General features: G+C 39.8%; 2 protein-coding genes across 3 annotated transcripts; one reads left to right on the top strand and one right to left on the bottom strand.

Annotated features, from left to right (window-relative positions):
• Positions 1-42,321: 42,321 nt before the first annotated feature.
• Positions 42,322-51,087, bottom strand: LOC141194400 (uncharacterized). 2 transcript variants are annotated; one of them, XM_073662305.1, is made up of 2 exons: positions 50,758-51,087; positions 42,322-45,499 (listed from the first exon to the last, which is right to left on the bottom strand). In XM_073662305.1, the coding sequence occupies exon 2, from the start codon at positions 45,491-45,493 to the stop codon at positions 42,845-42,847; it is 2,649 nt and encodes an 882-aa protein (XP_073518406.1). In that variant the 5' UTR covers positions 45,494-45,499; positions 50,758-51,087; the 3' UTR covers positions 42,322-42,844. The 2 variants fall into 2 exon arrangements, with proteins under 2 accessions (XP_073518406.1, XP_073518407.1); XM_073662306.1 differs by having other exon boundaries at positions 42,322-45,495.
• A 160-nt stretch (positions 51,088-51,247) lies between these two features.
• Positions 51,248-65,402, top strand: LOC141194379 (uncharacterized). Its single transcript, XM_073662285.1, has 3 exons — positions 51,248-51,271; positions 59,123-59,213; positions 61,486-65,402. The coding sequence occupies exons 1-3, from the start codon at positions 51,248-51,250 to the stop codon at positions 62,640-62,642; spliced, it is 1,272 nt and encodes a 423-aa protein (XP_073518386.1). The 3' UTR covers positions 62,643-65,402.
• Positions 65,403-72,089: the final 6,687 nt, after the last annotated feature.

Raw genomic sequence — 72,089 nt, 5'->3', positions numbered from 1 at the left:
TCATACATGTAGTATAATGCACAGCCCACACTCTTACATGTAGTATAATGCACAGCCCATAGTCATCCATGTAGTATAATGCACAGCCCATACTCATACATGTAGTATAATGCACAGCCCATACTCATACATGTAGTATAATGCACAGCCCATACTCATACATGTAGTATAATGCACAGCCCACACTCTTACATGTAGTATAATGCACAACCCATAGTCATACATGTAGTATAATGCACAGCCCATACTCATACATGTAGTATAATGCACAGCCCATACTCATACATGTAGTATAATGCACAGCCCATACTCATACATGTAGTATAATGCACAGCCCATACTCATACATGTAGTATAATGCACAGCCCATACTCATACATGTAGTATAATGCACAGCCCATAGTCCGTACATGTAGTATAATGCACAGCCCATACTCATACATGTAGTATAATGCACAGCCCATAGTCCGTACATGTAGTATAATGCACAGCCCATACTCATACATGTAGTATAATGCACAGCCCATACTCATACATGTAGTATAATGCACAGCCCATACTCATACATGTAGTATAATGCACAGCCCATAGTCATCCATGTAGTATAATGCACAACCCATAGTCCGTACATGTAGTATAATGCACAGTCCACACTCTTACATGTAGTATAATGCACAGCCCATAGTCCGTACATGTAGTATAATGCACAGCCCATAGTCATACATGTAGTATAATGCACAGCCCATAGTCCATACATGTATTATAATGCACAGCCCACACTCTTACATGTAGTATAATGCACAGCCCATGGTCCATACATGTAGTATAATGCACAGCCCATACTCATACATGTAGTATAATGCACAGCCCACACTCTTACATGTAGTATAATGCACAACCCATAGTCATACATGTAGTATAATGCACAGCCCATACTCATACATGTAGTATAATGCACAGCCCATAGTCCGTACATGTAGTATTATGCACAGCCCATAGTCATACATGTAGTATAATGCACAGCCCATACTCATACATGTAGTATAATGCACAGCCCATACTCATACATGTAGTATAATGCACAGCCCATAGTCCGTACATGTCGTATAATGCACAGTCCACACTCTTACATGTAGTATAATGCACAGCCCATAGTCCGTACATGTAGTATAATGCACAGCCCATAGTCATACATGTAGTATAATGCACAACCCATAGTCATACATGTAGTATAATGCACAGCCCATACTCATACATGTAGTATAATGCACAGCCCATACTCATACATGTAGTATAATGCACAGCCCATAGTCCGTACATGTAGTATTATGCACAGCCCATAGTCATACATGTAGTATAATGCACAGCCCATACTCATACATGTAGTATAATGCACAGCCCATACTCATACATGTAGTATAATGCACAGCCCATAGTCCGTACATGTCGTATAATGCACAGTCCACACTCTTACATGTAGTATAATGCACAGCCCATAGTCCGTACATGTAGTATAATGCACAGCCCATAGTCATACATGTAGTATAATGCACAACCCATAGTCATACATGTAGTATAATGCACAGCCCATACTCATACATGTAGTATAATGCACAGCCCACACTCATACATGTAGTATAATGCACAGCCCATAGTCATCCATGTAGTATAATGCACAGCCCATAGTCCATACATGTAGTATAATGCACAGCCCATACTCTTACATGTAGTATAATGCACATCCCACACTCTTACATGTAGTATAATGCACATCCCACACTCTTACATGTAGTATAATGCACAGCCCATACTCATCCATGTAGTATAATGCACAGCCCATACTCATACATGTAGTATAATGCACAGCCCACACTCATACATGTAGTATAATGCACAGCCCATAGTCATCCATGTAGTATAATGCACAGCCCATAGTCCATACATGTAGTATAATGCACAGCCCATACTCTTACATGTAGTATAATGCACATCCCACACTCTTACATGTAGTATAATGCACAGCCCATACTCATCCATGTAGTATAATGCACAGCCCATACTCATACATGTAGTATAATGCACAACCCATAGTCATACATGTAGTATAATGCACAGCCCATAGTCATCCATGTAGTATAATACACAGCCCATAGTCATACATGTAGTATAATGCACAGCCCATAGTCCATACATGTAGTATAATGCACAGCTCACACTCATCCATGTAGTATAATGCACAACCCATAGTCATACATGTAGTATAATGCACAGCCCACACTCATACATGTAGTATAATGCACAGCCCATACTCATACATGTAGTATAATGCACAGCCCACACTCATACATGTAGTATAATGCACAACCCATAGTCATACATGTAGTATAATGCACAGCCCACACTCATACATGTAGTATAATGCACAGCCCATAGTCATCCATGTAGTATAATGCACAGCCCATAGTCCATACATGTAGTATAATGCACAGCCCATACTCTTACATGTAGTATAATGCACATCCCACACTCTTACATGTAGTATAATGCACATCCCACACTCTTACATGTAGTATAATGCACAGCCCATACTCATACATGTAGTATAATGCACAACCCATAGTCATACATGTAGTATAATGCACAGCCCATAGTCATCCATGTAGTATAATACACAGCCCATACTCATACATGTAGTATAATGCACAGCCCACACTCTTACATGTAGTAGTATAATACACAGCCCATACTCATACATGTAGTATAATGCACAGCCCATACTCATACATGTAGTATAATGCACAGTCCACACTCTTACATGTAGTATAATGCACAGCCCACACTCTTACATGTAGTAGTATAATACACAGCCCATACTCATACATGTAGTATAATGCACAGCCCATACTCATACATGTAGTATAATGCAAAGCCCACACTCTTACATGTAGTATAATGCACAGCCCACACTCTTACATGTAGTATAATGCACAGCCCACACTCTTACATGTAGTATAATGCACAGCCCACAGTCATACATGTAGTATAATGCACAGCCCATGGTCCATACATGTAGTATAATGCACAACCCACACTCTTACATGTAGTATAATGCACAGCCCATAGTCCATACATGTAGTATAATGCACAGCCCATGGTCCATACATGTAGTATAATGCACAGCCCACACTCTTACATGTAGTATAATGCACAGCCCATAGTCCATACATGTAGTATAATGCACAGCCCACACTCTTACATGTAGTATAATGCACAGTCCATACTCATACATGTAGTATAATGCACAGCCCATAGTCTATACATGTAGTATAATGCACAGCCCACATTCATACATGTAGTATAATGCACAGCCCATAGTCCATACATGTAGTATAATGCACAGCCCACACTCTTACATGTAGTATAATGCACAGCCCATAGTCCATACATGTAGTATAATGTACAGCCCACATTCTTACATGTAGTATAATGCACAGCCCATAGTCCATACATGTAGTATAATGCACAGCCCACACTCTTACATGTAGTATAATGCACAGCCCATACTCATACATGTAGTAAAATGCACAACCCATAGTCATACATGTAGTATAATGCACAGCCCATAGTCATACATGTAGTATAATGCACAGCCCATAGTCATCCATGTAGTATAATGCACAGCTCATACTCATACATGTAGTATAATGCACAGCCCATACTCATACATGTAGTAAAATGCACAACCCATAGTCATACATGTAGTATAATGCACAGCCCATAGTCATCCATGTAGTATAATGCACAGCTTATACTCATACATGTAGTATAATGCACAGCCCATAGTCCATACATGTAGTATAATGCACAGCCCATACTCATACATGTAGTATAATGCACAGCCCATACTCATACATGTAGTATAATGCACAGCCCATACTCATACATGTAGTATAATGCACAGTCCACACTCTTACATGTAGTATAATGCACAGCCCACACTCATACATGTAGTATAATGCACAGCCCACACTCTTACATGTAGTATAATGCACAGCCCATAGTCCATACATGTAGTATAATGCACAGCCCACACTCTTACATGTAGTATAATGCACAGCCCACACTCATACATGTAGTATAATGCACAGCCCACACTCTTACATGTAGTATAATGCACAGCCCATAGTCCATACATGTAGTATAATGCACAGCCCATACTCATACATGTAGTATAATGCACAGCCCACACTCCTACATGTAGTATAATGCACAGCCCACACTCTTACATGTAGTATAATGCACAGCCCATAGTCCATACATGTAGTATAATGCACAGTCCACACTCTTACATGTAGTATAATGCACAGCCCACACTCATACATGTAGTATAATGCACAGCCCACACTCTTACATGTAGTATAATGCACAGCCCATAGTCCATACATGTAGTATAATGCACAGCCCATACTCATACATGTAGTATAATGCACAGCCCACACTCTTACATGTAGTATAATGCACAGCCCACACTCTTACATGTAGTATAATGCACAGCCCATAGTCCATACATGTAGTATAATGCACAGCCCACAGTCATACATGTAGTATAATGCACAGCCCATAGTCCGTACATGTAGTATAATGCACAGCCCATAGTCCGTACATGTAGTATAATGCACAGCCCACAGTCATACATGTAGTATAATGCACAGCCCATAGTCCGTACATGTAGTATAATGCACAGCCCATACTCATACATGTAGTATAATGCACAGCCCATAGTCATCCATGTAGTATAATGCACAGCCCACACTCTTACATGTAGTAGTATAATGCACAGCCCATACTCATACATGTAGTATAATGCACAGCCCATAGTCATACATGTAGTATAATACACAGCCCATAGTCCATACATGTAGTATAATGCACAGCCCATGGTCCATACATGTAGTATAATGCACAACCCACACTCTTACATGTAGTATAATGCACAGCCCATAGTCCATACATGTAGTATAATGCACAGCCCATGGTCCATACATGTAGTATAATGCACAACCCACACTCTTACATGTAGTATAATACACAGCCCATAGTCCATACATGTAGTATAATGCACAGCCCATGGTCCATACATGTAGTGTAATGCACAGCCCATACTCTTACATGTAGTATAATACACAGCCCACACTCTTACATGTAGTATAATGCACAGCCCATAGCCATACATGTAGTATAATGCACAGCCCATGGTCCATACATGTAGTATAATGCACAACCCACACTCTTACATGTAGTATAATACACAGCCCATAGTCCATACATGTAGTATAATGCACAGCCCATGGTCCATACATGTAGTGTAATGCACAACCCATACTCTTACATGTAGTATAATGCACAGCCCATACTCATACATGTAGTATAATGCACAGCCCATACTCATACATGTAGTATAATGCACAGCCCATGGTCCATACATGTAGTATAATGCACAGTCCACACTCTTACATGTAGTATAATGCACAGCCCATACTCATACATGTAGTATAATGCACAGTCCACACTCTTACATGTAGTATAATGCACAGCCCATACTCATACATGTAGTATAATGCACAGCCCATAGTCATCCATGTAGTATAATGCACAGACCATGGTCCATACATGTAGTATAATGCACAGCCCACACTCTTACATGTAGTATAATGCACAGTCCACACTCTTACATGTAGTATAATGCACAGCCCATACTCATACATGTAGTATAATGCACAGCCCATAGTCATCCATGTAGTATAATGCACAGCCCATAGTCCATACATGTAGTATAATGCACAGCCCACACTCTTACATGTAGTATAATGCACAGCCCACACTCTTACATGTAGTATAATGCACAGCCCATGGTCCATACATGTAGTATAATGCACAGTCCACACTCTTACATGTAGTATAATGCACAGCCCATACTCATACATGTAGTATAATGCACAGCCCATAGTCATCCATGTAGTATAATGCACAGCCCATAGTCCATACATGTAGTATAATGCACAGCCCACACTCTTACATGTAGTATAAGGCACATCCCACACTCTTACATGTAGTATAATGCACAGCCCACACTCTTACATGTAGTATAATGCACAGCTCACACTCTTACATGTAGTATAATGCACAGCCCACACTCTTACATGTAGTATAATGCACAGCCCATGGTCCATACATGTAGTATAATGCACAGCCCATAGTCCATACATGTAGTATAATGCACAGCCCACACTCTTACATGTAGTATAAGGCACATCCCACACTCTTACATGTAGTATAATGCACAGCCCACACTCTTACATGTAGTAGTATATTGCACAGCCCATAGTCATCCATGTAGTATAATGCACAGCCCATAGTCCATACATGTAGTATAATGCACAGCCCACACTCTTACATGTAGTATAATGCACAGCCCATAGTCATCCATGTAGTATAATGCACAGCCCACACTCTTACATGTAGTAGTATAATGCACAGCCCATACTCATACATGTAGTATAATGCACAGCCCATACTCATACATGTAGTATAATGTACAGCCCATACTCATACATGTAGTTTAATGCTCAACCCATAGTCATACATGTAGTATAATGCACAGCCCACACTCTTACATGTAGTATAATGCACAGCCCATAGTCCATACATGTAGTATAATGCACAGCCCATGGTCCATACATGTAGTATAATGCACAGCCCATACTCATACATGTAGTATAATGCACAACCCATAGTCCATACATGTAGTATAATGCACAGCCCATGGTCCATACATGTAGTATAATGCACATCCCACACTCTTACATGTAGTATAATGCACAGCCCATAGTCCATACATGTAGTATAATGCACAGCCCATGGTCCATACATGTAGTATAATGCACAGCCCATACTCATACATGTAGTATAATGCACAGCCCATAGTCCATACATGTAGTATAATGCACAGCCCATAGTCATACATGTAGTATAATGCACAGCCCATAGTCCATACATGTAGTATAATGCACAGCCCATGGTCCATACATGTAGTATAATGCACAGCCCATACTCATACATGTAGTATAATGCACAGCCCATAGTCCATACATGTAGTATAATGCACAGCCCATAGTCATACATGTAGTATAATGCACAGCCCATAGTCCATACATGTAGTATAATGCACAGACCATGGTCCATACATGTAGTATAATGCACAGCCCATACTCATACATGTAGTATAATGCACAGCCCATAGTCATACATGTAGTATAATGCACAGCCCATAGTCCATACATGTAGTATAATGCACAGCCCATAGTCATACATGTAGTATAATGCACAGCCCATAGTCATACATGTAGTATAATGCACAGCCCATAGTCCATACATGTAGTATAATGCACAGCCCATAGTCATACATGTAGTATAATGCACAGCCCATAGTCCATACATGTAGTATAATGCACAGCCCATAGTCATCCATGTAGTATAATGCACAGCCCATAGTCCATACATGTAGTATAATGCACAGCCCACACTCTTACATGTAGTATAATGTACAGCCCATACTCGTACATGTAGTATAATGCACAACCCATAGTCATACATGTAGTATAATGCACAGCCCATGGTCCATACATGTAGTATAATGCACAACCCACACTCTTACATGTAGTATAATGCACAGCCCATAGTCCATACATGTAGTATAATGCACAGCCCATGGTCCATACATGTAGTATAAAGCACCGCCCACACTCTTACATGTAGTATAATGCACAGCCCATAGTCCATACATGTAGTATAATGCACAGCCCATAGTCTATACATGTAGTATAATGCACAGCCCACACTCTTACATGTAGTATAATGCACAGCCCATAGTCCATACATGTAGTATAATGCACAGCCCACACTCTTACATGTAGTATAATGCACATCCCACACTCTTACATGTAGTATAATGCACAGCCCACACTCTTACATGTAGTATAATGCACAGCCCATACTCATACATGTAGTATAATGCACAGCCCATAGTCATCCATGTAGTATAATACACAGCCCATAGTCATACATGTAGTATAATGCACAGCCCATAGTCCATACATGTAGTATAATGCACAGCTCATACTCATACATGTAGTATAATGCACAGCCCACACTCTTACATGTAGTAGTATAATACACAGCCCATACTCATACATGTAGTATAATGCACAGTCCACACTCTTACATGTAGTATAATGCACAGCCCATACTCATACATGTAGTATAATGCACAGCCCACACTCTTACATGTAGTATAATGCACAGTCCACACTCTTACATGTAGTATAATGCACAGCCCATAGTCCGTACATGTAGTATAATGCACAGCCCATACTCATACATGTAGTATAATGCACAGCCCATACTCATACATGTAGTATAATGCACAGTCCACACTCTTACATGTAGTATAATGCACAGCCCATACTCATACATGTAGTATAATGCACAGCCCACACTCTTACATGTAGTATAATGCACAGTCCACACTCTTACATGTAGTATAATGCACAGCCCACACTCTTACATGTAGTATAATGCACAGCCCACAGTCATACATGTAGTATAATGCACAGCCCATAGTCCGTACATGTAGTATAATGCACAGCCCATAGTCATACATGTAGTATAATGCACAGCCCATAGTCCATACATGTAGTATAATGCACAGCTCATACTCATACATGTAGTATAATGCACAGCCCACACTCTTACATGTAGTAGTATAATACACAGCCCATACTCATACATGTAGTATAATGCACAGCCCATACTCATACATGTAGTATAATGCACAGTCCACACTCTTACATGTAGTATAATGCACAGCCCATACTCATACATGTAGTATAATGCACAGCCCACACTCTTACATGTAGTATAATGCACAGCCCACACTCTTACATGTAGTATAATGCACAGCCCACACTCTTACATGTAGTATAATGCACAGCCCATAGTCCGTACATGTAGTATAATGCACAGCCCATAGTCATACATGTAGTATAATGCACAGCCCATACTCATACATGTAGTATAATGCACAGCCCATACTCATACATGTAGTATAATGCACAGCCCACACTCTTACATGTAGTACAATGCACAGCCCATTGTCCATACATGTAGTATAATGCATAGCCCATAGTCCATACATGTAGTATAATGCACAGCCCATAGTCCGTACATGTAGTATAATGCACAGCCCATAGTCATACATGTAGTATAATGCACATCCCACACTCTTACATGTAGTATAATGCACAGCCCATAGTCCATACATGTAGTATAATGCACAGCCCATAGTCATACATGTAGTATAATGCACAGCCCATAGTCCGTACATGTAGTATAATGCACAGCCCATAGTCATACATGTAGTATAATGCACATCCCACACTCTTACATGTAGTATAATGCACAGCCCATAGTCCATACATGTAGTATAATGCACAGCCCATACTCATACATGTAGTATAATGCACAGCCCATGGTCCATACATGTAGTATAATGCACAGCCCATACTCATACATGTAGTATAATGCACAGCCCATAGTCCATACATGTAGTATAATGCACAGCCCATAGTCATACATGTAGTATAATGCACAGCCCATAGTCCATACATGTAGTATAATGCACAGCCCATGGTCCATACATGTAGTATAATGCACAGCCCATACTCATACATGTAGTATAATGCACAGCCCATAGTCATACATGTAGTATAATGCACAGCCCATAGTCCATACATGTAGTATAATGCACAGCCCACACTCATACATGTAGTATAATGCACAGCCCATGGTCCATACATGTAGTATAATGCACAGCCCATACTCACACATGTAGTATAATGCACAGCCCATAGTCCATACATGTAGTATAATGCACAGCCCATAGTCCATACATGTAGTATAATGCACAGCCCATAGTCATACATGTAGTATAATGCACAGCCCATAGTCATACATGTAGTATAATGCACAGCCCATAGTCATACATGTAGTATAATGCACAGCCCATAGTCCATACATGTAGTATAATGCACAGCCCATACTCATACATGTAGTATAATGCACAACCCATAGTCATACATGTAGTATAATGCACAGCCCATGGTCCATACATGTAGTATAATGCACAACCCACACTCTTACATGTAGTATAATGCACAGCCCATAGTCCATACATGTAGTATAATGCACAGCCCATAGTCCATACATGTAGTATAATGCACAGCCCACACTCTTACATGTAGTATAATGTACAGCCCCTACTCATACATGTAGTATAATGCACGACCCATAGTCATACATGTAGTATAATGCACAGCCCATGGTCCATACATGTAGTATAATGCACAACCCACACTCTTACATGTAGTATAATGCACAGCCCATAGTCCATACATGTAGTATAATGCACAGCCCATGGTCCATACATGTAGTATAATGCACCGCCCACACTCTTACATGTAGTATAATGCACAGCCCATAGTCCATACATGTAGTATAATGCACAGCCCATAGTCCATACATGTAGTATAATGCACAGCCCACAGTCCATACATGTAGTATAATGCACATCCCACACTCTTACATGTAGTATAATGCACATCCCACACTCTTACATGTAGTATAATGCACATCCCACACTCTTACATGTAGTATAATGCACATCCCACACTCTTACATGTAGTATAATGCACAGCCCACACTCTTACATGTAGTATAATGCACAGCCCATACTCATACATGTAGTATAATGCACAGCCCATACTCCATACATGTAGTATAATGCACAGCCCACAGTCCATACATGTAGTATAATGCACATCCTACACTCTTACATGTAGTATAATGCACATCCCACACTCTTACATGTAGTATAATGCACAGCCCACACTCTTACATGTAGTATAATGCACATCCCACACTCTTACATGTAGTATAATGCACAGCCCACACTCTTACATGTAGTATAATGCACAGCCCATACTCATACATGTAGTATAATGCACAGCCCATACTCCATACATGTAGTATAATGCACAGCCCACAGTCCATACATGTAGTATAATGCACATCCCACACTCTTACATGTAGTATAATGCACATCCCACACTCTTACATGTAGTATAATGCACAGCCCACACTCTTACATGTAGTATAATGCACAGCCCATACTCATACATGTAGTATAATGCACAACCCATAGTCATACATGTAGTATAATGCACAGCCCATAGTCATCCATGTAGTATAATACACAGCCCATAGTCATACATGTAGTATAATGCACAGCCCATACTCATACATGTAGTATAATGCACAGTCCACACTCTTACATGTAGTATAATGCACAGCCCATACTCATACATGTAGTATAATGCACAGCCCACACTCTTACATGTAGTATAATGCACAACCCATAGTCATACATGTAGTATAATGCACAGCCCACACTCTTACATGTAGTATAATGCACAGCCCACACTCTTACATGTAGTATAATGCACAACCCATAGTCATACATGTAGTATAATGCACAGCCCACACTCTTACATGTAGTATAATGCACAGCCCATAGTCCATACATGTAGTATAATGCACAGCCCATACTCATACATGTAGTATAATGCACAGCCCATACTCATACATGTAGTATAATGCACAGTCCACACTCTTACATGTAGTATAATGCACAGCCCATACTCATACATGTAGTATAATGCACAGCCCACACTCTTACATGTAGTATAATGCACAGCCCACACTCTTACATGTAGTATAATGCACAACCCACACTCTTACATGTAGTATAATGCACAGCCCACAGTCATACATGTAGTATAATGCACAGTCCATAGTCCGTACATGTAGTATAATGCACAGCCCATAGTCATACATGTAGTTTGATGCCCAGCCCATAGTCATCTATGTAGTATAATGCACAGCCCATAGTCATACATGTAGTATAATGCACAGCCCATACTCATACATGTAGTATAATGCACAGCCCATACTCATACATGTAGTATAATGCACAGCCCACACTCTTACATGTAGTATAATGCACAGCCCATAGTCCATACATGTAGTATAATGCACAGCCCATAGTCCATACATGTAGTATAATGCACAGCCCATAGTCCATACATGTAGTATAATGCACAGCCCATAGTCATACATGTAGCATAATGCACAGCCCACACTCATACATGTAGTATAATGCACAGCCCATAGTCCATACATGTAGTATAATGCACAGCCCATAGTCCGTACATGTAGTATAATGCACAGCCCATAGTCCGTACATGTAGTATAATGCACAGCCCACAGTCATACATGTAGTATAATGCACAGCCCATAGTCCGTACATGTAGTATAATGCACAGCCCATACTCATACCTGTAGTATAATGCACAGCCCACAGTCATACATGTAGTATAATGCACAGCCCATAGTCCGTACATGTAGTATAATGCACAGCCCATAGTCATACATGTAGTATAATGCACAGCCCACACTCTTACATCTAGTATAATGCACAGCCCATACTCATACATGTAGTATAATGCACAGCCCATACTCATACATGTAGTATAATGCACAGCCCACAGTCATACATGTAGTATAATGCACAGCCCATAGTCCGTACATGTAGTATAATGCACAGCCCATAGTCATACATGTAGTATAATGCACAGCCCATAGTCATCTATGTAGTATAATGCACAGCCCATACTCATACATGTATTATAATGCACAGCCCATAGTCATACATGTAGTATAATGCACAGCCCATACTCATACATGTAGTATAATGCACAGCCCATACTCATACATGTAGTATAATGCACAGCCCACACTCTTACATGTAGTATAATGCACAGCCCATAGTCCATACATGTAGTATAATGCACAGCCCATAGTCCATACATGTAGTATAATGCACAGCCCATAGTCCATACATGTAGTATAATGCACAGCCCATAGTCATACATGTAGTATAATGCAAAGCCCACACTCATACATGTAGTATAATGCACAGCCCATACTCATACATGTAGTATAATGCACAGCCCACACTCTTACATCTAGTATAATGCACAGCCCATAGTCATACATGTAGTATAATGCACAACCCACACTCTTACATCTAGTATAATGCACAGCCCATAGTCATACATGTAGTACAATGCACAGCCCATAGTCATCTATGTAGTATAATGCACAGCCCATACTCATACATGTAGTATAATGCACAGCCCATACTCATACATGTAGTATAATGCACAGCCCATAGTCATCCATGTAGTATAATGCACAGCCCATACATACTCATACATGTAGTATAATGCACAGCCCATACTCATACATGTAGTATAATGCACAGCCCATACTCATACATGTAGTATAATGCACAGCCCATAGTCACCCATGTAGTATAATGCACAGCCCACACTCTTACATGTAGTGTAATGCACAGCCCATACTCATACATGTTGTATAATGCACAGCCCATAGTCACCCATGTAGTATAATGCACAGCCCACACTCTTACATGTAGTGTAATGCACAGCCCACACTCTTACATGTAGTATAATGCACAGCCCATAGTCATACATGTAGTATAATGCACAGCCCATACTCATACATGTAGTATAATGCACAGCCCACAGTCATCCATGTAGTATAATGCACAGCCCATGGTCCATACATGTAGTATAATGCACAGCCCACACTCTTACATGTAGTATAATGCACAGCCCACAGTATTACATGTAGTATAATGCACAGCCCATAGTCATCCATTTAGTATAATGCCCAGCCCATAGTCATCCATTTAGTATAATGCCCAGCCCACAGTCATCCATGTAGTATAATGCACAGCCCATAGTCCATACATGTAGTATAATGCACAGCCCATACTCATACATGTAGTATAATGCACAGCCCATACTCATCCATGTAGTATAATGCACAGCCCACACTCTTACATCTAGTATAATGCACAGCCCATAGTCATACATGTAGTATAATGCACAGCCCATACTCATACATGTATAATGCACAGCCCATACTCATACATGTAGTATAATGCACAGCCCACACTCATACATGTAGTATAATGCACAGCCCACACTCTTACATGTAGTATAATGCACAGCCCATAGTCCATACATGTAGTATAATGCACAGCCCATACTCATACATGTAGTATAATGCACAGCCCACACTCTTACATGTAGTATAATGCACAGCCCACACTCTTACATGTAGTATAATGCACAGCCCATAGTCCATACATGTAGTATAATGCACAGCCCACAGTCATACATGTAGTATAATGCACAGCCCATAGTCCGTACATGTAGTATAATGCACAGCCCATAGTCCGTACATGTAGTATAATGCACAGCCCACAGTCATACATGTAGTATAATGCACAGCCCATAGTCCGTACATGTAGTATAATGCACAGCCCATACTCATACATGTAGTATAATGCACAGCCCATAGTCATCCATGTAGTATAATGCACAGCCCACACTCTTACATGTAGTAGTATAATGCACAGCCCATACTCATACATGTAGTATAATGCACAGCCCATAGTCATACATGTAGTATAATACACAGCCCATAGTCCATACATGTAGTATAATGCACAGCCCATGGTCCATACATGTAGTATAATGCACAACCCACACTCTTACATGTAGTATAATGCACAGCCCATAGTCCATACATGTAGTATAATGCACAGCCCATGGTCCATACATGTAGTATAATGCACAACCCACACTCTTACATGTAGTATAATACACAGCCCATAGTCCATACATGTAGTATAATGCACAGCCCATGGTCCATACATGTAGTGTAATGCACAGCCCATACTCTTACATGTAGTATAATACACAGCCCACACTCTTACATGTAGTATAATGCACAGCCCATAGCCATACATGTAGTATAATGCACAGCCCATGGTCCATACATGTAGTATAATGCACAACCCACACTCTTACATGTAGTATAATACACAGCCCATAGTCCATACATGTAGTATAATGCACAGCCCATGGTCCATACATGTAGTGTAATGCACAGCCCATACTCTTACATGTAGTATAATGCACAGCCCATACTCATACATGTAGTATAATGCACAGCCCATACTCATACATGTAGTATAATGCACAGCCCATGGTCCATACATGTAGTATAATGCACAGTCCACACTCTTACATGTAGTATAATGCACAGCCCATACTCATACATGTAGTATAATGCACAGTCCACACTCTTACATGTAGTATAATGCACAGCCCATACTCATACATGTAGTATAATGCACAGCCCATAGTCATCCATGTAGTATAATGCACAGACCATGGTCCATACATGTAGTATAATGCACAGCCCACACTCTTACATGTAGTATAATGCACAGTCCACACTCTTACATGTAGTATAATGCACAGCCCATACTCATACATGTAGTATAATGCACAGCCCATAGTCATCCATGTAGTATAATGCACAGCCCATAGTCCATACATGTAGTATAATGCACAGCCCACACTCTTACATGTAGTATAATGCACAGCTCACACTCTTACATGTAGTATAATGCACAGCCCACACTCTTACATGTAGTATAATGCACAGCCCATGGTCCATACATGTAGTATAATGCACAGTCCACACTCTTACATGTAGTATAATGCACAGCCCATACTCATACATGTAGTATAATGCACAGCCCATAGTCATCCATGTAGTATAATGCACAGCCCATAGTCCATACATGTAGTATAATGCACAGCCCACACTCTTACATGTAGTATAAGGCACATCCCACACTCTTACATGTAGTATAATGCACAGCCCACACTCTTACATGTAGTATAATGCACAGCTCACACTCTTACATGTAGTATAATGCACAGCCCACACTCTTACATGTAGTATAATGCACAGCCCATGGTCCATACATGTAGTATAATGCACAGCCCATAGTCCATACATGTAGTATAATGCACAGCCCACACTCTTACATGTAGTATAAGGCACATCCCACACTCTTACATGTAGTATAATGCACAGCCCACACTCTTACATGTAGTAGTATATTGCACAGCCCATAGTCATCCATGTAGTATAATGCACAGCCCATAGTCCATACATGTAGTATAATGCACAGCCCACACTCTTACATGTAGTATAATGCACAGCCCATAGTCATCCATGTAGTATAATGCACAGCCCACACTCTTACATGTAGTAGTATAATGCACAGCCCATACTCATACATGTAGTATAATGCACAGCCCATACTCATACATGTAGTATAATGTACAGCCCATACTCATACATGTAGTTTAATGCTCAACCCATAGTCATACATGTAGTATAATGCACAGCCCACACTCTTACATGTAGTATAATGCACAGCCCATAGTCCATACATGTAGTATAATGCACAGCCCATGGTCCATACATGTAGTATAATGCACAGCCCATACTCATACATGTAGTATAATGCACAACCCATAGTCCATACATGTAGTATAATGCACAGCCCATGGTCCATACATGTAGTATAATGCACATCCCACACTCTTACATGTAGTATAATGCACAGCCCATAGTCCATACATGTAGTATAATGCACAGCCCATGGTCCATACATGTAGTATAATGCACAGCCCATACTCATACATGTAGTATAATGCACAGCCCATAGTCCATACATGTAGTATAATGCACAGCCCATAGTCATACATGTAGTATAATGCACAGCCCATAGTCCATACATGTAGTATAATGCACAGCCCATGGTCCATACATGTAGTATAATGCACAGCCCATACTCATACATGTAGTATAATGCACAGCCCATAGTCCATACATGTAGTATAATGCACAGCCCATAGTCATACATGTAGTATAATGCACAGCCCATAGTCCATACATGTAGTATAATGCACAGACCATGGTCCATACATGTAGTATAATGCACAGCCCATACTCATACATGTAGTATAATGCACAGCCCATAGTCATACATGTAGTATAATGCACAGCCCATAGTCCATACATGTAGTATAATGCACAGCCCATAGTCATACATGTAGTATAATGCACAGCCCATAGTCATACATGTAGTATAATGCACAGCCCATAGTCCATACATGTAGTATAATGCACAGCCCATAGTCATACATGTAGTATAATGCACAGCCCATAGTCCATACATGTAGTATAATGCACAGCCCATAGTCATCCATGTAGTATAATGCACAGCCCATAGTCCATACATGTAGTATAATGCACAGCCCACACTCTTACATGTAGTATAATGTACAGCCCATACTCGTACATGTAGTATAATGCACAACCCATAGTCATACATGTAGTATAATGCACAGCCCATGGTCCATACATGTAGTATAATGCACAACCCACACTCTTACATGTAGTATAATGCACAGCCCATAGTCCATACATGTAGTATAATGCACAGCCCATGGTCCATACATGTAGTATAAAGCACCGCCCACACTCTTACATGTAGTATAATGCACAGCCCATAGTCCATACATGTAGTATAATGCACAGCCCATAGTCTATACATGTAGTATAATGCACAGCCCACACTCTTACATGTAGTATAATGCACAGCCCATAGTCCATACATGTAGTATAATGCACAGCCCACACTCTTACATGTAGTATAATGCACATCCCACACTCTTACATGTAGTATAATGCACAGCCCACACTCTTACATGTAGTATAATGCACAGCCCATACTCATACATGTAGTATAATGCACAGCCCATAGTCATCCATGTAGTATAATACACAGCCCATAGTCATACATGTAGTATAATGCACAGCCCATAGTCCATACATGTAGTATAATGCACAGCTCATACTCATACATGTAGTATAATGCACAGCCCACACTCTTACATGTAGTAGTATAATACACAGCCCATACTCATACATGTAGTATAATGCACAGTCCACACTCTTACATGTAGTATAATGCACAGCCCATACTCATACATGTAGTATAATGCACAGCCCACACTCTTACATGTAGTATAATGCACAGTCCACACTCTTACATGTAGTATAATGCACAGTCCACACTCTTACATGTAGTATAATGCACAGCCCATAGTCCGTACATGTAGTATAATGCACAGCCCATACTCATACATGTAGTATAATGCACAGCCCATACTCATACATGTAGTATAATGCACAGTCCACACTCTTACATGTAGTATAATGCACAGCCCATACTCATACATGTAGTATAATGCACAGCCCACACTCTTACATGTAGTATAATGCACAGTCCACACTCTTACATGTAGTATAATGCACAGCCCACACTCTTACATGTAGTATAATGCACAGCCCACAGTCATACATGTAGTATAATGCACAGCCCATAGTCCGTACATGTAGTATAATGCACAGCCCATAGTCATACATGTAGTATAATGCACAGCCCATAGTCCATACATGTAGTATAATGCACAGCTCATACTCATACATGTAGTATAATGCACAGCCCACACTCTTACATGTAGTAGTATAATACACAGCCCATACTCATACATGTAGTATAATGCACAGCCCATACTCATACATGTAGTATAATGCACAGTCCACACTCTTACATGTAGTATAATGCACAGCCCATACTCATACATGTAGTATAATGCACAGCCCACACTCTTACATGTAGTATAATGCACAGCCCACACTCTTACATGTAGTATAATGCACAGCCCACACTCTTACATGTAGTATAATGCACAGCCCATAGTCCGTACATGTAGTATAATGCACAGCCCATAGTCATACATGTAGTATAATGCACAGCCCATACTCATACATGTAGTATAATGCACAGCCCATACTCATACATGTAGTATAATGCACAGCCCACACTCTTACATGTAGTACAATGCACAGCCCATTGTCCATACATGTAGTATAATGCATAGCCCATAGTCCATACATGTAGTATAATGCACAGCCCATAGTCCGTACATGTAGTATAATGCACAGCCCATAGTCATACATGTAGTATAATGCACATCCCACACTCTTACATGTAGTATAATGCACAGCCCATAGTCCATACATGTAGTATAATGCACAGCCCATAGTCATACATGTAGTATAATGCACAGCCCATAGTCCGTACATGTAGTATAATGCACAGCCCATAGTCATACATGTAGTATAATGCACATCCCACACTCTTACATGTAGTATAATGCACAGCCCATAGTCCATACATGTAGTATAATGCACAGCCCATACTCATACATGTAGTATAATGCACAGCCCATGGTCCATACATGTAGTATAATGCACAGCCCATACTCATACATGTAGTATAATGCACAGCCCATAGTCCATACATGTAGTATAATGCACAGCCCATAGTCATACATGTAGTATAATGCACAGCCCATAGTCCATACATGTAGTATAATGCACAGCCCATGGTCCATACATGTAGTATAATGCACAGCCCATACTCATACATGTAGTATAATGCACAGCCCATAGTCATACATGTAGTATAATGCACAGCCCATAGTCCATACATGTAGTATAATGCACAGCCCACACTCATACATGTAGTATAATGCACAGCCCATGGTCCATACATGTAGTATAATGCACAGCCCATACTCACACATGTAGTATAATGCACAGCCCATAGTCCATACATGTAGTATAATGCACAGCCCATAGTCCATACATGTAGTATAATGCACAGCCCATAGTCCATACATGTAGTATAATGCACAGCCCATAGTCATACATGTAGTATAATGCACAGCCCATAGTCATACATGTAGTATAATGCACAGCCCATAGTCATACATGTAGTATAATGCACAGCCCATAGTCCATACATGTAGTATAATGCACAGCCCATACTCATACATGTAGTATAATGCACAACCCATAGTCATACATGTAGTATAATGCACAGCCCATGGTCCATACATGTAGTATAATGCACAACCCACACTCTTACATGTAGTATAATGCACAGCCCATAGTCCATACATGTAGTATAATGCACAGCCCATAGTCCATACATGTAGTATAATGCACAGCCCACACTCTTACATGTAGTATAATGTACAGCCCCTACTCATACATGTAGTATAATGCACGACCCATAGTCATACATGTAGTATAATGCACAGCCCATGGTCCATACATGTAGTATAATGCACAACCCACACTCTTACATGTAGTATAATGCACAGCCCATAGTCCATACATGTAGTATAATGCACAGCCCATGGTCCATACATGTAGTATAATGCACCGCCCACACTCTTACATGTAGTATAATGCACAGCCCATAGTCCATACATGTAGTATAATGCACAGCCCATAGTCCATACATGTAGTATAATGCACAGCCCACAGTCCATACATGTAGTATAATGCACATCCCACACTCTTACATGTAGTATAATGCACATCCCACACTCTTACATGTAGTATAATGCACATCCCACACTCTTACATGTAGTATAATGCACATCCCACACTCTTACATGTAGTATAATGCACAGCCCACACTCTTACATGTAGTATAATGCACAGCCCATACTCATACATGTAGTATAATGCACAGCCCATACTCCATACATGTAGTATAATGCACAGCCCACAGTCCATACATGTAGTATAATGCACATCCTACACTCTTACATGTAGTATAATGCACATCCCACACTCTTACATGTAGTATAATGCACAGCCCACACTCTTACATGTAGTATAATGCACATCCCACACTCTTACATGTAGTATAATGCACAGCCCACACTCTTACATGTAGTATAATGCACAGCCCATACTCATACATGTAGTATAATGCACAGCCCATACTCCATACATGTAGTATAATGCACAGCCCACAGTCCATACATGTAGTATAATGCACATCCCACACTCTTACATGTAGTATAATGCACATCCCACACTCTTACATGTAGTATAATGCACAGCCCACACTCTTACATGTAGTATAATGCACAGCCCATACTCATACATGTAGTATAATGCACAACCCATAGTCATACATGTAGTATAATGCACAGCCCATAGTCATCCATGTAGTATAATACACAGCCCATAGTCATACATGTAGTATAATGCACAGCCCATACTCATACATGTAGTATAATGCACAGTCCACACTCTTACATGTAGTATAATGCACAGCCCATACTCATACATGTAGTATAATGCACAGCCCACACTCTTACATGTAGTATAATGCACAACCCATAGTCATACATGTAGTATAATGCACAGCCCACACTCTTACATGTAGTATAATGCACAGCCCACACTCTTACATGTAGTATAATGCACAACCCATAGTCATACATGTAGTATAATGCACAGCCCACACTCTTACATGTAGTATAATGCACAGCCCATAGTCCATACATGTAGTATAATGCACAGCCCATACTCATACATGTAGTATAATGCACAGCCCATACTCATACATGTAGTATAATGCACAGTCCACACTCTTACATGTAGTATAATGCACAGCCCATACTCATACATGTAGTATAATGCACAGCCCACACTCTTACATGTAGTATAATGCACAGCCCACACTCTTACATGTAGTATAATGCACAACCCACACTCTTACATGTAGTATAATGCACAGCCCACAGTCATACATGTAGTATAATGCACAGTCCATAGTCCGTACATGTAGTATAATGCACAGCCCATAGTCATACATGTAGTTTGATGCACAGCCCATAGTCATCTATGTAGTATAATGCACAGCCCATAGTCATACATGTAGTATAATGCACAGCCCATACTCATACATGTAGTATAATGCACAGCCCATACTCATACATGTAGTATAATGCACAGCCCACACTCTTACATGTAGTATAATGCACAGCCCATAGTCCATACATGTAGTATAATGCACAGCCCATAGTCCATACATGTAGTATAATGCACAGCCCATAGTCCATACATGTAGTATAATGCACAGCCCATAGTCATACATGTAGCATAATGCACAGCCCACACTCATACATGTAGTATAATGCACAGCCCATAGTCCATACATGTAGTATAATGCACAGCCCATAGTCCGTACATGTAGTATAATGCACAGCCCATAGTCCGTACATGTAGTATAATGCACAGCCCACAGTCATACATGTAGTATAATGCACAGCCCATAGTCCGTACATGTAGTATAATGCACAGCCCATACTCATACCTGTAGTATAATGCACAGCCCACAGTCATACATGTAGTATAATGCACAGCCCATAGTCCGTACATGTAGTATAATGCACAGCCCATAGTCATACATGTAGTATAATGCACAGCCCACACTCTTACATCTAGTATAATGCACAGCCCATACTCATACATGTAGTATAATGCACAGCCCATACTCATACATGTAGTATAATGCACAGCCCACAGTCATACATGTAGTATAATGCACAGCCCATAGTCCGTACATGTAGTATAATGCACAGCCCATAGTCATACATGTAGTATAATGCACAGCCCATAGTCATCTATGTAGTATAATGCACAGCCCATACTCATACATGTATTATAATGCACAGCCCATAGTCATACATGTAGTATAATGCACAGCCCATACTCATACATGTAGTATAATGCACAGCCCATACTCATACATGTAGTATAATGCACAGCCCACACTCTTACATGTAGTATAATGCACAGCCCATAGTCCATACATGTAGTATAATGCACAGCCCATAGTCCATACATGTAGTATAATGCACAGCCCATAGTCCATACATGTAGTATAATGCACAGCCCATAGTCATACATGTAGTATAATGCAAAGCCCACACTCATACATGTAGTATAATGCACAGCCCATACTCATACATGTAGTATAATGCACAGCCCACACTCTTACATCTAGTATAATGCACAGCCCATAGTCATACATGTAGTATAATGCACAACCCACACTCTTACATCTAGTATAATGCACAGCCCATAGTCATACATGTAGTACAATGCACAGCCCATAGTCATCTATGTAGTATAATGCACAGCCCATACTCATACATGTAGTATAATGCACAGCCCATACTCATACATGTAGTATAATGCACAGCCCATAGTCATCCATGTAGTATAATGCACAGCCCATACATACTCATACATGTAGTATAATGCACAGCCCATACTCATACATGTAGTATAATGCACAGCCCATACTCATACATGTAGTATAATGCACAGCCCATAGTCACCCATGTAGTATAATGCACAGCCCACACTCTTACATGTAGTGTAATGCACAGCCCATACTCATACATGTTGTATAATGCACAGCCCATAGTCACCCATGTAGTATAATGCACAGCCCACACTCTTACATGTAGTGTAATGCACAGCCCACACTCTTACATGTAGTATAATGCACAGCCCATAGTCATACATGTAGTATAATGCACAGCCCATACTCATACATGTAGTATAATGCACAGCCCACACTCTTACATGTAGTATAATGCACAGCCCACAGTCATCCATGTAGTATAATGCACAGCCCATGGTCCATACATGTAGTATAATGCACAGCCCACACTCTTACATGTAGTATAATGCACAGCCCACAGTATTACATGTAGTATAATGCACAGCCCATAGTCATCCATTTAGTATAATGCCCAGCCCACAGTCATCCATGTAGTATAATGCACAGCCCATAGTCCATACATGTAGTATAATGCACAGCCCATACTCATACATGTAGTATAATGCACAGCCCATACTCATCCATGTAGTATAATGCACAGCCCACACTCTTACATCTAGTATAATGCACAGCCCATAGTCATACATGTAGTATAATGCACAGCCCATACTCATACATGTATAATGCACAGCCCATACTCATACATGTAGTATAATGCACAGCCCACACTCTTACATGTAGTATAATGCACAGCCCACACTCATACATGTAGTATAATGCACAGCCCATGGTCCATACATGTAGTATAATGCACAGCCCACACTCTTACATGTAGTATAATGCACAGCCCACAGTCTTACATGTAGTATAATGCACAGCCCACAGTCATCCATGTAGTATAATGCACAGCCCATAGTCCATACATGTAGTATAATGCACAGCCCATACTCATACATGTAGTATAATGCACAGCCCATACTCATACATGTAGTATAATGCACAGCCCATACTCATACATGTAGTATAATACACAGCCCATACTCATACATGTAGTATAATGCACAGCCCATACTCTTACATGTAGTATAATGCACAGCCCATAGTCCATCCATGTAGTATAATGCACAGCCCATAGTCATCCCTGTAGTATAATGCACAGCCCATAGTCCATACATGTAGTATAATGCACAGCCCATGGTCCATACATGTAGTATAATGCACAGCCCATACTCATACATGTAGTATAATGCACAGCCCATAGTCCATACATGTAGTATAATGCACAGCCCATAGTCATACATGTAGTATAATGCACAGTCCATAGTCATACATGTAGTATAATGCACAGCCCATAGTCATACATGTAGTATAGTGCACAGCCCATAGTCCATACATGTAGTATAATGCACAGCCCACACTCTTACATGTAGTATAATGCACAGCCCATACTCATACATGTAGTATAATGCACAACCCATAGTCATACATGTAGTATAATGCACAGCCCACACTCTTACATGTAGTATAATGCACAGCCCATAGTCCATCCATGTAGTATAATGCACAGCCCATAGTCCATCCATGTAGTATAATGCACAGCCCATAGTCATCCCTGTAGTATAATGCACAGCCCATAGTCCATACATGTAGTATAATGCACAGCCCATGGTCCATACATGTAGTATAATGCACAGCCCATACTCATACATGTAGTATAATGCACAGCCCATAGTCCATACATGTAGTATAATGCACAGCCCATAGTCATACATGTAGTATAATGCACAGTCCATAGTCATACATGTAGTATAATGCACAGCCCATAGTCATACATGTAGTATAGTGCACAGCCCATAGTCCATACATGTAGTATAATGCACAGCCCACACTCTTACATGTAGTATAATGCACAGCCCATACTCATACATGTAGTATAATGCACAACCCATAGTCATACATGTAGTATAATGCACAGCCCATGGTCCATACATGTAGTATAATGCACAACCCACACTCTTACATGTAGTATAATGCACAGCCCATAGTCCATACATGTAGTATAATGCACAGCCCATAGTCATACATGTAGTATAATGCACAGCCCATAGTCCATACATGTAGTATAATGCACAGCCCACACTCTTACATGTAGTATAATGCACAGCCCATACTCATACATGTAGTATAATGCACAGCCCATAGTCCATACATGTAGTATAATGCACAGCCCATACTCATACATGTAGTATAATGCACGACCCATAGTCATACATGTAGTATAATGCACAGCCCATGGTCCATACATGTAGTATAATGCACAACCCACACTCTTACATGTAGTATAATGCACAGCCCATAGTCCATACATGTAGTATAATGCACAGCCCATGGTCCATACATGTAGTATAATGCACAACCCACACTCTTACATGTAGTATAATGCACAGCCCATAGTCCATACATGTAGTATAATGCACAACCCATAGTCATACATGTAGTATAATGCACAGCCCATGGTCCATACATGTAGTATAATGCACAACCCACACTCTTACATGTAGTATAATGCACAGCCCATAGTCATACATGTAGTATAATGCACAGCCCATAGTCATACATGTAGTATAATGCACAGCCCATAGTCCATACATGTAGTATAATGCACAGCCCACACTCTTACATGTAGTATAATGCACAGCCCATACTCATACATGTAGTATAATGCACAGCCCATAGTCCATACATGTAGTATAATGCACAGCCCACACTCTTACATGTAGTATAATGTACAGCCCATACTCATACATGTAGTATAATGCACAGCCCATAGTCATACATGTAGTATAATGCACAGCCCATGGTCCATACATGTAGTATAATGCACAACCCACACTCTTACATGTAGTATAATGCACAGCCCATAGTCCATACATGTAGTATAATGCACAGCCCATGGTCCATACATGTAGTATAATGCACCGCCCACACTCTTACATGTAGTATAATGCACAGCCCATAGTCCATACATGTAGTATAATGCACAGCCCATAGTCTATACATGTAGTATAATGCACAGCCCACACTCTTACATGTAGTATAATGCACAGCCCATAGTCCATACATGTAGTATAATGCACAGCCCACACTCTTACATGTAGTATAATGCACAGCCCACACTCTTACATGTAGTATAATGCACAGCCCATACTCATACATGTAGTATAATGCACAACCCATAGTCATACATGTAGTATAATGCACAGCCCATAGTCATCCATGTAGTATAATACACAGCCCATAGTCATACATGTAGTATAATGCACAGCCCATACTCATACATGTAGTATAATGCACAGTCCACACTCTTACATGTAGTATAATGCACAGCCCATACTCATACATGTAGTATAATGCACAGCCCACACTCTTACATGTAGTATAATGCACAGCCCACACTCTTACATGTAGTATAATGCACAGCCCACACTCTTACATGTAGTATAATGCACAGCCCACAGTCATACATGTAGTATAATGCACAGCCCATAGTCCGTACATGTAGTATAATGCACAGCCCATAGTCATACATGTAGTATGATGCACAGCCCATAGTCATCTATGTAGTATAATGCACAGCCCATACTCATACATGTATTATAATGCACAGCCCATAGTCATACATGTAGTATAATGCACAGCCCATACTCATACATGTAGTATAATGCACAGCCCATACTCATACATGTAGTATAATGCACAGCCCACACTCTTACATGTAGTATAATGCACAGCCCATAGTCCATACATGTAGTATAATGCACAGCCCATAGTCCATACATGTAGTATAATGCACAGCCCATAGTCCATACATGTAGTATAATGCACAGCCCATAGTCATACATGTAGCATAATGCACAGCCCACACTCATACATGTAGTATAATGCACAGCCCATAGTCCATACATGTAGTATAATGCACAGCCCATAGTCCGTACATGTAGTATAATGCACAGCCCACAGTCATACATGTAGTATAATGCACAGCCCATAGTCCGTACATGTAGTATAATGCACAGCCCATACTCATACATGTAGTATAATGCACAGCCCACAGTATTACATGTAGTATAATGCACAGCCCATAGTCATCCATGTAGTATAATGCACAGCCCATAGTCCGTACATGTAGTATAATGCACAGCCCATAGTCATACATGTAGTATAATGCACAGCCCATAGTCATACATGTAGTATAATGCACAGCCCACACTCTTACATGTAGTATAATGCACAGCCCATAGTCCATACATGTAGTATAATGCACAGCCCATAGTCCATACATGTAGTATAATGCACAGCCCATAGTCCATACATGTAGTATAATGCACAGCCCATAGTCATACATGTAGTATAATGCACAGCCCATACTCATACATGTAGTATAATGCACAACCCATAGTCATACATGTAGTATAATGCACAGCCCACACTCATACATGTAGTATAATGCACAGCCCATGGTCCATACATGTAGTATAATGCACAGCCCATACTCATACATGTAGTATAATGCACAACCCATAGTCATACATGTAGTATAATGCACAGCCCATAGTCCATACATGTAGTATAATGCACAGCCCATAGTCCATACATGTAGTATAATGCACAGCCCATAGTCCATACATGTAGTATAATGCACAGCCCATGGTCCATACATGTAGTATAATGCACAGCCCATGGTCCATACATGTAGTATAATGCACAGCCCATGGTCCATACATGTAGTATAATGCACAGCCCATGGTCCATACATGTAGTATAATGCACAGCCCATGGTCCATACATGTAGTATAATGCACAGCCCACAGTCATACATGTAGTATAATGCACAACCCACACTCTTACATGTAGTATAATGCACAGCCCACACTCTTACATGTAGTATAATGCACAGCCCACAGTCATACATGTAGTATAATGCACAACCCACACTCTTACATGTAGTATAATGCACAGCCCATAGTCCATACATGTAGTATAATGCACAGCCCACACTCTTACATGTAGTATAAGGCACATCCCACACTCTTACATGTAGTATAATGCACAGCCCACACTCTTACATGTAGTAGTATAATGCACAGCCCATAATCATCCATGTAGTATAATGCACAGCCCACACTCTTACATGTAGTATAATGCACAGCCCATAGTCATCCATGTAGTATAATGCACAGCCCACACTCTTACATGTAGTAGTATAATGCACAGCCCATACTCATACATGTAGTATAATGCACAGCCCATACTCATACATGTAGTATAATGTACAGCCCATACTCATACATGTAGTATAATGCTCAACCCATAGTCATACATGTAGTATAATGCACAGCCCATGGTCCATACATGTAGTATAATGCACATCCCACACTCTTACATGTAGTATAATGCACAGCTCACACTCTTACATGTAGTATAATGCACAGCCCATAGTCCATACATGTAGTATAATGCACAGCCCATACTCATACATGTATTATAATGCACAGCCCATAGTCCATACATGTAGTATAATGCACAGCCCATACTCATACATGTAGTATAATGCATAGCCCATAGTCCATACATGTAGTATAATGCACAGCCCATAGTCATACATGTAGTATAATGCACAGCCCATAGTCATACATGTAGTATAATGCACAGCCCATAGTCATACATGTAGTATAATGCACAGCCCATAGTCCATACATGTAGTATAATGCACAGCCCACACTCTTACATGTAGTATAATGTACAGCCCATACTCGTACATGTAGTATAATGCACAACCCATAGTCATACATGTAGTATAATGCACAGCCCATGGTCCATACATGTAGTATAATGCACAACCCACACTCTTACATGTGGTATAATGCACAGCCCATAGTCCATACATGTAGTATAATGCACAGCCCATGGTCCATACATGTAGTATTATGCACCGCCCACACTCTTACATGTAGTATAATGCACAGCCCATAGTCCATACATGTAGTATAATGCACAGCCCATAGTCTATACATGTAGTATAATGCACAGCCCACACTCTTACATGTAGTATAATGCACAGCCCATAGTCCATACATGTAGTATAATGCACAGCCCACACTCTTACATGTAGTATAATGCACATCCCACACTCTTACATGTAGTATAATGCACAGCCCATACTCATACATGTAGTATAATGCACAGCCCATAGTCATCCATGTAGTATAATGCACAGCCCATAGTCATACATGTAGTATAATGCACAGCCCATAGTCCATACATGTAGTATAATGCACAGCTCATACTCATACATGTAGTATAATGCACAGCCCACACTCTTACATGTAGTAGTATAATACACAGCCCATACTCATACATGTAGTATAATGCACAGCCCATACTCATACATGTAGTATAATGCACAGTCCACACTCTTACATGTAGTATAATGCACAGCCCATAGTCATCCATGTAGTATAATGCACAGCCCATAGTCATACATGTAGTATAATGCACAGCCCATAGTCCATACATGTAGTATAATGCACAGCTCATACTCATACATGTAGTATAATGCACAGCCCACACTCTTACATGTAGTAGTATAATGCACAGCCCATAGTCCATACATGTAGTATAATGCACAGCCCATAGTCCATACATGTAGTATAATGCACAGCCCATGGTCCATACATGTAGTATAATGCACAGCCCATGGTCCATACATGTAGTATAATGCACAGCCCATGGTCCATACATGTAGTATAATGCACAGCCCATGGTCCATACATGTAGTATAATGCACAGCCCATGGTCCATACATGTAGTATAATGCACAGCCCACAGTCATACATGTAGTATAATGCACAACCCACACTCTTACATGTAGTATAATGCACAGCCCACACTCTTACATGTAGTATAATGCACAGCCCACAGTCATACATGTAGTATAATGCACAACCCACACTCTTACATGTAGTATAATGCACAGCCCATAGTCCATACATGTAGTATAATGCACAGCCCACACTCTTACATGTAGTATAAGGCACATCCCACACTCTTACATGTAGTATAATGCACAGCCCACACTCTTACATGTAGTAGTATAATGCACAGCCCATAATCATCCATGTAGTATAATGCACAGCCCACACTCTTACATGTAGTATAATGCACAGCCCATAGTCATCCATGTAGTATAATGCACAGCCCACACTCTTACATGTAGTAGTATAATGCACAGCCCATACTCATACATGTAGTATAATGCACAGCCCATACTCATACATGTAGTATAATGTACAGCCCATACTCATACATGTAGTATAATGCTCAACCCATAGTCATACATGTAGTATAATGCACAGCCCATGGTCCATACATGTAGTATAATGCACATCCCACACTCTTACATGTAGTATAATGCACAGCTCACACTCTTACATGTAGTATAATGCACAGCCCATAGTCCATACATGTAGTATAATGCACAGCCCATACTCATACATGTATTATAATGCACAGCCCATAGTCCATACATGTAGTATAATGCACAGCCCATACTCATACATGTAGTATAATGCATAGCCCATAGTCCATACATGTAGTATAATGCACAGCCCATAGTCATACATGTAGTATAATGCACAGCCCATAGTCATACATGTAGTATAATGCACAGCCCATAGTCATACATGTAGTATAATGCACAGCCCATAGTCATACATGTAGTATAATGCACAGCCCATAGTCATACATGTAGTATAATGCACAGCCCATAGTCCATACATGTAGTATAATGCACAGCCCACACTCTTACATGTAGTATAATGCACAGCCCACACTCTTACATGTAGTATAATGCACAGCCCATAGTCCATACATGTAGTATAATGCACAGCCCACACTCTTACATGTAGTATAATGTACAGCCCATACTCGTACATGTAGTATAATGCACAACCCATAGTCATACATGTAGTATAATGCACAGCCCATGGTCCATACATGTAGTATAATGCACAACCCACACTCTTACATGTGGTATAATGCACAGCCCATAGTCCATACATGTAGTATAATGCACAGCCCATGGTCCATACATGTAGTATTATGCACCGCCCACACTCTTACATGTAGTATAATGCACAGCCCATAGTCCATACATGTAGTATAATGCACAGCCCATAGTCTATACATGTAGTATAATGCACAGCCCACACTCTTACATGTAGTATAATGCACAGCCCATAGTCCATACATGTAGTATAATGCACAGCCCACACTCTTACATGTAGTATAATGCACATCCCACACTCTTACATGTAGTATAATGCACAGCCCATACTCATACATGTAGTATAATGCACAGCCCATAGTCATCCATGTAGTATAATGCACAGCCCATAGTCATACATGTAGTATAATGCACAGCCCATAGTCCATACATGTAGTATAATGCACAGCTCATACTCATACATGTAGTATAATGCACAGCCCACACTCTTACATGTAGTAGTATAATACACAGCCCATACTCATACATGTAGTATAATGCACAGCCCATACTCATACATGTAGTATAATGCACAGTCCACACTCTTACATGTAGTATAATGCACAGCCCATAGTCATCCATGTAGTATAATGCACAGCCCATAGTCATACATGTAGTATAATGCACAGCCCATAGTCCATACATGTAGTATAATGCACAGCTCATACTCATACATGTAGTATAATGCACAGCCCACACTCTTACATGTAGTAGTATAATACACAGCCCATACTCATACATGTAGTATAATGCATAGCTCATACTCATACATGTAGTATAATGCACAGCCCACACTCTTACATGTAGTATAATGCACAGCCCACACTCTTACATGTAGTATAATGCACAGCCCACACTCTTACATGTAGTATAATGCACAGCCCACAGTCATACATGTAGTATAATGCACAACCCATAGTCCGTACATGTAGTATAATGCACAGCCCATAGTCATACATGTAGTATAATGCACAGCCCATAGTCATCTATGTAGTATAATGCACAGCCCATACTCATATATGTATTATAATGCACAGCCCATAGTCATACATGTAGTATAATGCACAGCCCATACTCATACATGTAGTATAATGCACAGCCCACACTCTTACATGTAGTATAATGCACAGCCCATAGTCCATACATGTAGTATAATGCATAGCCCATAGTCCATACATGTAGTATAATGCACAGCCCATAGTCCGTACATGTAGTATAATGCACAGCCCATAGTCATACATGTAGTATAATGCACATCCCACACTCTTACATGTAGTATAATGCACAGCCCATAGTCCATACATGTAGTATAATGCACAGCCCATGGTCCATACATGTAGTATAATGCACAGCCCATAGTCATACATGTAGTATAATGCACAGCCCATAGTCCATACATGTAGTATAATGCACAGCCCATACTCATACATGTAGTATAATGCACAGCCCATAGTCCATACATGTAGTATAATGCACAGCCCATAGTCATACATGTAGTATAATGCACAGCCCATAGTCCATACATGTAGTATAATGCACAGCCCATGGTCCATACATGTAGTATAATGCACAGCCCATACTCATACATGTAGTATAATGCACAGCCCATAGTCCATACATGTAGGATAATGCACAGCCCATAGTCATACATGTAGTATAATGCACAGCCCATAGTCATACATGTAGTATAATGCACAGCCCATAGTCCATACATGTAGTATAATGCACAGCCCATAGTCCATACATGTAGTATAATGCACAGCCCATACTCATACATGTAGTATAATGCACAGCCCATAGTCCATACATGTAGTATAATGCACAGCCCATAGTCCACACATGTAGTATAATGCACAGCCCATAGTCCATACATGTAGTATAATGCACAGCCCATAGTCATACATGTAGTATAATGCACAGCCCATAGTCATACATGTAGTATAATGCACAGCCCATAGTCATACATGTAGTATAATGCACAGCCCATAGTCCATACATGTAGTATAATGCACAGCCCACACTCTTACATGTAGTATAATGCACAGCCCACACTCTTACATGTAGTATAATGCACAGCCCATACTCATACATGTAGTATAATGCACAACCCATAGTCATACATGTAGTATAATGCACAGCCCATGGTCCATACATGTAGTATAATGCACAACCCACACTCTTACATGTAGTATAATGCACAGCCCATAGTCCATACATGTAGTATAATGCACAGCCCATAGTCCATACATGTAGTATAATGCACAGCCCACACTCTTACATGTAGTATAATGTACAGCCCATACTCATACATGTAGTATAATGCACGACCCATAGTCATACATGTAGTATAATGCACAGCCCATGGTCCATACATGTAGTATAATGCACAACCCACACTCTTACATGTAGTATAATGCACAGCCCATAGTCCATACATGTAGTATAATGCACAGCCCATAGTCTATACATGTAGTATAATGCACCGCCCACACTCTTACATGTAGTATAATGCACAGCCCATAGTCCATACATGTAGTATAATGCACAGCCCATAGTCTATACATGTAGTATAATGCACAGCCCACACTCTTACATGTAGTATAATGCACAGCCCATAGTCCATACATGTATTATAATGCACAGCCCACACTCTTACATGTAGTATAATGCACATCCCACACTCTTACATGTAGTATAATGCACAGCCCACACTCTTACATGTAGTATAATGCACAGCCCATAGTCCATACATGTAGTATAATGCACAGCCCACACTCTTACATGTAGTATAATGCACATCCCACACTCTTACATGTAGTATAATGCACAGCCCACACTCATACATGTAGTATAATGCACAACCCTATAGTCATACATGTAGTATAATGCACAGCCCATAGTCATCCATGTAGTATAATACACAGCCCATAGTCATACATGTAGTATAATGCACAGCCCATAGTCCATACATGTAGTATAATGCACAGCCCATACTCATACATGTAGTATAATGCACAGCCCATACTCATACATGTAGTATAATGCACAGCCCACACTTACATGTAGTATAATGCACAGCCCACACTCTTACATGTAGTATAATGCACAGCCCACACTCTTACATGTAGTATAATGCACAGCCCATACTCTTACATGTAGTATAATGCACAGCCCACAGTCATACATGTAGTATAATGCACAGCCCATAGTCCGTACATGTAGTATAATGCACAGCCCATAGTCATACATGTAGTATGATGCACAGCCCATAGTCATCTATGTAGTATAATGCACAGCCCATACTCATACATGTATTATAATGCACAGCCCATAGTCATACATGTAGTATAATGCACAGCCCATACTCATACATGTAGTATAATGCACAGCCCATACTCATACATGTAGTATAATGCACAGCCCATAGTCATACATGTAGTATAATGCACAGCCCATACTCATACATGTAGTATAATGCACAGCCCATACTCATACATGTATTATAATGCACAGCCCATAGTCATACATGTAGTATAATGCACAGCCCATACTCATACATGTAGTATAATGCACAGCCCATACTCATACATGTATTATAATGCACAGCCCATAGTCATACATGTAGTATAATGCACAGCCCATACTCATACATGTAGTATAATGCACAGCCCATACTCTTACATGTAGTATAATGCACAGCCCATAGTCCATACATGTAGTATAATGCACAGCCCATAGTCCATACATGTAGTATAATGCACAGCCCATAGTCATACATGTAGCATAATGCACAGCCCACACTCATACATGTAGTATAATGCACAGCCCATAGTCCATACATGTAGTATAATGCACAGCCCATAGTCCGTACATGTAGTATAATGCACAGCCCATAGTCCGTACATGTAGTATAATGCACAGCCCACAGTCATACATGTAGTATAATGCACAGCCCATAGTCCGTACATGTAGTATAATGCACAGCCCATACTCATACATGTAGTATAATGCACAGCCCACAGTCATACATGTAGTATAATGCACAGCCCATAGTCCGTACATGTAGTATAATGCACAGCCCATAGTCCATACATGTAGTATAATGCACAGCCCATAGTCCATACATGTAGTATAATGCACAGCCCATAGTCCATACATGTAGTATAATGCACAGCCCATAGTCATACATGTAGCATAATGCACAGCCCACACTCATACATGTAGTATAATGCACAGCCCATAGTCCATACATGTAGTATAATGCACAGCCCATAGTCCGTACATGTAGTATAATGCACAGCCCATAGTCCGTACATGTAGTATAATGCACAGCCCACAGTCATACATGTAGTATAATGCACAGCCCATAGTCCGTACATGTAGTATAATGCACAGCCCATACTCATACATGTAGTATAATGCACAGCCCACAGTCATACATGTAGTATAATGCACAGCCCATAGTCCGTACATGTAGTATAATGCACAGCCCATAGTCATACATGTAGTATAATGCACAGCCCACACTCTTACATCTAGTATAATGCACAGCCCATACTCATACATGTAGTATAATGCACAGCCCACAGTCATACATGTAGTATAATGCACAGCCCATAGTCCGTACATGTAGTATAATGCACAGCCCATAGTCATACATGTAGTATAATGCACAGCCCATAGTCATCTATGTAGTATAATGCACAGCCCATACTCATACATGTATTATAATGCACAGCCCATAGTCATACATGTAGTATAATGCACAGCCCATACTCATACATGTAGTATAATGCACAGCCCATACTCATACATGTAGTATAATGCACAGCCCATAGTCCATACATGTAGTATAATGCACAGCCCATAGTCCATACATGTAGTATAATGCACAGCCCATAGTCCATACATGTAGTATAATGCACAGCCCATAGTCCATACATGTAGTATAATGCACAGCCCATAGTCATACATGTAGTATAATGCAAAGCCCACACTCATACATGTAGTATAATGCACAGCCCATATTCATACATGTAGTATAATGCACAGCCCACACTCTTACATCTAGTATAATGCACAGCCCATAGTCATACATGTAGTATAATGCACAGCCCACAGTCATCTATGTAGTATAATGCACAGCCCATACTCATACATGTAGTATAATGCACAGCCCATACTCATACATGTAGTATAATGCACAGCCCATACTCATACATGTAGTATAATGCACAGCCCATAGTCACCCATGTAGTATAATGCACAGCCCACACTCTTACATGTAGTGTAATGCACAGCCCATACTCATACATGTAGTATAATGCACAGCCCATAGTCCATACATGTAGTATAATGCACAGCCCATAGTCATACATGTAGTATAATGCACAGCCCATACTCATACATGTAGTATAATGCACAGCCCACACTCTTACATGTAGTATAATGCACAGCCCACAGTCATCCATGTAGTATAATGCACAGCCCATGGTCCATACATGTAGTATAATGCACAGCCCACACTCTTACATGTAGTATAATGCACAGCCCACAGTATTACATGTAGTATAATGCACAGCCCATAGTCATCCATGTAGTATAATGCCCAGCCCACAGTCATCCATGTAGTATAATGCACAGCCCATAGTCCATACATGTAGTATAATGCACAGCCCATACTCATACATGTAGTATAATGCACAGCCCATACTCATCCATGTAGTATAATGCACAGCCCACACTCTTACATCTAGTATAATGCACAGCCCACACTCTTACATGTAGTATAATGCACAGCCCACACTCATACATGTAGTATAATGCACAGCCCATGGTCCATACATGTAGTATAATGCACAGCCCACACTCTTACATGTAGTATAATGCACAGCCCACAGTCTTACATGTAGTATAATGCACAGCCCACAGTCATCCATGTAGTATAATGCACAGCCCACACTCATACATGTAGTATAATACACAGCCCATACTCATACATGTAGTATAATGCACAGCCCATAGTCATACATGTAGTATAATGCACAGCCCATAGTCCATACATGTAGTATAATGCACAGCCCATACTCATACATGTAGTATAATGCACAGCCCATACTCATACATGTAGTATAATGCACAGCCCATACTCATACATGTAGTATAATGCACAGCCCATACTCATACATGTAGTATAATACACAGCCCATACTCATACATGTAGTATAATGCACAGCCCATACTCTTACATGTAGTATAATGCACAGCCCACACTCATACATGTAGTATAATGCACAGCCCATAGTCCATCCATGTAGTATAATGCACAGCCCATAGTCCATCCATGTAGTATAATGCACAGCCCATAGTCATCCCTGTAGTATAATGCACAGCCCATAGCCCATACATGTAGTATAATGCACAGCCCATGGTCCATACATGTAGTATAATGCACAGCCCATACTCATACATGTAGTATAATGCACAGCCCATAGTCCATACATGTAGTATAATGCACAGCCCATAGTCATACATGTAGTATAATGCACAGCCCATAGTCATACATGTAGTATAATGCACAGCCCATAGTCATACATGTAGTATAATGCACAGCCCATAGTCCATACATGTAGTATAATGCACAGCCCACACTCTTACATGTAGTATAATGCACAGCCCATACTCATACATGTAGTATAATGCACAACCCATAGTCATACATGTAGTATAATGCACAGCCCATGGTCCATACATGTAGTATAATGCACAACCCACACTCTTACATGTAGTATAATGCACAGCCCATAGTCCATACATGTAGTATAATGCACAGCCCACACTCTTACATGTAGTATAATGTACAGCCCATACTCATACATGTAGTATAATGCACGACCCATAGTCATACATGTAGTATAATGCACAGCCCATGGTCCATACATGTAGTATAATGCACAACCCACACTCTTACATGTAGTATAATGCACAGCCCATAGTCCATACATGTAGTATAATGCACAGCCCATAGTCTATACATGTAGTATAATGCACAGCCCACACTCTTACATGTAGTATAATGCACAGCCCATAGTCCATACATGTAGTATAATGCACAGCCCACACTCTTACATGTAGTATAATGCACAGCCCATAGTCCATACATGTAGTATAATGCACAGCCCACACTCTTACATGTAGTATAATGCACAGCCCACACTCTTACATGTAGTATAATGCACAGCCCATACTCATACATGTAGTATAATGCACAACCCATAGTCATACATGTAGTATAATGCACAGCCCATAGTCATCCATGTAGTATAATACACAGCCCATAGTCATACATGTAGTATAATGCACAGCCCATAGTCCATACATGTAGTATAATGCACAGCCCATACTCATACATGTAGTATAATGCACAGCCCATACTCATACATGTAGTATAATGCACAGTCCACACTCTTACATGTAGTATAATGCACAGCCCATACTCATACATGTAGTATAATGCACAGCCCACACTCTTACATGTAGTATAATGCACAGCCCATACTCATACATGTAGTATAATGCACAGCCCACACTCTTACATGTAGTATAATGCACAGCCCACACTCTTACATGTAGTATAATGCACAGCCCACAGTCATACATGTAGTATAATGCACAGCCCATAGTCCGTACATGTAGTATAATGCACAGCCCATAGTCATACATGTAGTATGATGCACAGCCCATAGTCATCTATGTAGTATAATGCACAGCCCATACTCATACATGTATTATAATGCACAGCCCATAGTCATACATGTATTATAATGCACAGCCCATAGTCATACATGTAGTATAATGCACAGCCCATACTCATACATGTAGTATAATGCACAGCCCATACTCATACATGTAGTATAATGCACAGCCCATACTCATACATGTAGTATAATGCACAGCCCACACTCTTACATGTAGTATAATGCACAGCCCATAGTCCATACATGTAGTATAATGCACAGCCCATAGTCCATACATGTAGTATGATGCACAGCCCATAGTCCATACATGTAGTATAATGCACAGCCCATAGTCCGTACATGTAGTATAATGCACAGCCCATAGTCCGTACATGTAGTATAATGCACAGCCCACAGTCATACATGTAGTATAATGCACAGCCCATAGTCCGTACATGTAGTATAATGCACAGCCCATACTCATACATGTAGTATAATGCACAGCCCACAGTCATACATGTAGTATAATGCACAGCCCATAGTCCGTACATGTAGTATAATGCACAGCCCATACTCATACATGTAGTATAATGCACAGCCCACAGTCATACATGTAGTATAATGCACAGCCCATAGTCCATACATGTAGTATAATGCACAGCCCATAGTCCGTACATGTAGTATAATGCACAGCCCATGATCCATACATGTAGTATAATGCACCGCCCATACTCATACATGTAGTATAATGCACAGCCCATAGTCCATACATGTAGTATAATGCACAGCCCATAGTCATACATGTAGTATAATGCACAGCCCATAGTCATACATGTAGTATAATGCACAGCCCATAGTCATACATGTAGTATAATGCACAGCCCATAGTCCATACATGTAGTATAATGCACAGCCCACACTCTTACATGTAGTATAATGCACAGCCCATACTCATACATGTAGTATAATGCACAACCCATAGTCATACATGTAGTATAATGCACAGCCCATGGTCCATACATGTAGTATAATGCACAACCCACACTCTTACATGTAGTATAATGCACAGCCCATAGTCCATACATGTAGTATAATGCACAGCCCACACTCTTACATGTAGTATAATGTACAGCCCATACTCATACATGTAGTATAATGCACGACCCATAGTCATACATGTAGTATAATGCACAGCCCATGGTCCATACATGTAGTATAATGCACAACCCACACTCTTACATGTAGTATAATGCACAGCCCACACTCTTACATGTAGTATAATGCACAGCCCATAGTCCATACATGTAGTATAATGCACCGCCCACACTCTTACATGTAGTATAATGCACAGCCCATAGTCCATACATGTAGTATAATGCACAGCCCATAGTCTATACATGTAGTATAATGCACAGCCCACACTCTTACATGTAGTATAATGCACAGCCCATAGTCCATACATGTAGTATAATGCACAGCCCACACTCTTACATGTAGTATAATGCACAGCCCATAGTCCATACATGTAGTATAATGCACAGCCCACACTCTTACATGTAGTATAATGCACAGCCCATACTCATACATGTAGTATAATGCACAACCCATAGTCATACATGTAGTATAATGCACAGCCCATAGTCATCCATGTAGTATAATACACAGCCCATAGTCATACATGTAGTATAATGCACAGCCCATAGTCCATACATGTAGTATAATGCACAGCCCATACTCATACATGTAGTATAATGCACAGCCCATACTCATACATGTAGTATAATGCACAGTCCACACTCTTACATGTAGTATAATGCACAGCCCATACTCATACATGTAGTATAATGCACAGCCCACACTCTTACATGTAGTATAATGCACAGCCCATACTCATACATGTAGTATAATGCACAGCCCACACTCTTACATGTAGTATAATGCACAGCCCACACTCTTACATGTAGTATAATGCACAGCCCACAGTCATACATGTAGTATAATGCACAGCCCATAGTCCGTACATGTAGTATAATGCACAGCCCATACTCATACATGTAGTATAATGCACAGCCCACAGTCATACATGTAGTATAATGCACAGCCCATACTCATACATGTAGTATAATGCACAACCCATACTCATACATGTAGTATAATGCACAGCCCATACTCATACATGTAGTATAATGCACAGCCCATAGTCATACATGTAGTATGATGCACAGCCCATAGTCATCTATGTAGTATAATGCATAGCCCATACTCATACATGTAGTATAATGCACAGCCCATACTCATACATGTAGTATAATGCACAGCCCATACTCATACATGTAGTATAATGCACAGCCCACACTCTTACATGTAGTATAATGCACAGCCCATAGTCCATACATGTAGTATAATGCACAGCCCATAGTCCATACATGTAGTATAATGCACAGCCCATAGTCCATACATGTAGTATAATGCACAGCCCATAGTCCGTACATGTAGTATAATGCACAGCCCATAGTCCGTACATGTAGTATAATGCACAGCCCACAGTCATACATGTAGTATAATGCACAGCCCATAGTCCGTACATGTAGTATAATGCACAGCCCATACTCATACATGTAGTATAATGCACAGCCCACAGTCATACATGTAGTATAATGCACAGCCCATACTCATACATGTAGTATAATGCACAACCCATACTCATACATGTAGTATAATGCACAGCCCATAGTCCATGCATGTAGTATAATGCACAGCCCATAGTCCATTGTTAGAAAAATTTAACACTTCCTTATCTTGGATAAGTGCACAGTGAGGATAAAAAGGAAATCAGTCTTTGAATTGTGTGGATAAAACAAAAGCTTATTTAATGTTCATTCAAAAAGGTGATTACAAAAAAATAGAAAGAAAATAATAGTTCATAGCACACAACAAAAGAAGTATCAGGTTAATAGAGACAATTATAAGTTCTTACGTATCCAGTTTTGGCAGTATGTGATGGTCCGTGGTGGAGACCTCAAGGTATGAGAATCTACCCACCATACTGATGCCTCTCCTTATATACCATCTTGCCTCATAGACATACATTGAAGATTATTTTTACAGTTACATAACCCAATATGGTGGTTTGCTGATATGGCAGTAACTTCTATACCTATAATAGAGTATGTATTTTCGACTGTGTACCATTACTTCATGTTGGCATATTTCAAACATATGGCTAAGGACTTTTCATCATTAGTTATCTCCAAATAACCCATGTTGACAACGAGTCCTATAGATTTGATGTACAGAACAGGTGCGCCTGCCAAGTTTCTCAGAATAACCTCTGTCACGCTCTGAAACTACCCAAAACTTCTGAGAGCTTATATGTAATATTTTTTATCATAAGAGATTAATATTTTACAGTCCCCCCTGATTATGATTTAAGAAATATCATAATCAATCCTAAACTCATTCTCTCACCATTCGTATCACATTCATTCTTTATTCTGAACACCTTGTATTGACACCTGTATTGAACATCATCTGAGTTCCCAAAAACTTCTAAATTAAATTAAAAATTCACTCAAAAAGTTAATTATTTCTTTTTAGCATTTCTCTTAAAATATCATCCTCCTTTTTCATTTCTGTCTTTATCTTTTTATATATCTTCTTAATTTTATAGGTTATTAAAATCTGATAAAATATGCATAAAAATATCAAAATAAATAATATTATTATTGGATTTGTTAATATATTTCCTGCTACCATTTTCGCTGAAGACTGTGACCAACTAGTAACTGATTTTCCTAAATTTTTCCACCAAGATGAGCCTGACATACTTGTCCACTCATGTTCAATATCATTTAAACGACCTTGTTCATGTCTGAATACAATTTCAGCTTCTTTTAGTTGTTTTGTTAATAAATTTAACAAACCTTTGTCTTTCTTTATCTCATTTGTCCACATATCCCATGGGAAATTATTTATTTGAGACAAATTGAACTGTATCGGAAGGATTTTCAGATTTCTTGTCCCTATTGACGTAATGTTAATACTTCCTTCCTTCTTGGAGATAGTTTTTACACCTCCTTCTATACAATATAAGCCTATTGTCAGATTTTCAGCATGTACACAAGAGGAGAAGAATGCAGAAACAACTTCTTTTTCGGACATAACTTGGAAACAAATTTTGTTTGAACTTATTGGAGTCACCAAATCATGTAATGTCCGCACATTCTCAACCCTAGCGTGACATGAGGTATGATTGTGAAAACATGAATGGGAAATGACTTTATCCTGTCCAGGTAGACACATTACCTTAGAAACAAAATGTAAGCATGAAGAAATGTCTAATTGTTCAGTGTTTGTACCATCAAATGCAAAATCTGTGTACTGTAATTGATAATATAATAATTGTGTATTACTAACAGGAATGCCCAGAACAGTTATAGGAACCATGGTTTCTTCTCTTCCCGATATTGGGATTAGTGATGTTCCTATACAAATGTTCTGTTCACATCCTAACCACTTATTTACCCACAAATCTGTATGATTTAATGCAAAATTATATTCTGTAGGCAAATTTCTCATTATTCCTAAAGGTGTAATTCCACTTTGCAATGCTTGTGCAATCATTTTCAGATTGGTGGAATATTCAATCTGAACTTCTAGACATGCTCTGGCCACTTGGGATTCCTGTTCACTTTTTACTAGAGCTAAAGTAGCATCTTGTAGATGTGACACTGGAGATCCCAGCACAGCAGCCGTGTTCAAAACCATCTTTTCAAGGAGTTGATTCAAACTTTTCTGAATTTTTACTCCTTTACCTCCAACATACCCAATATTTTCCAAATCTGATTTAAGTGTATGAATGTCCATAGTATTAATTAAACTTCCCACTGTTCCTAATCCCCCCAAAATACCTTCTAATATCCCCCTCTTACTTCTAACCTGTGTTGAAGTTCTTTTCCCAAACCATTGTTCTATTCCCATCTCCATGTTAATGAGATGTAATTTACACTGGGGATATTTGGAAGATATTTTCCAGTTAGTCATATTGAAAGTCCATATCATGGTCATAAATACTCCATCTCTTAATAGAGGTTTAGATTGGAATTGATTGATTTGGAAAGGAGTAGATGGTTGAAACCTTGTCTGCGTACATACATTATCTACTGCTGACCAAACATTTACATTTACATCTTTGCACTGTTTGTAATTATTTTTAGTTAAAACACAACACTGGTAAAGTCCAGAATCCTTAGGAGATGGATTCTCTAGAGAAAAAACAAAATTCTTATCCAACCATCTCACATTCCCGTATTGACTTCTATGTAAAACATTTGTTGGACCATTTGAAAAACTTCCCAAAAATAATTTGTTTCTGGTCCATGTTAACAAAGACTCGGGAGGTAACTCTAACCTTGTGTTGCATTTTAATAAAAGAGGAGACATATTTTCTTGACTATGTACTGCTTGTGGTGCAACCCTTACTTCTGGAGTGATAGTATTTGTTACTGTAAAAACTACAGATACTTGTACGCGTACTGGTTCTCTGGTTATCTGGAAATTCCATGTTTTTACCCAATCCTCATCTCCTTCTGTAATAGAAAGTAATGAATGATCCAAAATTTTCCCAAAAAGTTGTGATTTTAACACAATCTCTCTTTCAGATGTTCTAACTGTCCCTTTTACGAGCATATCATTAGTAATATCACCCGACCATACAGCTTTCTCTTCACCTCTTATCTCTATATTCCAGTATAACACATCTGTAGGATTGCATTCCCATGTGCCTGTCTTATTATTATGTATATAATCTCCTTGTAACTGTGTAAATTTAGACTTTGGTCCTGTGGCAGCATGTAATATTATGTTAGTGTCGTGTATGAAGTGTAGTTCAATACAGCATTCTACACCATAACCCATGCAAATGTTTCCAGTAATATCTACTGAATCATCCGGTATGTCTTCATCTATTAGATTTTGTATACTTGATCCTCTTGGTTTCCGTGAATGTAAAGTTCCTTTGATATGTCCATTCACTTCACTAGGATTCGTTCCATGATAAAAAATGTCTTCTGCGTAGATCACAATTGAAATAGTACAAAGTAGCAGAAATGTGGTTCCCATCAGGTAGTAGCTTTTCCTGGGAAACTTTTTCTTTTCTTGAAGGATTGGTGTAGAATCCCTTCCATCAAGGACATGGTATTCCGTATTCCAGCTCTTATTGGAATCCATTTCTTCCTAAAAGAAATGCAGTATCATTATTTTGCAATGTACAATTTGCATTGATCAACATGTACCCACACTTTTTGTTGTCTGCGGGTATTTTTAACCATGTTAGATGCTGGTTGCACTAGGATCATAACTCGTCCCATGGTATCGATTATTTCAAAGGGACCTTCCCAGTTACTTTCCCAAGGTCCACTCTTCCTGAAAGTTTTTATCATGACTAGAGCCCCTTTTTTTTTTATTTAGATTCATATGGTGGCTCCATCCTCTGCATTCTTGATGCAGCATGTGGAAGAATGGTTTTCAAGTTTTCCTGTAACAATTGCAACCATTTGGACCTTGCAACAGCATCTTTTTGAGGTGTGGACAAAAATGGTTCATGTGGGAAAATCAATGGCATTTTTCTTCCTGTCATTAGTTCAAAGGGTGTAAACTGAGTTGTAGAAGAAATTGTTCCTCTAACACTCAACAGTACAAAAGGTACTGCATCAACCCAAGTATTACCTTTATCCAATAACATTTTTGCAATTCTGGATTTTATTGTTCTATTCATCCTTTCCACAATACCAGCAGACTGTGGATGATAGGGGACATGAAACTGTTGTTGCACCCCTAGAATAGCACAAACTGCTCGCATGATCTTTCCTGTGAAGTGACTTCCTCGATCAGAGGTGATCATTCTTGGGATCCCCCAAGTACAAAAGACATGATTAACTAATGCTCTAGCTGTAGACAAAGCATCATCTTTCCTGACAGGTAAAATTTCAACCCATTTAGAAAAAACATCTACTACAACCAATGCATACCTGAGACCATTTTTACCTGATGGTAATGGACCAATGTAGTCAATTTGTAATGTAGACCATGGACCATCTGCAGGTGCGATTCGCAGTAGTGGCGGTTTCTGTCCTTTTGGTCTTGGATTAATTTGGGCACAAATGAGACATGATTGAACAATACTTTGTACAGTCTCTTCCATCTTTTCCCAGTAAAATTTCTCTCTGAGAATGCCTAACAATTTCTGTTGGCCCAAATGACCCAAGCTTTCATGATTGTATCTTGTAAACTCATCCTGTAGATGTTTTGGTACAACAGGACGCAAGTCCCCGTGTAAGTCATGACACAAAACCCCGTTTTCACAAACAAAGGGAGGTTTTGGATCAACCCGGGAAGCAACAAGAGTTGTATCTTTTTCTTGCTCTTCCGCAAAAGAAGGGATATGCGTGTCTGTTCTTTGAACTGCTGAAACCTTGAGAGGTTCAGGTTCAAACACTTCTTCTCCTCTCAGGGCTGCCTCTTTGGCTAACATATCTGCGGTTGCATTTCCGACAGATAATTCATCATCAGACTTTTTATGGGCAGGAACTTTGACAATAGCAAAACCATTAGGGGTTTTTGAAGCTATTTCAAAAATTGTTTTCAGTGTGTCGCTATGTACAAGAGTCTTGTTAGAAGAATCTACATAGCCTCTTTTTTCCCAAACTGGCAGATAATCTGTCAGTGATCTCACAACATAGGAGCTATCACTGTAGATCACAATGGGACACTGATCGTCAGCCTCATTCAGCTGTAGCACCATTTTTACTGCTTCTAGCTCTGCCCTCTGAGCTGAAAAATGACTCGGTAACTTGTGTTTTACCACCTGTCCTCTTGTGGGATAAAAAATGGCATATCCTGTATAATAGTGCCCATCTGAATAGAATCGGGAACCATCTACAAAAACTGCTTCATCTGCTACCTCTGCCTTCCGTCTGAAGAGTGATGGACTTGGATCCTGAAAAGACTGGAGACAATCATGAGTTTGCCCTTCATATTGCATCAACTGAGGAAGAACATATTTGGCCTTATAATCTACCTAAGTTTGATTGGGAGATAATGACAGTAACCAATGGGCAAATCTCTGATGTGACACACCTGGCATATTTTTCTCAAAGAGAAGTTTTAGTGTAGAATGAGGAGTTTGCAGAATGATTTTGTTAAAACCAACAATGTGTTCAGTTGCTTTGACTGCAAAGTAGACGCCTACCAAATGTCTCGCACAAATTTCGAAACCTCTTTCAACAGGTGAGAGAAGCTTAGAAAAATAGCCCAAAATTCTCCACTCTTCTGCCTGCAATTGTAACAGAACAGCCGACACCGCTGTCTCTGATGTGTGAACTTGTAGAGCAAATGGAGCTGAAGGATCTACTGTGGACAAAGCAGGTGCATTCTGTAAATTCATTTTCATTTGTTCAAATGAGGTTTGTTGTTCATCACCCCAGGGACCAAAATAATCAGTATTTTCACCTTTCAAAAGATCGTACAAAGGCCTTGCCTTTTCAGCAAAATTCTCAATGAAATCCCTAGAATAGTTTACAAGACCTAAAAAATGTCGCAAAGCCTTGTGTGTGTTTGGGATTGGAAGTGATGCGATTGCCTCTATTCTCTCCTGCAATGGCTGTCTTTTTCCTGGACTCAGTAAAACTCCCAAAAATTTCACCTCGGTCTTCATCAATTTGACCTTTTTAGTGTTCAATTTCAACCCTGCGTCATACAACAGTTCAAACAATTCTGCCAAAAGAGAAACATGTGACTCCTTATCCTCAGTAGACAACAGAATATCGTCCACATATTGTAGTATGCAATCAGGCCTAGAAAATCTGGATAATACCTTTGCCAACGCCTGATGAAAAACACTGGGTGACAAATGTGCTCCTTGCGGTAACCTGCAAAACAAATATTGCTCATCCAAGAAAGTAAATGCAAACTTGTACTGACAACTCTTTTCAAGAGGTATACTGAAAAAACCATTACTAATGTCTAGCACAGAGAAATATTTTGCCTTTGCATTTAGCCTTGCCATCATATCATGAGTATCAGCAACAATGGGAGCTACGTTAGGAGTATGTTTATTAAACATCCGCAAATCCAATATCATTCGATATGTACCATCAGATTTCAATACACACCATAAAGGATTGTTACTTACAGAGTTAGCCTTACGTATGACACCTTGAGCTAGCAATTCCTGTATGATCTTAGACATAGAATCAATTGAATCTGGAGGCAATTTATACTGACGCTGCGGAGGAGGGTCTCGTCCGTCTACATTCACAATCACATCCTTCATTGTACCCACCTCATTTCTGAACTGAGCCCAAAGAGAAGGAAAGCATTGTACAATTTCGGTCAGTACCTCATCACCACCAGTTTCAGGCCACAAATGATCTGATGACACAACATCATTCAAGCAAATACTTCCAACATGGCTATATTCACTAGGGTCAATGACAACAGGTTTACGTCCATTAGAATCTTTCCAGATCACTTGATTCCCTAGATCAATTACCCATCCGAATCTCTGCATAAAATCTGTGCCAAGTATATTCTCAGAATCACGACAATGCCAAATGTCAATTCCTGTTTTGAAAGAACCTGGTATTTCCAACATAACATTAGAAACAAGCTTTGCTTTTGTTTTTCCTTTTCCGCTGAATCCTATGATATTACAACTTGGAGATTCTGGGTTTACCATCAAATTAAGGTTGGTAACACTTAATTGTGCCCCGGTATCAATCAGAAACACAGCACTCTGTTCTGCCAGAATCACCTTGACAAATGGTCGGCCACAATCATCTAAGGTTACTCTCGTCACAAATTCCAATGGATGGGGTGTGGGAGCGTTCTTTGCTAGTCAGAGAGATGGAGATGGGAGCAAACCAGTGTCTCTTTTACAAGCACTGTCCCTGCAATTTGACTCCTTCACTGTCATCTCTCTGATCTGTCTGATTAATGGAGCATATGGTGACTGTGTCTGTGTGGTGTCAGTGCGAGGAGATGTGAGAGAATTGAATGAAGGGGCAGAAGGTCTGTTGGAAGATTTTGGAATAAGTCCGTTTTCTCTTCCAAGCTTACCTGTCCCCGATGTACCTGCCTCTGATTCTGCTCTCAAGAATTTTCTGCACTGCCACTTCAAGTGTCCAGGTATACCACAAAAATAACAATGAACATTGTTCCTTTGTGTGATATTTTTACCTCTATGCTCAGTGTAATCTCTATTCCTGGATGTTAAAGTGGATTTAAGTCTTGGTTGAGTTCTATCTAATGTCAGTTGTCTATCTTTTTCCTCATGAACTACAGCTATTTTTGCCTTGACCTGATTCCGCTTCATGGATCTCCTAATTTTGTCAATAAAAGCCGTTGCCTCCTGCAATGATGCCAGAACACTAGCCAATTGCACTGATACAGGATCTAGGTACTTGAATTTTGATACATATAATTTGATCATGGATGCTGATTCCTCATTAGACCCAACAGGCATCACCATTCTATAGGCCTGTTCAAACTTGACCAAAAAAGCAAATGGGTCATCATGGATACTCGCACTCAATTGATTCAAAATGTCAACTGAGGGCGTGTCTCCTGTGGTAAATACCAGCAATTGTCTAAGTCTGTCTTCTTTTGTACTATGTGTTAATTCATTACCATCATTAAGTTTGGGCGTGACTTGTAACCTTTTGGCCATATGAGAAGGCAACCAGACTTTGAATGCCTTGTTTTTTTGTTCATCATTAAGATTGAACTTATCTGTATTAGATTCAAAAATGTCTGCATTATCAAAAGCATCCACCTTCTCATTGTACTTTGGGATGTCTTTTACAATTTTCATCAATTGATCGTGTATTTTAAGATTGATTCGTGCTGCTCTGTCATGTAACTTTTTCCTTTGTAGTTCAACTCCCTGTAATTCTTCCCCTGAAATTTCAAAATCTTGTGTCTCTGGTATAAATGATGTGGAGGCACTATCTTCACTTTTACTATTTGATCTTGTATTTACAGAAACCTTTTTTATGTCTTGGTGTAATTTGGACAATAACTCTGTCCTGGTATCAATTTGATCCTCCAATTGTTCAATATGTCCTGCCAAAATCAAACAATTTGGACAATCAAAGTAATCCCCGTCAGTGTCTTGTGTGTCAGTATGACTGATGTCTTGTGTGTCTACCTGTTTGTCAGAATGACTGATGTCTTGTGTGATAATGCATGCTTTGTGTGCTTGTGTGTCAGTTTTTTCAAAAACCAAATTATTGTACACACGGACCATATGCATCACATTTTGAAGCTTTCTCTGTAACTTTTTTACAGAAAAAAACCTTTTATCAATGCTAAGATTTTCTGCTTCACATTGGGTATATAAACTAGACCACAATTGTGCGTCTGTATGGCTATGAACAAACTTAAACTGTATGTTACTTTTCTTAGAATATTCATGAATAAAATCCATTTCTCACCTATGGAATGGCTTTTCCTCTCCTGGATTGATCCAACCGTCAATGGATGGTGACTTTTCCGTGCTCCGCTGACCCCCACGTGGTTGTATGCTTTGGAGACAAACTTCACTCCTCACTGTCCAGTAGATTCCGTCCGATCCTTGTGAATGTGGAATTCCTGAGACTTGTACAAGTATATTTTTAGCTTTCTCCTCCCCCCGGTTTGTACTAGAGGAAGAATTCCACTCAAAAAAATCAGAGCTGGCTATGGCTCGCCATTAATGTTAGAAAAATTTAACACTTCCTTATCTTGGATAAGGGCACAGTGAGGATAAAAAGGAAATCAGTCTTTGAATTGTGTGGATAAAACAAAAGCTTATTTAATGTTCATTCAAAAAGGTGATTACAAAAAAATAGAAAGAAAATAATAGTTCATAGCACACAACAAAAGAAGTATCAGGTTAATAGAGACAATTATAAGTTCTTACGTATCCAGTTTTGGCAGTATGTGATGGTCCGTGGTGGAGACCTCAAGGTATGAGAATCTACCCACCATACTGATGCCTCTCCTTATATACCATCTTGCCTCATAGACATACATTGAAGATTATTTTTACAGTTACATAACCCAATATGGTGGTTTGCTGATATGGCAGTAACTTCTATACCTATAATAGAGTATGTATTTTCGACTGTGTACCATTACTTCATGTTGGCATATTTCAAACATATGGCTAAGGACTTTTCATCATTAGTTATCTCCAAATAACCCATGTTGACAACGAGTCCTATAGATTTGATGTACAGAACAGGTGCGCCTGCCAAGTTTCTCAGAATAACCTCTGTCACGCTCTGAAACTACCCAAAACTTCTGAGAGCTTATATGTAATATTTTTTATCATAAGAGATTAATATTTTACATCCATACATGTAGTATAATGCACAGCCCATAGTCCATACATGTAGTATAATGCACAGCCCATAGTCATACATGTAGTATAATGCAAAGCCCACACTCATACATGTAGTATAATGCACAGCCCATACTCATACATGTAGTATAATGCACAGCCCACACTCTTACATCTAGTATAATGCACAGCCCATAGTCATACATGTAGTATAATGCACAGCCCATAGTCATCTATGTAGTATAATGCACAGCCCATAGTCATCCATGTAGTATAATGCACAGCCCATAGTCATCCATGTAGTATAATGCACAGCCCATACTCATACATGTAGTATAATGCACAGCCCATACTCATCCATGTAGTATAATGCACAGCCCATACTCATACATGTAGTATAATGCACAGCCCATGGTCCATACATGTAGTATAATGCACAGCCCATACTCATACATGTAGTATAATGCACAGCCCATAGTCACCCATGTAGTATAATGCACAGCCCATACTCATCCATGTAGTATAATGCACAGCCCATACTCATACATGTAGTATAATGCACAGCCCATACTCATACATGTAGTATAATGCACAGCCCATACTCATACATGTAGTATAATGCACAGCCCATACTCATACATGTAGTATAATGCACAGCCCATAGTCACCCATGTAGTATAATGCACAGCCCACACTCTTACATGTAGTGTAATGCACAGCCCATAGTCCATACATGTAGTATAATGCACAGCCCATAGTCATCCATGTAGTATAATGTACAGCCCATACTCATCCATGTAGTATAATGCACAGCCCATACTCATACATGTAGTATAATGCACAGCCCATACTCATACATGTAGTATAATGCACAGCCCATACTCATACATGTAGTATAATGCACAGCCCATACTCATACATGTAGTATAATGCACAGCCCATAGTCACCCATGTAGTATAATGCACAGCCCACACTCTTACATGTAGTGTAATGCACAGCCCATACTCATACATGTAGTATAATGCACAGCCCATAGTCATACATGTAGTATAATGCACAGCCCATACTCATACATGTAGTATAATGCACAGCCCACACTCTTACATGTAGTATAATGCACAGCCCACAGTCATCCATGTAGTATAATGCACAGCCCATGGTCCATACATGTAGTATAATGCACAGCCCACACTCTTACATGTAGTATAATGCACAGCCCACAGTATTACATGTAGTATAATGCACAGCCCATAGTCATCCATGTAGTATAATGCACAGCCCATGGTCCATACATGTAGTATAATGCACAGCCCACACTCTTACATGTAGTATAATGCACAGCCCACAGTATTACATGTAGTATAATGCACAGCCCATAGTCATCCATGTAGTATAATGCACAGCCCACACTCTTACATGTAGTATAATGCACAGCCCACAGTCATCCATGTAGTATAATGCACAGCCCATGGTCCATACATGTAGTATAATGCACAGCCCACACTCTTACATGTAGTATAATGCACAGCCCACAGTATTACATGTAGTATAATGCACAGCCCACAGTCATCCATGTAGTATAATGCACAGCCCATAGTCCATACATGTAGTATAATGCACAGCCCATACTCATCCATGTAGTATAATGCACAGCCCACACTCTTACATCTAGTATAATGCACAGCCCATAGTCATACATGTAGTATAATGCACAGCCCATACTCATACATGTAGTATAATGCACAGCCCACACTCTTACATGTAGTATAATGCACAGCCCACACTCATACATGTAGTATAATGCACAGCCCATGGTCCATACATGTAGTATAATGCACAGCCCACACTCTTACATGTAGTATAATGCACAGCCCACAGTCTTACATGTAGTATAATGCACAGCCCATACTCATACATGTAGTATAATGCACAGCCCACAGTCATCCATGTAGTATAATGCACAGCCCATACTCATACATGTAGTATAATGCACAGCCCACAGTCATCCATGTAGTATAATGCACAGCCCATACTCATACATGTAGTATAATGCACAGCCCATACTCATACATGTAGTATAATGCACAGCCCATACTCATACATGTAGTATAATACACAGCCCATACTCATACATGTAGTATAATGCACAGCCCACACTCATACATGTAGTATAATGCACAGCCCATACTCTTACATGTAGTATAATGCACAGCCCACACTCATACATGTAGTATAATGCACAGCCCATACTCATACATGTAGTATAATGCACAGCCTATAGTCATCCATGTAGTATAATGCACAGTCCATAGTCCATACATGTAGTATAATGCACAGCCCACACTCTTACATGTAGTATAATGCACAGCCCATAGTCCATACATGTAGTATAATGCACAGCCCATAGTCCATACATGTAGTATAATGCACATCCCATAGTCATACATGTAGTATAATACACAGCCCACACTCTTACATGTAGTATAATGCACAGCCCATAGTCATCCATGTAGTATAATGCACAGCCCATACTCTTACATGTAGTATAATGCACAGCCCACACTCTTACATGTAGTATAATGCACAGCCCATAGTCATCCATGTAGTATAATGCACAGCCCATACTCTTACATGTAGTATAATGCACAGCCCATAGTCATCCATGTAGTATAATGCACAGCCCATACTCATACATGTAGTATAATGCACAGCCCATACTCTTACATGTAGTATAATGCACAGCCCATACTCATACATGTAGTATAATGCACAGCCCACACTCTTACATGTAGTATAATGCACAGCCCATACTCATACATGTAGTATAATGCACAGCCCACACTCTTACATGTAGTATAATGCACAGCCCATACTCATACATGTAGTATAATACACAGCCCACACTCTTACATGTAGTATAATGCACAGCCCATAGTCATCCATGTAGTATAATGCACATCCCACACTCTTACATGTAGTATAATGCACAGCCCATACTCATACATGTAGTATAATACACAGCCCACACTCTTACATGTAGTATAATGCACAGCCCATAGTCATCCATGTAGTATAATGCACATCCCACACTCTTACATGTAGTATAATGCACAGCCCATACTCATACATGTAGTATAATGCACAGCCCACACTCTTACATGTAGTATAATGCACATCCCATAGTCATACATGTAGTATAATGCACAGCCCACACTCTTACATGTAGTATAATGCACAGCCCATACTCATACATGTAGTATAATACACAGCCCACACTCTTACATGTAGTATAATGCACAGCCCATAGTCATCCATGTAGTATAATGCACATCCCACACTCTTACATGTAGTATAATGCACAGCCCATACTCATACATGTAGTATAATACACAGCCCACACTCTTACATGTAGTATAATGCACAGCCCATAGTCATCCATGTAGTATAATGCACATCCCACACTCTTACATGTAGTATAATGCACAGCCCATACTCATACATGTAGTATAATGCACAGCCCACACTCTTACATGTAGTATAATGCACATCCCATAGTCATACATGTAGTATAATGCACAGCCCACACTCTTACATATAGTATAATGCACAGCCCATAGTCCATACATGTAGTATAATGCACAGCCCATAGTCAGTACATGTAGTATAATGCACAGCCCATAGTCATACATGTAGTATAATGCACAGCCCATACTCATACATGTAGTATTATGGCCAAGGGCACCGTGTACTTGCTGATTTAAAGAAACCAGAACATTATACTCGCCTTCTCTCTGCTCCCTCGCCGCTCGGTGTCTTTTTTCTGGAGCTGCCGCTGACTTCAGCTACAAGTGACAGGAGAGCATGATGTTACTTCCATGCGCCCCCTAATGGCGTACATGCCGATGTCAGCTGCTGGCCTCTGATTGGTCAGCAGCGTGTATTGTGGCTCTTCAGCTGAATGTCAGTCCGAGAACACATCCAGCTGAAGTAGGGGTCGGTCGCAGGAGCCACTGCGGTCATTAAGCCTCTCAATATAATGCTCTCATAGTACCTCTATTTCCCCACACCGTATAATGTTCCCACAGTACCGCCATCCCCCCACATACAGTATAATGTTCTCACAGTACCGCCATCCCCCCCACATACAGTATAATGTTCTCACAGTACCGCCATCCCCCCACATACAGTATAATGTTCCCACAGTACTGCCATCTTCCCACATACAGTATAATGTTCTCATAGTACCTCTATTTCCCCACACCGTATAATGTTCTCACAGTACCGCCATCCCCCCACATACAGTATAATGTTCTCATAGTACCACCATCCCCCCACATACAGTATAATGTTCTCACAGTACCGCCATCCGCCCACATACAGTATAATGTTCACACAGTCCCGCCATCTTCCCACATACAGTATAATGTTCTCACAGTACCGCCATCCCCCCACATACAGTATAATGTTCCCACAGTACCGCCATCTTCCCACATACAGTATAATGTTCCCACAGTACCGCCATCTTCCCACATACAGTATAATGTTCTCACAATACCGCCATCCCCCCACATACAGTATAATGTTCCCACAGTACCGCCATCCCCCCCACATACAGTATAATGTTCCCACATTACCACCATCCCCCCCACATACAGTATAATGTTCCCACAGTACCGCCATCCCCCCCACATACAGTATAATGTTCCCACATTACCACCATCCCCCCCACATACAGTATAATGTTCTCATAGTACCGCCATCTTCCCACATACAGTGTAATGTTCCCACAGTTCTGCAATCTTCCCACATACAGTATAATGTTCCCACATTACCACCATTCCCCCCACATACAGTATAATGTTCCCACATTACCACCATCCCCCCCACATACAGTACAATGTTCCCACATTACCACCATCCCTCCCACATACAGTACAATGTTCCCACATTACCACCATCCCCCCACATACAGTTCAATGTTCCCACATTACCACCATCCCCCCCCACATACAGTATAATGTTCTCACAGTACCGCCATCCCCCCACATACAGTATAATGTTCTCATAGTAGCGCCATCTTCCCACATAAAGTGTAATGTTCCCACAGTTGCGCAATCTTCCCACATACAGTATAATGTTCCCACATTACCACCATCCCCCTCACATACAGTATAATGTTCACATAGTACCTCCATCTTCCCACATACAGTATAATGTTCCCACATTACAACCATTCCCCCCACATACAGTATAATGTTCTCACAGTGCCACCATCTTCCCACATACAGTATAATGTTCCCACATTACCACCATGCCTCCCACATACAGTACAATGTTCCCACACTACCACCATCCCCCCACATACAGTATAATGTTCACATAGTACCTCCATCTTCCCACATACAGTATAATGTTCACACATTACAACCATTCCCCCCACATACAGTATAATGTTCCCACAGTGCCACCATCTTCCCACATACAGTATAATGTTCCCACATTACCACCATCCCTCCCACATACAGTACAATGTTCCCACACTACCACCATCCCCCCACATACAGTATAATGTTCCCACATTACCACCCCCCCCACATACAGTATATTGTTCCCACATACAGTATAATGTTCCCACATTACAACCATCCCCCCCACATACAGTATAACGTTCCCACAGTACCGCCATCCCCCCACATACAGTATAACACTTGCTTTTCTTTTTTTGGTGTTTTTCATGTAATATATGGAAGCCTACAGGAAAATGCTAAAAGAAACATAATATCCAGGAAAAACCACTGTACATGGAGACATTAGCATCAAATAACTGTCTTGTTCTTACAAACACGCTCTTATAAATGAGATCTAACGTGATAAAAGATTACAACCTGGGAAAGACGGGAAACATTCATACAGACAGTCGGTGATGATGTAGTCAGTGACGGACTCTGGCCATATCTGTTTCTAGAGCCGTATTAGAAGATGAAGATGTCGTCCTCATCATGAAGTTGTTATTTCTCATGCCATGTGTAATGTATATGAGGAGAATTAGCGTTATGGAAGATGAGTCTATAAGAAACGTATTCAGCTGCCGACTCCGAGGAAGAAACTGCTTGTTGTCTGTGGCCTAAAATATATAGATTTTATTAGTACGTCAGGGACAAAAGCAGAATGTTGTAAAATAATAAAAATACCATTGCTGCTTGAGTTTCTGGGTGATTCTTACTGAAGCAGTGGCCAACTTAGCCAGTGATTGGAAGTATGGAGGAGATGTCTAAGTCAGCAATTCAACTTATGTTCCAGTCCATAAAAACTAGAGAACACAACATCTACACATTCTATCTCCTGATATATTTCCCTTATTGTCTCCAGTAATTGTATTATTACACAGGATTCTTTATGATGTTACATCGGCTCATCTTCTTCTTATTCAGGTTTCTACAATATCAGATCCTCTCAGTGAAGATCTTCTATAGAAGAGAATTTTTCTGAATCACCTATCAAGGATGGACATGGACAGAGACAAGATGGCGGATAGGATATTACACCTCACCCTAGAGATCCTCTTCCGGCTTACTGGAGAGGTGAGAGATTCTGATGACGTCACATTACATCATTCTTATCTATGGGAATAACAGATGGACAGAACTGGAGAGGTGAGGACTCTGGAAATGTCTGTAGTGAGATTTATTAATGTGTCTCTCCATAACCAGGATTACACAGTAGTGAAGAAGACCTCTAGTGAGCGCTGTCAGGACCCTGTGTCTGAGGGATGGGGAAGACCCCTGAGCCCAATCACAGGGCCTCCGTCTCACCCCTTCATACACGAGGACATCAATGACCAGAAGATCCTAGAACTCACCTACAAGATGATTGAGCTGCTGACTGGAGAGGTGACGCTGCTGGGAATGCTGGGACATTATACAGTAACGCTATGGAGGGATGGGGGGGTGACGGTATCATTGTATGTGTCAGGTTCCTATAAAGTGTCAGGATGTCGCCATCTATTTCTCCATGGAGGAGTGGGAGTATTCAGAAGGAAACAAAGATCTGTACAAGAACATCATGATGGAGGTTCCCCAGCCCCTCACATCACCAGGTAATAGACAGGACTAAATACACACGGCCTATAATTATCTGTATGGAAAGAATGAATTCAGTCCTGTATGTGTTTCCTCCAGATCTATCCAGTAAGAGGACAACACCAGAGAGATGTCCCCGTCCTCTTCTTCCTCAGGACTGTAAACAAGAAGATCCCAATGTTCCTCAGGATCATCAGGTAGATGGAGAGAAGGTGTCATGAGATCTCCCCTATGATGTGTAGACGGCTGTGAAGGTCTTGTGCTCAGTCTTATTTTATCCACCAGTATTATATGTTTTCTACTTGTGTAATGAGAACGGTGGAGATGGCAGGATTAGAGCTGATCATAGATGGGACTTCTCCATCTGTCTGTGACTTTTATATTATTTGTTTCAGGGTGAAGATCTGACCCATATTAATACTAGAGAGACATATGTGAGGGGTGATGAGCGGTGTAAGGAGGAGATTCCTACATATGACTACCCAGGTGAGTAGTGACCACTAAATGCAGAGAAGTCACAGATTCTTCTCAGACACCGGCTGTGGCTGCTTTATCAGTCATGTAGTCCGGCCGTATCACAAGCGTGTGATCACCATTTTCCCTCTAGACCACAACATTCTCCTCCATCTGAAAATGTTCACATTACTTTGTGTAATTGTAAAAGCCTTTTTCTATAGATCTTACAACCTGGAGGATCCACCTACCCCCTGGGATTAGTAGACGCTGACCGTTAGCTGCCCAGATCTGTAAACTACAAAGCCAAATGACAGCGTACGTAGAAAGTGCTGACAAGTGAGAAAATCACTTGAAGAAAAATATTCTGATGGGCCTGTAAGAGAAAGCGGAGGGTGATGATGCTGTTGGCTTCCTAGATCCCTGATATCTTATTGGATGAATCTACCTTCTCTCCCTTCTGTGCGGCTGAATGTGCTCGTATGGTCCCTACAAGACCAGGTCCAGTCTTTCGGGCCAATGTTTGCTTTTTTGATCGATAACATTAAATGTGCAGTGAGGGACAAGTGTGAATTTCTGTACAATAACAACGGAGTTTCCCTTTATCCTGACTTTTCAAACTATCTTCAAACAGGATCTTGATAAACTACATAAATAACATTACACCTGTGCCATGATATGTCTCTAAGCTGTGCGTGGCTGATGGCTGTAATATACATCTATTCACGCCGGCAGGAGATGTGGTGGCATGGCTCGAGCCCTGGTTTCATGGATTCACTCCACGTCATAAATTCCATTATGTTTTCAATCCTAAAGAATTCAGATTCCTGCACAATCTCTCCTGAAATGGGGGCACTAATACTTTCTCTACTCTTCTGGTCAGGACTCATCATACCTCCAATGGTCCACCATAAATGAGTGCAACTCCGGTTTAGTGTTGGAGCTCTCCCTTATATATACGTTGTTGTTGGGGATGTAACATATCTTTTATTCTGTCTTTTTTACAGGTTCATTCTCTATGATAGTTTGATTGTGGTGGGATCGGCCTGACTCACTTATGTGTCTCTGTAACTCCATGATGGTCTTTAAAAGAAGGTCTCCATTACGTCTTCCCAATACCGAGGTCTAAGTTTAAGACCCCTCATCTCTGCACTATTATAAAAAGTTCTCTTTCCATGTCTAATATTTCTTCTTGAATTTATCTGACAGGAAATATTGTCCCTTACGATAGTTTAGATGATGAAGAGCCACCGAGCCCCAGACTCTAATTACCCCAGAGAGGTTTCACCACTAGTTACTCACTATTTACTGAGAAGACTGTTCAGTTCGATCATTTCAGTAGATGTGTTATTGTCTATACTCACAGTTTTTGACTTCAGTAATCCTCTGATTTAACCCCTTCCTGCAGACAGTTTTTTGTTCCTAATCAGGTTCCATTTTTCAAATCTGACGTGTGTCACTTTATGTGGTGATAACTGTGAGATTCTTCACAAATGATAATAGGAAACAAATGGACCTTACAAATTATTTCCAACTACTCTTGAATGTGACAATCCCCTATATACGGTTGTACACTACTGTCTGGGCACATGGCAGGGTAAGAAGGGAAGAAGCGACATTTAGCTATTTGAATGCAGATCTTGCAGATCCCAGAGGAGATGGGACACAACATTTGTAGAAACCTTAATATGACAAAATGGCAGAAAACCAGAGCAATAGAAATCCCCATAAAGTGACTGCATTTTGGAAATTATAACCCTCAGTGAATTAATCTATAGGAGTAGTGACTATTTTGACTCCACGGCCACTTTCTGGACATTAGCTCGCAGTCGATGTTGGAGAGTAAAAATCGCCCATTGGCCATTTTATTCCCCAACACATAGTGCCCAGATTGTGCTCCAGGAGACGCACACCGTAAATGAAGAGGGTTCTTCTCACTATAGTAATGCCAAATACATGGATGATAAATGTGGTTTGGACGCACTGCAAGGCTCAGAAGAGAGGGGGAGATCTGACTTTGGGAGAGCGGATATTGCTGGATTGTTTTTTATTGGTATCATTTTCATCTACATAACATTGTTTGGTGGCTTCTTATTCCATATTTTGGAGGCAGAATGAACAATCAGTTGAACACCACGATCCAATGGTTCATCCTATGAAGTTTTCTATTAGACTGTGAATTGTCATTCACTGTCATTCTGTCAATAAGTTGTCATTTCTACAGACATTTTAAGTAGAAATGTTCAAAAATATAAATTTCAAGGTTGTTTTATTCAAAATTAATAATTGTTTTTTTTCTTGGCAGATGACTGTACCTGGAGATCAGAGGGACAGGAGATGTTTATATCAGATGATCTTGAGATCCCACGGGATACAATTGAAGTGAATGCCATTACTCCAGATTTACCATCATCCCTTCACATCAGAGATCTGTCATCTGATCCTATGAAACAGGTCCTGTCTTCTGATTCATTACCGACTACTAAGGAAAGTCAAAATAAAAAAATAAGGATTGAAAAACGAACTGCTCCTAAAGCAAAGAAGACATTTTCACTTTCAGAAAATGGAAATAGTTTGACCCTCGAAAAGTCTATAAGTCAAAAAATACACACGGTGTACAATAGATTTTCTTGTTGCAAATGTGGGAGATGTTTTAACCGTAAATCAGTTTTGGTTATTCACCAGAGAACCCACACCGGGGAGAAGCCTTTTTCATGTTCAGAATGTGGGAAGTGTTTTAACCGGAAATCTGAACTTGTTAGACATCAGATAATTCACACAGGGGAGAAGCCTTTTTCCTGTTCAGAATGTGGGAAATGTTTTAACCAGAAATCATATTTTGTTATTCACCAGAGATCTCACACAGGGGAGAAGCCTTTTTCATGTTCAGAATGTGGGAAATGTTTTAACCAGAAATCAACTTTAGTTAAGCACCAGAGAACTCACACAGGGGAGAAGCCTTTTTCATGTTCAGAATGTGAGAAATGTTTTTATCATAAATCAGCTTTGGTTAAGCACCAGAGAACCCACACAGGGGAGAAGCCTTTTTCATGTTCAGAATGTGGGAAATGTTTTAACCAGAAATTCGATCTTGTTAGACATCAGATAATTCACACAGGGGAGAAGAAGCCTTTTTCATGTTCAGAATGTGGGAAATGTTTTTACCATAAATCAGTTTTGGTTAAGCACCAGATAACTCACACAGGGGAGAAGCCTTTTTCATGTTCAGAATGTGGGAAATGTTTTTACAAAAAATCCGCTTTGGTTAAGCACCAGAGAACTCACACAGGGGAGAAGCCTTTTTCCTGTTCTGAATGTGAGAAATGTTTTAACCAGAAATCAGATCTTGTTAGACACCAGAGAACTCACACAGGGGAGAAGCCATTTTCATGTTTAGAATGTGGGAAATGTTTTAACCTTAAATCAATTTTAATTAGGCATCAGAGAACCCACACAGGGTAGAAGCCTTTTTCCTATTCTTTTTTTTTTATCCAATAAATTTTTGAGTTTTTTTCATTAGTTTTTTTTTTTACAAAACAAGAAACCAGTACATACAATAATAAAATAACATACATGCATCTCTCCGATATATCCTTTCAGCTTGCCCATTACCGTCTGATAGCTTGCAGTTACTATATCTTACAATTAACATTCCACAGTCTTGAAATCTCTTATATAAGCATAATATTGTAATAAACATTATAATCCTATACACATATAGGTGTGCTATATTACCCAGACCACATGTTAAGGAATTCCAATACACAATGAAACATTAGACCTCGTCAATGCCTCCCTTCCTCCATAAGTCAAACTGTCTCTCCATCAATAACCCCCTTGATGGTATTCCAGGTGTATCCAACCATAAGTCTCATATTTTCTCAAATTTATTCATTGAGTTTCGTTTTTTATATACCCCTTTTTCTAATCTGATAATATTATTTATCCTATATTTGAGTTCACTAATTTCTGGGGGTGAGGGGTTAATCCATTTGGATGCAATATGTTTCCTAGTTTGAAGTAAAATACGTGAAATCCCTATTGAAATTGGGTCAAATTCCATATAATCCTCTAATATACCTAATAGGCATTTTTTGGGTCTGGTTGAATATCTATTTTATATTCCCTCTTTATAATAGACAGAACTCCTTTCCAGCATTTACCTGACTCCCGGCATTCCCATAGCGTATGTAATAGGCCCGCATCATCCATTTTACATCGTGGACATTCAGCATCAGTCCGGTATCCTATGTTACATAGGAATCTTAGTATTTCCCTTCTCTAATACCAACTTAACAAAAGTATTATGTTTTACCCAAAAGGGAGTCCATTTTGATTGTGCATTAAATGAATGCCGAAATCTGTAAATATCTATAGAATTGTGTCAACCCAAATCCCCCCTTTAATTGATCAAAGCACTTAAGTATCCCTTCAGACAATAGGTTTTATATCGTATATACCGTATTTTTCTGACTATAAGATGCTGTAAAATAATACTCTTCTCTGTATTATTTTTTCTACTGAGGACTTCTCAAAGTATCAATATCACGATATTCTTATAAAAAAATGTATCTATTTATTCTTGGATTGTCCATTAAAAAGAATCAGATTGCAGCAGGTACATATAATAATTAGTTATAAAGTAATTGTCCATTTGTCCATAATTAGCTTAATTGTTGAGATTCACCCATCTTTCCTTGGATCCTGGCTGGTAAATCATGTCTTTGTCCAGCACGTGTCCAGGCCTACATGTCATCTGCTTCTCAGCATAAAGATTCTTCTTGTGGGGTGGGAAGAGCAAGAGAGCCCCCCCTTTCTGTACCATGGGCTTTTATAGCCAGTCGTATGGACACCTGTTCTACATATGGTAGTGAACCAAAAATACACACACAAATAGCGCATGTCAACTAGACACGATGGCTGATGCAATCCTTGTATAGAACTCAAATTTAAGAAAAATGATTATCGATTATTAATTAACATTCCAAATGAATTTCCATAATTAACCATTTAACATTTCCCCCTTTTTTGAGAATAAAAGGATTTAAACTGAAAATTCTCAAAAGAAGATACATTCATCAATCATTTTTTCCTTTCCTTCTTCCTTGGCAATATCATTAAATTTCCATAATAATAATAATAATAATAATAATATCAATAATAGTATCGGATTATTGTTATATAATGATGTGAATTCATGTTATGGTAAGCCGTGACTAATATTCATTTAATATGTATAATTATACTTCCCTATATCTAAATTGAAGCAATCGCGGGTTCAATCGTCATCGTCTGATGTCATCGGGTCGTCGTCTCGTCTTCTTCTTGGTTCTTTTATAACACAGTCTTTAGATGAAAACTCCTTTGAAATAAATGACAGCGTGTAGATATTGTACAGCCCATAATTGTATTCATCATTGTGCAGTCCATAAACTGTATTCTTTATTAGAAAGATCATGTGTGTCAACTGATAAGAAAACAAAGTCCATGGATGAAATGTAGCTTTAATATCTGTGCGATGTCACCTGGACTTACGTTGGATCGTCTTTGGAATCTTCCGTGTCGTCCGCACTGGTCTCGTGTCACTTTTGGAACAGATGTGACGTCTTTGGTCAGTAAAGCAAGGGTTAACTTGACACTTCCCTGCTTTATATAGCCCCATAACCAGTACTCAGTCCTTTATATACAGGACACATATGCCAGGTATTACCTGTTCACCAGCTTTCATTGAAGCGTTGCAGGTGATAAGAAACCACTGGAACGTGATGAAACTTGAACACAACCCAGTTCATATAGGATCATCGTCCTCTGCCGTCCTGGTGATCAGTGGTGTGAATTGTATTGTATGTAATGGACACAGTCTATTATAACACTCAGCATTCACACCTGTTACCTTCTGAGACCTCCGGATATCGGTCGCTTCTTCTTGTAACTTTTGAGAGTCTCTTTGATTTATAAATATGAAAAGTCTTTATTAAGATAGAATTCATAGTTGCGATGTCTTGATTGAAGTCTTCATTCCCTAATCTGGTACCAAATCTGGCAGTTTTTCCTAACCTATAATATCACAGCGTACCATAGCAATCAATAATATCCATCTAATTATTATCAAAACGTTAAAATAAATTATGTTTGGAATAATAAACAATAATAGATAATAATTCAATGAAGTTCTCCATGTGATAAAACATTTTTATGTCATAGGTGTAATTACCTTTTCCAACCCATAGGTGTCAGTGTGTTTTGAAACAACAAGTGTTTATATCTTTATTAAACCAATAATATCAAAGAATGTATACTCCTGAACTAAAATGAATAAATATATGAATGTATGAATGAATGAATGAATGAATTGTTGTGTTTACTCAGAAAATTGAAACATTTTTCTTATATTAATTCATATCATCATTATATTTAATGAAGCAATATTCTTGTACTTGACATTACCCCATTAAATATTAATGTGTTTTCTCAATTAAAATATTGAACTGAATTAAAATCAAAAATTGAGAATTAAAAATGAAAAATGGAAAAATAAGAAAATAAGTAAGAATAAAATTTTAAAAATGAAAAATAAAATTAAGAGTAAAAATAAGAATAAAAATAAGGCCTTTAAATTTTAATGACAAATGCAGAGTAATTATATTCTCCATAAAAATACCCTTATATCTCCATTATCTGGATGATTTCATATTTGTCATAACCTTGTATCACCAAAAAATTATTAAACTATGCAACTTTGCATGTAACACCCTTCTTAATTATATCATTGTACCTTATTATTGTTTCTTCTTTATTAAAATGTGTAAAAAATAAGTATTGATCAAAAGTGATTATGTAATCAGGATCAAAAACACATTTTCCCCCTTAATACCAAAAAATATTATTTTATAAAATAATTTATGTATATATCAGAACCAAATTAAAAATAGTTATTCTTCTATAAATATTTTGCATACATTTCATATCGATGAGTAGCATAGATTTGTCTAAAGAGAGGTGTGTACCTATTTAGGTAACCATTAAAAATAATATCATAGTTATTCAAGAATATTATCATGTGGAAAAATTATTCTAAATATAAATTTGCTTTGTAAACCATTTTGATGTGTGGTTGCCCTTATCCACTGTTAGTTAAATCAAGAAATAATAATTATTAAAGAAATATAGAAGTATATATATATATGTGGATAATACCTAATTATGTATTATAATTTTTCTCAGAATTAAATATATTTTTGTACCTTCACATAAAGAAACATTTTTTTTTTCCAAACATACGAACATACGAGGCCTCTGTCACATCAATCACACTTAGCAGCTGCTGATTTACTCATCTGTCACATTCACAGATCTGTTCAACTCAAACATTCCACATATGAAGTTTTAGATATATATATATATATAACCCAAAATTGTTGTATCCCAATTTATTAATGCGCATTTCCATATCAATTAAATATCTTAATATTCTTTGAATATTCCCCAAATACATATTATATAATATGAGAGTAAGTATTTGAAATTTCAGATACTTGAAAAAAAACCTCTTGTTATAGATTCTTTTTTTTACTGGCTGCCCGGTCTTAAGTTACATCAGCTGGAAATAGAATGAATGGGATCTATACTATTAGCTCAAAGTTCAAAGGCCGCAGCTGTCACACGTCATGCTGTAAAGCTACGCCAATCAGCACGAACACTTCATGCACAGAAAATATTAGCAACACTAAAGAATTAATAAGTATTACATATATTATAGTCCAACTAGTTATATTGTTAATTTTTTAAAATGTAACATATAAATCATGCAATTTTTCCACTTCCTGTGTGAATAAAGAAATAAATCCATTTTAGAGTTGTTTGATCAAATCCTGCTTTGGAATGAAACCTCTAAGGAAATATAAGAAAATAAAATTAAATATCAAATTCATACAGAAACAGAATTATTTAAATATCTTATACATATATTGGTTGGTTCTAATGCAATTTAAAATATTGTTACTTAAATTTATATATGAAGTTCTAATTTATTAATTAATATATATATTTTATAAACATATATATAAATACAATTATACACAATCTCTACTTAGACAAGTGTATATATATATATACATACATGAACTACTAGAAACTATGTAACTACAATTTTACTGCATAAGATTATAAATAAATATTGAGACATTGTATAACATTTTGATACAACATCATAATTACAGTTTTTCCTTAGCCACTCCCTAAACCAAATCTTCTGTCTCTCTCAAATATCTCCAGGAACGCCCTATTTAGGAAAGACATTTTTCTATCCTTCAAAACCTCAGAGAACTGTCTGTTCTTCTGTCCACATTCCATGACGTCACTGTGAGCTGGTCGTCTCACTTGTCTCTGTTCATCAGTTTCGCCCATTTTCCTTTTTAGAGAGTCACAGTTCTGACTGAGAATTAACTCATTCTGTGAAGAGATTGATTTTTCAATCATTTTATATGGCTTATAACAGATATGAAATCTCCTGCGTATTTGATAGAGTTCACTATGGGGATGACTTAGTCTAGGAGAGTTTGATATTGGCTTTTGGTAAGATTTTACCTTTCCTGGTTTTATAAAATTAACTTGATTTCTTTTCTTTTCACGATTCTCATGTTTTCTAACAGAATCCAGCAACTGCGCACATTTGAATAGGGATTCTTTTTGTGACGCTATAACTCTAGATACTGGATCTAGGAATTTGAATTTTTGTACAAAAGTTTTTATCATATGTTGTACTTTTCCATTTTTGATAAGAGCTTTGTACAACCGTTCAAATATGGACATGAATGTATATGTACATTCCTTCCTACCAATCCTTAGTTTCTGCAGATCTTCTATGTTGGGAAAATCCTTTGTGACACAATAAATCAAATATCTTAATCTGTCCGAATCATTTTCCCATCCATTAGGAGAGTCATTTTCACAGGGCATTAAATGTAAACGTCTGGACAATGTCACAGGAATCCATATTTTAAATAATTGATTCCTCTCCTCATTGGCTAAATCAAACTTATCAGAGAAGCTCTCAAATATCTCTGAATTTCTACAGGCATGGATTTTGACATCATATTTTGGCATGATTTTGTATAGTTTCAGCAAATTTTTCCTCATTTTAATTTGGAGTTGAGCCTGGGTAATTCCAGAATTCTCTGATATTTTTAGTGGCTCTTGTACGTCCGTTCCTCCTACGTCACTCACGTCTCCTCCCACATCACCTAGTATGTCAGTTTCTCGTATGTCAGTCATGTCTCCTCCCATGTCAGGTTTCTGTATGTCCGTCTCTTGGTCAGACCCAAGGTCACCTTCAGTTACAGACACGTGTCTTACTTCTTGTTCATTTTCCACATTACAGTCAGAATCATTGTCACTATCTGTCACTATTTCTACACAATTTTCCTGCTTAGAACTTTCAAGTACAAAATTATGAAATACTTGTACAAGATGTAGAATATTCCGCAATTTGTGTTTCTCTCTATTTACCAATTTAGAAGTTAACTGTAAATTCTGCAATTCACATTCTTTGTATAAACTGAGCCACAAAACGTCTATGTCATTTCCTACATTAATTTGAAAATTAATATTACTTTGTTTAGCAAAAGAAGAAATTATATCCATATTTTGCTTACCTTAAGATTCCTTAGCTTTCCTTTATCAGCACGTCCTGTCTTCAGTTCGTCTGATTCATTTCCTGTGTGATTCTGTTCCTTGTTAGAACCTCTGCTTCCTGTCAGTCCTCAGTCTGTAGATTCTTTCTGCTTCTCCTGACAAATTAGTGAATTTACTGACACGTGAACAACAGCTGTTCAGCTCGTCAGGACTTCCCCCCTTGTTCACGGGAAGAAATTCACTTACTTAATTTAAAAAAAAACGAAAAAACAGGGCTGGCTGGCTCACCATTGTAAAATAATACTCTTCTCTGTATTATTTTTTCTACTGAGGACTTCTCAAAGTATCAATATCACGATATTCTTATAAAAAATGTATCTATTTATTATTGGATTGTCCATTAAAAAGAATCAGATTGCAGCAGGTACATATAATAATTAGTTATAAAGTAATTGTCCATTTGTCCATAATTAGCTTAATTGTTGAGATTCACCCATCTTTCCTTGGATCCTGGCTGGTAAATCATGTCTTTGTCCAGCACGTGTCCAGGCCTACATGTCATCTGCTTCTCAGCATAAAGATTCTTCTTGTGGGGTGGGAAGAGCAAGAGAGCCCCCCCTTTCTGTACCATGGGCTTTTATAGCCAGTCGTATGGACACCTGTTCTACATATGGTAGTGAACCAAAAATACACACACAAATAGCGCATGTCAACTAGACACAATGGCTGATGCAATCCTTGTATAGAACTCAAATTTAAGAAAAATGATTATCGATTATTAATTAACATTCCAAATGAATTTCCATAATTAACCATTTAACATTTGCACTTTTTTTTTCCAAAATTTTGGAGGAAAGTAGGGGGTGCATCTTACAGTACGAATGTGGCATATAAATAATCCTCTGGCTGGTTGAGGAGCGAAGCACAGGAGGCAAGAGCCGCCTGCTGCAGCCTACACTGTGCTCCCTGCTAAAGAAAATGACTATCCACTGCTCCCCACGCCCATGGGAGTGAATATTCATGGTCTTTAATAGCAGGCACATGCGATCGCTCAGCAGCAGTATCCGCGCTGCGGCTACACTGTGTGCCGGCTATTAAGGAGAATGAAGTCACTGCTCCCCATGCACACAGTTCCGGTGTGGGGAGCAGTGACTATTCCCGCAGCTCATCTCACCTTGTGAGGGCGCATGGCAGTGAGATCAGCTGCTGGTAGACAGGATTGAGCGATGGAGCAGAGGGGAGGAAGGTGAGTAGAAGTGTTTTTTGTTTTCTTTTTGCAGCGTGATGGAGATAAGGGTTGCCATGCATACCAGGAAGAGGGACGAGGGGTGCCATGCATACCAGGAAGAGGGACAAGGGGAGCCATGCTTGCCAGGAAGAGAAATGAGGGGTGCCATGCATACCAAGAAGAGGGATGAGGGGGGCCATGCATACCAGGAAGAGGGATGAGGGGGGTCATGCATACCAGGAAGAGGGATGAGGGGGACCATATATACAAGGATAAGGATGAGGGGGGCCTTGCATTCCAGGATAGGGATGAGGGGTGCCATGCATACCAGGATAGCGATGAGGGGGCCATGCATACCAGGAAGGGGGATGAATGGTGCCATGCATACGAGGATAGGGATGAGGCATCCCATGCATACCAGGATAGGGATGAGGGGGCCATTCATACCAGGAAGGGGGATGAGGGGTGCCATGTATACCAGAATAGGGTTAAGGGGGGGCCATGCATACCAGTATAGTGATGAGGGGCGCCATGCATACTAGGATGGAGATGAGGGGTGACATCCATGCATAACAGGATGCACGGGTGCCATGCATACCAGGAAGAGGGATGAGAGGGGCCTTGCATACCAACAGGGATTCGGAGTGCCATGCATACCAGGATAAGGATGAGGGGTGCCATGCATACCAGGATAGGGATGAGGGGGCCATGCATACCAGAAGGGGGATGAGGGGTGCAATGCATACCAGGAAGGGGGATGAGTGGTGCCATGCATACCAGGAAGAGGGACTAGGGGTGCCATGCATACCAGGAAGAGGGACGAGGGGTGCCATGCATACCAGGAAGAGGGACGAGGGGTGCCATGCATACCAGGGGTGCCATGCATACCAGAAAGACGGACTAGGGGTGTCATGCTTACCAGGAAAAGGGATGAAGGGTGCCATGTATACCAGGATAAGGATGAGCGGTGCCATGCATACCAGGATAGGGATGAGGGGGCCATGCATACCAGAAGGGGGATGAGGGGTGCCATGCTTACCAGGAAGAGGGATGAGGGGTGCCATGCTTACCAGGAAGAGGGATGAGCGGGGCCATGCATACCAGGAAGAGGGATGAGAGGGGCCATGCATACAAGGATATGGATGAAGGGTGCCATGCATACCAGGATAGGGATGAGGGGTACCATGCATACCAGGATAGGGATGAGGGGGGCAATGCATACCAGGATGGGGATGAGGCGTGCCATGCATTCCAGGAAGAGGGATGCCATGCATACCAGGAAGAGGGATGCCATGCATACCAGGATAGGGATGATGGGGGCTATGCATACCAGGATAGGGATGAGGGGTGTCATGCATACGAGGATAGGGATGAGGGGGGGCATGCATGCCAGGATAGGGATGAGGCATGCCATGCATACCAGGATAGGGATGATGGGGGCCATGCATACCAGGATAGGGATGAGGGGTGCCATGCATACGAGGATAGGGATGAGGGGGGCCATGCATGCCAGGATAGGGATGAGGCATGCCATGCATACCAGGATAGGGATGAGGGGTGCCATGCATACGAGGATAGGGATATGGGGGGGCATGCATCCCAGGATAGGGTTGAGGGGTGCCATACATACCAGAAAGGGGGGTGAGCGGTGCCATGTATACCAGGAAGAGGGACGAGGGGTGCCATGCATACCAGGAAGAGGGACTAGGGGTGCCACGCTTACCAGGAAAAGGTATGAGGGGGGCCTTGCATACCAGGATAGGAATGAGGTGGGCCTTGCATACCAGGATAGGGATGATGGGTGCCATGCATACGAGGATAGGGATGAGGGGTGCCATGCATACGAGGATAGGGATGAGGGGGGCTATGCATGCCAGGATAGGGATGAGGGGGCCATGCATACCAGGATGAGGAGTGCCATGCATACCAGGAAGAGGGATGCCATTCATACTAGGATGGGGATGAGGGGTGCCATGTATACCAGTATGGAGGGGTGCCATACATACCAGGGTGAGGAATGTCATGCATACCAAGATGGAGGGTGTCAT

This window comes from Phyllobates terribilis, unplaced genomic scaffold, assembly GCF_046119375.1.
Source record: "Phyllobates terribilis strain yellow unplaced genomic scaffold, ASM4611937v1 Scaffold_70__1_contigs__length_7381418, whole genome shotgun sequence".
In the NCBI taxonomy this organism is placed as follows: domain Eukaryota; kingdom Metazoa; phylum Chordata; class Amphibia; order Anura; family Dendrobatidae; genus Phyllobates; species Phyllobates terribilis.
Note: the sequence above shows the minus strand (reverse complement) of the source record. Positions and strands in the feature narration are given on the sequence as shown.

Coding starts and splice junctions, on each gene's coding strand:
- LOC141194400 (XM_073662305.1), bottom strand. CDS start 45,493: ATGGATTCCAATAAGAGCTGGAATACGGAATACCATGTCCTTGATGGA.
- LOC141194379 (XM_073662285.1), top strand. CDS start 51,248: ATGGTCCGTGGTGGAGACCTCAAG. Junction 51,272..59,122: donor TCCGTGGTGGAGACCTCAAG/GTATGAGAATCT, acceptor TATTTGTTTCAG/GGTGAAGATCTGACCCATAT. Junction 59,214..61,485: donor TCCTACATATGACTACCCAG/GTGAGTAGTGAC, acceptor TTTTCTTGGCAG/ATGACTGTACCTGGAGATCA.